The sequence below is a fragment of the Phyllobates terribilis genome, unplaced genomic scaffold (assembly GCF_046119375.1).
Source record: "Phyllobates terribilis strain yellow unplaced genomic scaffold, ASM4611937v1 Scaffold_1__5_contigs__length_1240528914, whole genome shotgun sequence".
Taxonomy (NCBI): Eukaryota; Metazoa; Chordata; class Amphibia; order Anura; family Dendrobatidae; genus Phyllobates; species Phyllobates terribilis.
The window spans coordinates 576493597-576565685 of record NW_027362761.1 but is presented as its reverse complement, the minus strand read 5'-3'; the positions used below and the strand labels follow the sequence as shown (position 1 = coordinate 576565685).

General features: G+C 43.2%; 1 long non-coding RNA gene across 1 annotated transcript; it reads right to left on the bottom strand.

Moving 5' to 3' along the window:
* Positions 1-19396: 19396 nt before the first annotated feature.
* LOC141169211 (uncharacterized) lies at positions 19397-71760 on the bottom strand. The gene is made up of 3 exons (XR_012252288.1): positions 71616-71760; positions 71474-71528; positions 19397-19517 (listed from the first exon to the last, which is right to left on the bottom strand). It is a non-coding gene; the product is annotated as an uncharacterized lncRNA (long non-coding RNA).
* Between the last annotated feature and the right edge of the window lie 329 nt (positions 71761-72089).

The window sequence follows — 72089 nt, the reverse complement described above, 5'->3', positions numbered from 1 at the left end:
TAACACAAAGTGAACTGAACGATCTTGTTAGAGATTTGGATCTGCCCAAGAGTAAGTGTAGGCTTTTAGGTTCCAGTCTACAGCAGTGGAGACTCCTAGCGGGCGATGTTCGGATTTCTTTGTTCCACAATCGTGGTAAATATCTTGTCCGATGCTTCTTCATGGAGGGCGATCATGTGGCGTGCAACAACAGTTTAATGGAAGTTCTGAAGATAATTGATAATCCTGAGGAATGGAGGCTCTTCATTCATTCATCTAAAACAAGCCTAAAAGCTGATTTGCTCCATAATGGCAATGCGCTACCTTCAATTCCAGTTGGTTATGCAGTCCACATGAAAGAGACCTATGGCAACATGAAACAGCTGTTAAGGTGTCTGAACTATGAACAACATTTATGGCCCCTCTGTAGATACACAAAGTACTGCTATTTTCTGTGTGAGTGGGATAGTCGTGCAAGAGAATATCACTAAAATAAAAGAGACTAGCCTCTCCAACATTCACTTCAGCCAGGGAGTAAAAATGTCCTGCATCCAGCACTTGTTGACTCACATAAGATTTTTTTACCACCATTGCATATCAAGTTGGTCCTAATGAAGAACTTTGCAAAGGCAATGGATAAAAATGAAAAAGCATTCAACTATCTCACTGATAAATTTCCAAGGATGAGTGAAGCAAAGATAAAGGAATTAGTCTTTATTGCACCTCAGATTCATAAGCTTCTTCAAGATGAGGAGTTTTTCTGTTTATTGCAGGGCAAGGAAAAGATTGCATGGGTAGCATTCGCATTAGTGGTAACTACTTTTTTTGGAAGCTCAAGAGCAGATAACTATGAACCATTGATGGAAAATCTCCTTAAAATATATAAGGATTTTGGCTGCAACATGTCTTTTAAGATAAATTTTTTACACTCGCATCAAGATTCAAGGCTTATCTCAACCAAATTGTGGAGCAGTGAACAACGAGCACGGTGAGAGATTTCACCAAAATATTGCGGATATGGAGAAAAGATATCAAGGAAAATGGAATCCATCAATGCTGGCAGATTACTGCTGGACAATTGTAAGAGATGATCCGATGCAGGAGTACAAGAGACAAGCAAAAAAGAGTTGTCACTGAATGAGGAGAAAATGTTGTAGAGCAAATTCTGTAACTGTTTATAATTCACAATAGTGTTTAGACAGGTTTTAGTTATTTGAAATGCTGCTACGTTTCCTTTAAATAAATATCAGCAACTTGGCATAACCAAATATTCTGCATCTTTATATTTTCAAAAATAATGATGTTTCAAAGTACTGAAACTTTAATGCATTAATTATATGTAGCAGTAAAAGAAAAACTTTGAAATCTTAGAAACAAGAGACAACTAAAAATTTTCATTGTCAGATTTGAATTCAGGAGGTCAAAATCATTAAGAAATGGCTCATTTCATAACTGAACCTGACAACTTTTTAAAATATGTAGAAAAGTGTTACCAACTAAATAGAGAAAAACGTCACTCTATCATCACATAAAGACATGAAGCTCAGTCAATCTAGAAATTGCTGGAGAACCTTGAAGGTATCCTCAAGTGCAGTCATGAAAACTATCAATTGCCATGAGGAAACTGGTTCTCATGAGTAGTGTTGAGCCACCCCCGTAGTGTTCGAGTTCGGTTCGGTTCGTCGAACACCCGTGTGTTCGCCGAACTGTTCGTCGAACACCTTCGAACACCATTAAAACCAATGGCAGGCAAACAAAAACACATAGAAACACATAGAAAACACCTTCAAAGGTGTCCAAAAGCTGACAAACTGCTCAGAAGACACAACTAACACATGGAAAAGTGACAAGTACATATAGTCATGCGAAAAGAAAAGAGGTGGAGGAGTAAAAGGAGGGGGAGACACAGATATAGGCATGTCATGCCCTTCTAAAATCCAAAAAGTGAGAAGCCGAGACGGCCAGTCCGCTCCTGCCCGTGCCACCTCCGTGTCGCCGGGTTTGTGCCAGAGCCGCGGTGAACCCTGACGGCCAGCCCCCCTCTCCCAATACTGGTGCCTGTCCGCTGGTGGGTCGAGAGAGCCCCCCTGTGGTGGAGGCAGCTCTAAGCTTTTTAATTTAAATTGTCCCTCTAATTTGAATGAATACACTTTAAATCCATTTACAAGGATCTATTGGAGGGCAAGTCTCATGCCAGCAGCCGCGTAATTCCAGCTCCAGTAGCGTCCACTAAAGCTGCTGCAGTTAAAAAGCTTTTATAAGGATCGAGCTCGGCTGTCCACCGCAAGGCATCCTAGTGCCAGTCCCAGCCCCTATGCCTTGGGGTGCCTCCTGATGCTCTTCACTAAGTATCCCGTGGTCCCGAAGCATTTCCTTTGAAAAAATTAAGTGTCCAAACTACAGGTGGTGTAGCTTGCTTAACAGCCGGGATAATCCGCTGACTAGCAGACACTGCTACTAGGCACAAAGTATTTCCTGGGCTAGATGCAGTTAAAAATTTGTAAGTAGATACTCTCGTTGGATGCTGAGAAAGCATTCCATAGAGTCTCCTGGCACGCCATATATGATTCTCTTAAAAAGCTTGGGGTAGGGGTCTAGGGGACCCTTTTATAGCCAAAATCACGGCCCTGTATCACAATACGTCACCTAGGCTGAAGATAAATGGAACTGTAGCACCGAGGGCTCGGTTGCTACAGACGTATTGCACCTCACCCAGAGGTGTGATATCTCACTCTCAGATAAGGATGGAGTGTGGATCAGGACCCGACACCTGCATGCATTACACCACATTGCCGTGGGGCAGGGCGACCAATATGCCCCTGAGATGGGCACGACAGTCCCTGTCCCTGGCTGGAGTGGGGGGAGGGAACACTGAGGAAGGGGAACCCTGCAGTGCAGGAGCAGGGAGGAAGCAGTTCCTGGGTGCATTGAGAAGGGAGTATAAAAGGTGGGCACCATCTTAGTTCAGTGCAGAGAAGTCTGAGCAGAAGTGGCAGGGAGCAGGGGGCTCTGCATGAGCTCTGCTCCGGAGGCGGGCCTAGTAACAGAGGCCCAGGCCTGCAAGAGGGAGAAGGAAGGAAGAGGAGCGGAGAAGGCTCCAGGAACGAGGAATGAAGGGATCCCAGGGGTGCGGACGGGCGAGTCGCCACCGCACGCCCGAATCCACCTGCGTGGAGGGGTCAGGCCAAAGGGGGAGACCGGTCCCCGAACTAGTGGAGGCAGGAAACGACCCTCAGCTAGAAACCGGAGGCTCTGACATTTTATGTGGCGCAGCCCCTTGCTCCACCCGCTAGGAAGGCACCACATAGGGTCAGGGAAACTGGCGCCAAGTTTACCAAGAGGAGGCCCGAGGCAGCCGGACAGAAGTGTTGGTAAGAAAGGCCAGACAAAGGACACACAAAGGGGGTCCTATGAAGCGCTCCAAAGTTATCTGGGAGTTGTCTGAGCCCCTCACCTGGTGAGCACAGTACGACGTGGGCAGCCGTTACCTGCAGACGTGGTCTGGATAATAAGAACTGTGAGTAAAGGCCCTGAACTGCATCACTGACTCCGTGTCGTTACTGCTGCTGCCCTGCACCATCACCCCCATCCTCCGCATACACTGCCCTGAGGCTATACTCCTCCCGTGGGGAGTTATGCTACGCTCTGCTGCACCCACAACACCAGCCTTAGCGGTCTGCCCTGTAGCGGCGGTTCACTCTGACCGCAATCCACGGGTGGCGTAGTCGGACATTTAAACATCAAAACCACATAAATAGTTCCGCCACTGGTTTGACCGCCCTGAGCCACGGAACCGGATCGCCGCCACGAAGACTACAACCACCAGCATCCACCAAAAAGGGTCCGGCTCCGGGTGTCCCAAGGCCCATGGGGTGCGTCAGAACATTTTCATCACCTTTCACAATCACCAATGGGACAAGGCAGGGATGTCCTCTGTCCCCTCTCTTATACATCTTAGTGACGGAGCACCTGCTCTCATCAATTCGCCATAACCCCAATATTAGGTGGATTGAGGTGGGAGGCACCGAGTACAAGTGCTCTCTATTTGCTGATGATGTCCCAGTATATATCACTCAATCACATATATCCATCCCTGCTGTTATGGCTGAAATAGATCACTTTGTTACATGGTAAAATTTTAAAATCAATGCAGCGAAGTCTGAGGCCCTCGATGTCTCCCTCCCTAAATCCATATAGGATTCCATCCAGTCCAACTTTCTCTTTGCCTGGCCCTCACAGGGTATCAAATACTTAGGAATTCCTATTCATAGAGACCTCTCCCATCTATGTTATCTTAATTTTGGGCCCTTTATTGAACAATTCCATACAGACCACGGTTGGCAAGTTAGAACTGTAAGATTCACTACGTGAACCACTGGTGTTTTGTGGAAAAGCACATGTACACCGCGTTCCAAATTATTATGCAAAAAGTGTTTAGGAGTGATAAGGGAAGAATTTGTTTGTTTGTCAGTTAAACTCATTGATGGTGATGTGTGTCAGGGCTCTTTATATCACTGTAAGCAATTGCAGACACCTGTGCTAATTAGTTTGGCAGGTGTGTCCAATGAAAGGCAAGACTACTTAAGAAGGCTCTCTCACATTATTAAGCAGCCTACATTTTCTGCCAAAATGGGAAAGAAAAAGGATGTGTCGGCTGCTGAGAAGCAACAAATTGTGGAGTGTTTAGGTCAAGGCATGACTACAATCAACATTGTGCGATGATCAGGATGAAGTGTCTTGGCAATCAAGAAGTATGTAGCTGATTCACAGTACACACGTGTGCGTGCTGATAAGGGCAAATTGAGGACTCTTTCCTACAGGCAATTACGTCAGGTTGAAAGAGCAGCGGCAAAAAAGCCTTGTCATAGCAGCAGACAAGTTTTTGAAGCTGCTTGTGCCTCCAACGTCCCCCGAACAACAAGATGCAGGGTCCTTCAGAGGTTTGCAGCTGTGCATACGCCATCCTGTCGACCTCCTCTATCCACTTCACACAAGCAGAAACGGCTCCAGTGGGCCAAACATTACATGAAGACTGATTTCAAAACTGTTTTGTTCACGGATGAGTGCCGTGCAGCGCTCGATGGTCCAGATGAATGGAGTGGAGGATGGCTGGTTGATGGACACCCCACGCAAACACGGCTACAGCGCCAACAAGGAGGAGGTGGAGTAATGTTTTGGGCTGGAATCATGGGGAGAGAGATTGTCGGCCCCTTTAGGATCCCTGAAGGCGCTAAAGATGAACTCCATAATGTATGTGGATTATCTCAAACAGCACTTCCTGCCATGGTTCAAGAAGAAGAACCGTGTATTTCACAGCAAGATCATTTTTCTGCATGATAATGCACCATCTCATGCTGCACATAAAACATCTGCATCTCTGGCTGATATGGGCATAAAAGGGGACAAACTTATGGTGTGACCCCCATGCTCCCCTGACCTCTACCCCATTCAGAACCTTTGGAGCATCATTAAAAGGAGTGTCTATGATGGCGGGAGGCAGTTCACATCTAAGCAACAGCTCTGGGAGGGTATTCTGTCCTCATGCAAAACAATTGAAGCAGAAACCATCCAAAACCTGACAAATTCAATGGACGAGAGAGTTCAGAAGCTCCTTTCGAACAAGGGGTCCTATGTGAAAATGTAACATCACCTAGAATAAAGTTTTGAGTTGAAAACTGTTTGATTTCAGTTTCTAACAACCTGCTAATGCTTATAATTTCAAAAATGACCATTTTTTTGGTCTTTATTAAAATGAAAAGGTTGATCGAAAAGTTTGGGGGATCTAAGAGTGTGGCAACCCAGTAGTCATGATTACTTCGAATTCTGACAATATGAGGGTCATGCTGCAGGTAGTGCAGCAAGAAGGCACTTATGTGTCTTGCGCATCTCGGAGCCCCAAAATTATTTTCCGGGCTAGATGCAGCTAAAAATTATTTTTAATTTTAAATCTGGTGAAGCTTATTATAGATGGCCTAATAGGATCAGTGCTGCACACTGCTACAAAGCCCAAATTATTTTCCAGTCAAGATACAGATAAACATGATTAGTAATTTGAAAGCTTAAAACGGTTGGTAGGGTGATTTTAACCAATCATCAAGCTTTTACTCTCCCCAGGATGACACAGGGGTAGAAAAGTCGTTTCGGATCCATGATTTGTTCATCTTTATGAACGTGAGTCTGTCTACATTATCAGTGGAGAGCCGCGTGCGCTTATCTGTCAGCACACCACCAGCAGCGCTGAACACACGTTCAGACAGAACGCTGGCTGCGGGGCATGACAAGATCTCCAAGGCGTAAGTGGCTAGCTCCGGCCATTTATCCAGATTGGAAGCCCAAAAAGAGCAAGGGTCCAGTGACACAGTCGTGGCTTCAATGTTTACTTGGAGATACTCCTGTACCATCGTCTCTAGGCGTTGACTATGTGTCAGACTTCTTGTCTCCTGTGGCCTTGCAAAGGATGGGCTAAAAAAGTGGTGAAATGATTCCGCAAAATTGATGTTACCAGCAGATACTGTGGTTCTGTTACGGTTTGAGTGCTGAACACTTGACGGTCCCACGGTTGGCAAGTTGGAACTGTGAGATTCACTACGTGCACCACTGGTATTTTGTGGAAAAGCACATGTAAGATTCTGCAACAGTCTCTGCTGATACTCCTGCATGCGTGCATCCCTTTCTATGGCAGGAATAATTTCTGCAAATTTACTTTTGTACCGGGGATCTAACAGTGTGGCAACCCAGTAGTCAGGATTATTTCTAATTCTCACAATTCGAGGGTCATGTTGCAGGTAGTGCAGCAAGAAGGCACTCATGTGTGTTGCGCATCCAGGAGCACCAAGTCCCTGTTGTGTTGGTGGCGAGGTAACAATCATGCTTCCTTCCTCTGTCCTCTCCCCCCAACCTCGCACAACAGAAATGTGATCAAGGTCTCCCTCATCTGATGAGTCTTCCATCAGTTCGTCCTCCACTTCTTCCTGGGCTCCTGCACCTTCCTCACTAGTTTGGCTGCTACCATGCGCCCTGGTAAAATCATCTCCCCCACCCTCACATGCCTGCCGCCTTGGTGCTGCCGACCGTCTGGACCTTGCAGATGTTAGCCCTTCCGCATACAACTCCTCCTCCTCTACTTCCTCCACCTCCTCTTGTGCCACCACCTGACTCCGAATTCTGTTTAACATGTGCTCCAGCATGTAAATCACCGGAATAGTCATGCTGATAATGGCATCGTCAGCACTAAACATCTTCGTCGCCATTTCAAAACTGTGCAGAAGGGTGCATAGGTCCCTGATCTGAGACCACTCCTCCAGCGTGATTTGCCCCACCTCTGAATCTCGTTGGCCCAGGCTATACGTCAGAACGTATTGCACCAGGGCTTGTCGGTGCTGCCACAGTCGCTGCAACATGTGCAGAGTTGAATTCCACCGGGTAGGCACATCGCATTTTAGCCGGTGAAGTGGCAGGCCCAACGACTTCTGTAGAGATGTAAGTCGCTGAGCTGCGGGATGCGAACGGCGGAAGTGAGCACACAGCGACCGTGCCCTCTGCAGAAGGCCATCTAGTCTGGGATAGTGGGCTAAAAATTGCTGGACAACCAGGTTCAACACGTGAGCCATACAAGGCACGTGTGTGACATTGCCCCGGCGAAGGGCCGCACCCAGGTTTGCAGCATTGTCGCACACGGCCTTCCCTGGTTTCAGGTCCAGTGGAGACAACCATTCATGAAATTGGTTCTCCAGAGCTGACCACAACTCCTCAGCTGTGTGACTCACATTTCCCAGACATTTCAATGTAAAAACCGCCTGATGACGTTGAGCCCTACTGCCAGCATAGTAAGGAGGTGTGCAGGATCCCTTCTGCGCAGTTAGAAAGCTTGTGGCATGACCAGACAGGCTTTGGGTGCAGGTGGAAGACCGAGAGGAGGTTGAGGAGGCAGAAGCAGTGGAGGAACTTTGACATAAAGAGGATTGACGCACAACTCGTGGGGACGGCAAGACTTGGACAGCAGCCCCTTGTCCTGCTGTCACCATAGTTACCCAGTGCCCAGTCAGCGACATGTAACGCCCCTGTCCATGCCTACTCGTCCAAGTGTCTGTGGTGAAATGCACCCTGTCACACACAGAGTTTCTCAAAGAAGCGGTGATGTTGTGTGCGACATGCTGGTGGAGCGCAGGCACACCTTTCTTTGAGAAGTAGTGCCGACTGGGCATCTGGTACTGGGGCACTGCGACGGACATAAGGTCTCGAAAATCCTCTGTGTCCACCAGGCGGAAAGGCAGCATTTCTGTAGCCAAGAGCTTGCAGATGGTGAAATTCAACCTCTTAGCTTTCTCATGGCTAGGAGGAAATGGTCTTTTACTTGTCCACATCTGAGGGACCGAGGGCTGGCTATTGTGCTTAGACGGGGTTGATAAGGGTGTCCCCGGCAAACTGCCGGTCTGTGAGGAAGATGCAGGCGGACATGTTAGGTTGCCTTGATCCAAAGGTGGTGCTATCGATGTCGGACAGCGCTCAAGACCAGCTGGTGTTACCACCTCCAAAGAAAATGATGACCTGCCAATCACGCTGGCTGTTGCGGGTAAAGAGGTGGCAGGTCTGCGCCCCAAAACAGGTGTGACTGCTGTCCCCCCAGTCACAGAGGATGAAGAGGCCGCGGATGCACAAGATATGGCAGACGGTGGTTGGCCCGGCCGGCTAGACCGCATTGTAGCACACTGAGCTTCCCACTGCAACTTATGCTTCATGTCCATGTGCCGGTTCATGCATGAAGTACTCAAACTATGTATTTTTTGGCCTCTACTTAGCTTTTGCTGACAAATGTCACAGATAACACGAGTTGGGTCATCTTTATCGATCTGAAAAAATGCCCAGGCTATGCAAGGCTTAGCACCCATGCGACCTGAAGAGCCACCACGACTTGTGGTGAGAGGCAGAGTTGTGTTTGAGGATGCAGTTGTTGACGTGCTTCCAGTACTACGTCTCTGTCCAGGAAGGCGCAACCTGACCTCGTCGTCACTAGCATCTTCCTCCACCTCCTCTGCTGACCTCATCTCTTGGCTGACTGTGGGTTGACAGTAAGTGGGATCTCCGACCTCATCATCATCACCCTGTGCGTTATCACACCCGTCGTCCTCAGAGCCAACCTGTTCCTGCCCTGACAAAAAACTAAAGTTGTCGCTCCAATCAGGTATTTGAGTCTTATCATCTTCTTCCTCATTGTCTCCACCAACAGGAGTTACAGTTTGGGAATGAGGGTCTACATTATGGTCAGAACCTTCTGCGTCTGGTCCTGGATCCGACTCATAAAGATTCTGGGCATCAGTGCAGATCATTTCCTCGTCTGGATTCACAGAAGCGCTGGAGTCGACCTCTGATTCCCAGGCTATAGTATGAGTAAACAGCTCTGCAGACTCAACCATCTGTTCTACCTCATACTCAGACGGGCAGCTGGAGATTTGGGAGCTGTGAGGAAGCAAGTGCGATTTGGGTGACACCTTTGAGGACTGGAGTATTTGTGATGTTGAAGTTGATGTGGAGGAGAGCCCACTTAAAGGAGCACTTGATATCCGTTGAAGCACCTGCTGTTTTTGTGCCTCATCTGGAATTTGTAGCGATTGGCGTGGCCGTAAGAAAGGGATCTTATCACATTGTCCGCTAAAAGAAGTAGACATTTTAGTTTGGCTGGAAGATGGTCTTTCTTCTGCACCTACCCCACGGACACAACCTTTTTTCCCCTTCCCAACACGCCTATTCCCCTTTCCACCAGCAGCAGGCCTTTTTCCACTCATTTTGGTGGTTAACTAATTCACAACTCTGGAGTTGTTTGCACAAAAAAACAATGGATGGTAACTGAGCAGAGCTGAGTGGCCAAACTGTGGTATTAGGCCAAAACTATTGGCTGGGTTAGATGCAGAAAAAAATTATTTTTAATTTGCAACCTGATGGAGGTCAATATAGATGGACTAATAGACCAAGTCCCACACACTGCTAGAAGCCCAAATATTTTTTCAGAGCTAGATGCAGAAAAAAATTATTTTTAATTTGCAACCTGATGGAGGTCAGTATAGATGGACTAATAGACCAAGTCCCACACACCGCTAGAAGCCCAAATATTTTTTCAGAGCTAGATGCAGAAAAATATTATATTCAATTTGCAACCTGCTGGACGTCAGTATAGAAGGACTAATAGAACAAGTCCCACACACTGCTAGAAGCCCAAATATTTTTTCAGAGCTAAATGAAGAAAAAAATTATTTTTAATTTGCAACCTGATGGAGGTCAGTATAGATGGACTAATAGACCAAGTCCCACACACTGCTAGAAGCCCAAATATTTTTTCAGAGCTAGATGCAGAAAAAAATTATTTTTAATTTGCAACCTGATGGAGGTCAGTATAGATGGACTAATAGACCAAGTCCCACACACCGCTAGAAGCCCAAATATTTTTTCAGAGCTAGATGCAGAAAATTTTTTTATTCAATTTGCAACCTGATGGAGGTCAGTATAGATGGACTAATAGACCAAGTCCCACACACTGCTAGAAGCCCAAATATTTTTTCAGAGCTAGATGCAGAAAAAAATTATTTTTAATTTGCAACCTGATGGAGGTCAGTATAGATGGACTAATAGACCAAGTCCCACACACTGCTAGAAGCCCAAATATTTTTTCAGAGCTAGATGCAGAAAAAAATTATTTTTAATTTGCAACCTGATGGAGGTCAGTATAGATGGACTAATAGAACAAGTCCCACACGCTGCTAGAAGCCCAAATATTTTTTCAGAGATAAATGAAGAAAAAAATTATTTTTAATTTGCAACCTGATGGAGGTCAGTATAGATGGACTAATGGAGGTCAGTATAGATGGACTAATAGACCAAGTCCCACACATTGCTAGAAGCCCAAATATTTTTTTCAGAGCTAGATGCAGAAAAAAATTATTTTTAATTTGCAACCTGATGGAGGTCAGTATAGATGGACTAATAGACCAAGTCCCACACACCGCTAGAAGCCCAAATATTTTTTCAGAGCTAGATGCAGAAAAAAATTATATTCAATTTGCAACCTGCTGAAGGTCAGTATAGAAGGACTAATAGAACAAGTCCCACACACTGCTAGAAGCCCAAATATTTTTTCAGAGCTAAATGAAGAAAAAAATTATTTTTAATTTGCAACCTGATGGAGGTCAGTATAGATGGACTAATAGACCAAGTCCCACACACAGCTAGAAGCCCAAATATTTTTTCAGAGCTAGATGCAGAAAAAAATTATATTCAGTTTGCAACCTGATGGAGGTCAGTATAGATGGACTAATAGAATGATGCTATGCCCAAAAGATTTTACTTCACTAGGTGCAGTAAAAAAATTGGTATTCTATACACAGGTGGTATATCTTGCAACACAGATAGGCTACTCCACTGACTAACACACTCTGCAATAGGCCAAAAAGGATTAGCTTTGCTAGATTCAGCCAAATGCTGTGAAAAAAACTTGCACAGCACTGGCACAGACCTGCCTGGCAAAAACTGATAGGAACTGATGTAACCTAGTCCTGAAAAGGACTCCAATTACAATTAGTCTTTACTCCCACAATCTATCTATTTAAGAGCACAGACCTGCCTGATAAAAGTCGTAGGAAATGCTGTAACCTAGTCCTTAAAAGGACTGCAATCACAACTATTCCCTACTCCCAAGCTATCTGTATATTTGTGCGAAAATTGGCTTGAAATTAACAAGGTATAGCGCACACAGCAACAGCGGTGCCGTCTAACACGCAGCTGCAGCAGTGAGAAAATGGTGGCGACGGGGAAAATGGCTTGGTCTTATAGGGCAAGGACATGTGACATACACTGCCAATCACACATGCCCTTGCTTGTGTGAAAAAAAGCACTTCGCTCTGTGTGTGCGCTGCTGATAGGCTGACAGATTGCACCTCCCCACTGCAAATGCGGGAAAGAGAAAAAAAAATGGAGATCTTCATTGTTCCTGCAGAGATCCATCCCCTGCCCCTCCCCCCGCCCCGCTGTACACTCAAACTGCGTATTAACATTAATTTTCATCATTACTGAGAAAAAATCCAGTTATGATTTTGGTGCACGAACAGTTATCGAACATAACCTCGAACAGCCGAATTTTTCTCAAATTGTTCGTGTTCGCCGACCGGCTCGAACACCGCCCAAAACAGCTCGAATTTGAGATTGGCGAACAGTTCGAGTAGAACAACGCTCATCTCTACTCATGAGTAGTGCCCAAGAAAAAGAGGACAAAGAATTAGCTCTGCCACGGAGGATAAGTTCATCAGAGTAGGCAACCACAGAAACTGCAAATTGACAGTACCTCAAATAATAGACCTCATAATTGATGCACATCATACAGCAGTCACATCTCAACATCAAGCATCCAGAGAAGTCTGCAAGAAGCGACTTTTTTGGGTCAAATTTCTGCAAGAAAAGCCACTACTGAGGACCGCAAACAGAAAAACAGACTTGTTTGGACCAAGCAACATTTTTAAGGACTGGACATTAGACCAGTGGTAATCTGTACTGTGGTATGATGAGTCAAAAGTTGAGATTTTTGCCAGCAGCTGACATTTCTTTGGGAAACACTAATAAGATGAGCAATTGATCCTAAATTTTTGATGCCCTCTGTGTGGCATGGAGGGGGAAGTATGATGGTGTCAGGGTGCTTTATGGTGACACTGTTGATGATTTATTCCAAACTCAGGGCACACTTATCCATCACGGCCATTATAGCATTCTGCATTGACATGCCTTCCAATCTGGTTTGCACTTAGTAGAACCATCATTTGTGCTCCAACAGGACAATGCCTCAAAACACCTCCAAGCTAATGTAAGGACTACGTGACCAAGATGGAGAGGGATGGCAACTGTGTTAGATGACATGGCCTCCACAATCACCTGGCCCCAACCCAGTGGAAATGGTTTGAAATGAGTTGGATGCAAAGTGGAGGCAAAGCATTTGAGAAGTGCTTAGCTTGTATGGCAATTCCTTCAAGACTGTTGGAAGCCATTCCTGCTGACGAATTGATGAAGCTGCTTCAGAAAATGCCAATGGTGTGTAAATCTGTCATAAAAGTTAAAGGGGGTCCTTTGAGAAATTTTAAGGTTGAAAACATATACTTGTCTGTTTTACACAGCTTTCTTTTCACCTTGTTTCCGTATGTGTTCCATCTTGGTTTCGCAGCCTTCAGTCTGAATCAACAATGTGCATATTCCAATATGGTCGAGTCCATATGGGTGGAGATACATGGGGCAAAAAACAATAATAAAATTATCATAGGAGTCTGTTATAAACCACCAAATATAGCAGAAGCCAGGGAAAGTCTATTAATGAGACAAATAGACGAAGTAGCAAAAAATAACGAGGTGATTATTATTGGGGACTTCAACTACCCCGATATAGACAGGGAAACCGAAAGCTGTAGATCTCAGAAAGGAAACAGGTTTGTGTCAATTATCAAAGACAATTATTTGTCACAACTTGTGCAGGAACCAACTAGAGGGACGGCCCTTTTAGACTTAATATTAACTAACAGGCCAGACAGAATAACTGAGGTGCAGGTCGGGGGGCACCTGGGAAATAGTGACCACAACATTATACAATTCCACATGTGCTTCAGTAGGGTGCCCAGCAAGGGAGTCCCAAAAAACACTGAACTTCAGGAGGGCAAAGTTTGATCAGCTAAGAGATGCCCTTCACCTTATAGACTGGGATAGTATCTTTAGTAATAGGAGCACGGATAGAAAATGGGAAATTTTCAAAACAGTCCTACATAGTCACTGTAGAAGGTACATACCTTATGGGAATAAAAGGGCTAGGAATAGGGGGAAGCCAATGTGGCTAAATAAGGAAGTCAAGAGGGCAATGAAAAACAAAAAAAGGGCTTTCAGTAAACTTAAACAAGAAGGCAGCGAGGAAGCGCTAATATCTTATAGGGAAAAAAACAAAATCTGTAAGAAACAAATAAGAATAGCAAAAGAGAAGACAGAGAGACTAATTGCCAAGGAAAGTAAAACGAATCCCAAACTGTTCTTTAACTATATAAACAGTAAAAGGATTAAAACTGATGGCATTGGCCCATTGAAAAATAACCTGGGTAAAATCATAGAGGGCGATGAGGGTAAAGCAAACCTACTCAATAGCTTCTTCTCCACTGTTTTCACAAAAGAAAACAATTTATCGGAGGAAATGCAGAGTGATAAAGTAAACCCTCTACTAAATATCACCCACCTAACCCAGGAGGAAGTTCAGAAACGCCTAAATAATATCAAAATAGACAAGTCACCAGGCCCAGATGGCATATACCCCCGGGTACTAAAAGAATTAAGTAATGTGATAGACAGGCCGCTGTATCTTATATTCAAGCACTCTTTATGGACAGGGACTGTCCCACTAGACTGGCGCCAAGCAAATGTGGTACCAATATTCAAAAAGGGGTCTAAAAGTGACCCTGGGAACTATAGACCAGTCAGCTTAACGTCTGTTGTGGGTAAATTGTTTGAAGGATTTCTTAGAGATGCTATTGTAGAATATCTTAATGATAATAACTGTCTAACTCCATATCAACATGGATTCATGAGGGATCGCTCCTGCCAAACTAACCTGATGGCCTTCTACGAGGAGGTGAGCTCACAGCTGGACCGGGGAGAGTCAGTGGATGTTGTATACCTTGACTTCTCCAAAGCGTTTGCTAACGTGCCACACAAAAGGTTGGTATATAAAATGAGAATGCTTGGTCTGGGGGATAATGTGTGCAAGTGGGTAAATAGCTGGCTGAGTGATAGGAAGCAGAGGGTGGTTATCAATGGAGTAAGCTCAGGGTGTGTCAGGGAACTAGCGGGGTGCCTCAAGGGTCTGTCTTGGGCCTATATTATTTAATATATTTATTAATGATCTAGTGGAAGGGTTGCATAGTAAAATAGCAATATTTGCAGATGATACTAAACTTTGTAAAGTAGTTAATACAGATCAGGATAGGGCACAGCTACAGGAGGATTTAGATAAATTGGGGAGTTGGGCCAAAAAATGGCAAATGGGGTTCAATGCCGATAAATGTAAGGTCATGCACATGGGAAAGAAAAACAGCAGTCACCCATACATATTAAATGGGAAACCGTTGGGGAAATCTGACATGGAGAAGGACCTGGGCGTCTTGGTTAATAGCAAATTAAATTGGAGTGCCTAGTGTCAGGCAGCAGCTGCGAAGGCAAATAGAGTCATGGCATGCATCAGAAGAGGAATAGGGGCATATGATGTGAACATTGTTCTTCCTCTGTATAAAGCGCTGGTAAGGCCGCACTTAGAATATTGTGCACAGTTCTGGGCTCCGGTGCTCAGGAAAGACATATTGGAGCTAGAGAGGGTACAAAGGAGGGCGACTAAGGTAATAAAGGGAATGGAGGGACTTGAATACCCAGAGAGGTTGTCAAAATTAGGCCTATTTACATTGGAAAAGAGAAGGCTTAGGGGAGACCTCATAAACATGTATAAATACATCAGGGGGCAGTACAGAGATCTCTCCCATGACCTGTTTATACCAAGGATGGTGACAAAGACGAGAGGGCACACTAGGCGTCTGGAGGAAAGGAGGTTCCTGCACCAGCATAGAAGGGGATTCTTTACGGTCAGAGCCATGAGACTCTGGAACTCTCTGGGAGAGGAAGTGGTGATGTCCAACTCACTTAATGAGTTCAAGAGAGGCCTGGACGCCTTTCTTGAGAACAATAAAATTAAATCTTATGCTTAGTTAATTAATCCAGGGATTTAATCTGACTGCCAGATTGGTGTCGGGAAGTGAATTTTTCCTCAATGATGTAAATTGGCCTATACCGCATGTTTTTTTGTTGCCTTCCCCTGGATCAACGCTGCTGAATAGCTGCAGTGCACAAGAAATAGGCTGAACTGGATGGACGCTTGTCTTTTTTCGGCCTTATAAACTATGTAACTATGTAACTATGTAACATGGACAACCATATCATGAACAGGTACATCCAAACTGTAGACCGGTATATGGTGAGGAATTGGTGAAAATCAAAATTTATGTGGACCATTGGTATGTATGGTGAGTCGGTGACACCACAATGTCAGTTAGGAGCCTATCAAAGAGTAATCCGCCATCTAACACTTACGAAAAAGCAAAACAAGACCTTTCTATTTGCCGTCTAGCAGAAACATTGAATTATACTTATATTCTGAGTAATTTCCATTGAGGGATTAGTTAAGTGCATGTACACTCCCAAACCACTTGGTTACCATAACAATAAGAGCAACGCGTTACTTTTACATTCCGAGATGAATTCTTGACAACCCAGTACAACATAATTGCTGTTCTTCAGTCTCTTTTATATCTATTTAAGAACTCCTATCATAAAATTATGTATTTACATGCTCATTTTTATTTCTGAAAGTCAGCCAGTTACCAGCCTGCAGCTTCGTAATGAAAGACGGGAAGAATTTAGCTACTTATACTATATTAATGTAGTTTGCAAATCATACATGGGTAAATTCTCACCTTTGGCCTTCCTGTACCGTTCCCCGAGGACTTGGTCTTTCTTTTTTTTTTACAATTTTTTGCTGTATTACTTTATTAAAAAGCCATGAATGTCGATAATTTCTCGAGCTGCAGCTACTTTCATAGCTTCGGGGGAGAACGGCACTAAACAACTTTCCAGCTGTGATTTTGACAGCACAAATAACGTTGTATAAGTGTTCCTCTAGATTGGCGTGAAATTATTAGTGTGCATACCATTCATTTACAAAACCCAACAATGGAAATCCATTTGGTATTATTAGCAGAATCCAGTCACACGGAGCGCCATTAGCAGGTGAAAGGGGAGCTGGATGTTACATGACTTTATCCTAGTTGCCCCCCGTGCGGCTGCCACAGAATAATATCATTGTAAGCCATTACATTTCCAGCGCTTGAGAACTAGTCAAGGTCTTTTTTGTTGTTTTGGGATGATTTTTATGGGTTATATGTGTGAAAAATACAACTTTAACATACAATTTCAGATATATTAGGGAATGGTGAAACACTGATCTCTCTTCAATCAATGTACCACCAAAAACTGTAGTCCTCAAAGTATTCTTTTTCCACAAAAAGGTTTCAGAAAAAGAGGTATATACTTAGGTTTGGGGTCTTAGACAAACATTTTTGTCATGAGACAGGTTTTGGGCAAGTAACAGATTTGCACATTATTTTCATGAGATCTACATTCTCAAGACATTCTTCTTAATCCCTTCATGCCTCAACTAATTCCAGTTTTTTAATCTTCGTTTTTTACTCCTCTTCTTTCAAGAGCCATAACTTTATTTATTTTTCCATCCCCATAGCCATATGAAGGCTCGTTGTTTTTGTGAGACAAGTTGTACTTTTGAATGACTTCATTCATTTTATCATGTGATGAACTGGAAAGCGGGAAGCGTGTTGAAATTGCAAAAAAAAGTTGTGATCTGCATTAGTGCTGCTATGTATAATGAAAATCACGATCTCCTATGATCGAAAGCTGAACGCTGACTTTCACGGGAGTATTGTAATAACAAACACGAGGGTCTTCAGCAGACCCTCAGCTGTCAATGCAACCCAACGGCACCTCGCGATCACATCACATATGAGCGGATGAATGACGAGCCCCCCTTACTAGTGTGTGTTTTAAATGTTGCTATCAAAGACTGATTGTGGCATTTAACAGGTTAACAGCTGTGGGTGGAGCATCTGCTAAAGGCACATGATGGCTCATTAAATCAGCCATCATCTGCCGGGAAAGATGCAAGCTCAGCATGCATGTACACCATATGAAGGTGTTAATATTCTGTTGAGGGATTGCAATATCTACATCATAGATGTTCCTCTATAAAAGGTTGGGAGGCTATAAGCTAAAAATTTGCCTGGTTTGCATGAGCTGGTATTGATTTGAGCCGCAATTTACACCAATTCTGGCGTAAATTATAGTAAGTCAGTCTGCACCGAACCCACCCACAATTTTTATCACTTTTTTTATTTTTTTAAAAAAGCAAAAATTTGCAAATGTTATTACGAATGTAGTGTGTGATATAATTTGTGACTTTATTATAGTACAAAATGTGGTGTAAAGGAGTAAGTAAATTATTTTGTAAATATCTGGCAACGTATGTTGGCTCTGATTAAGACAATTTGGGCAATGGTACTGGTACTTGTGTTCAGTGAGTGGTGCTGTTGCTGGTAATTGGGCAACATGTACTTGGTGACCGGAGTTCTATGGCTGACACTGTATTTGGATGGCACTGCATGGTATATTATATACTATTTTAAGGGAGCACTAACTTTGATTGGCTGATGTATTTATGTGTTTGTGCTTGAGTATGCAACTTTGTAAATAGTCTTTATTAAAAGTTTCCTATCACTGTCAACTGCGAAGTCTTTTACATAGCTAGCTGGTCTTCAAAATCAGATACAATTTTATTATGCTCTGGTTCTAAGGGTTTTCCCTGCTTTCCCCTCCCATCTCTCAGTGTTAGAGATAGCAGCAGGGAGGGGATTGTACACGACAGATCAGAGAAGAAAGCAGGAAAGCACAGGATCGTTGATGAGCTGTAGAAAGGAAAATCATCCCAGGAAAGAAGCTGTGCTGATAGATGAGAGCTAAGGAAGGCAGCAGCATCCTTGACACAAATACTTAACATTTAGAATGAATTACTTGGAGAGATACCCATCATGAGAAAAATCTGAAACTTGGAGTAGGTTGTAAACTGCACATCAGGGGCGCTGAAAACAAATGAAGATTATGGAGTAACACTGAAATATTAAAATAGTTTTTCCCCGTCCAAGTGTCCAGTGTCTATATTCATTCAAATGATTGGCTATTAGGCAACTTGAACCTTTCATTGAATTACAAAATCTCTGGTGGTCTAAGGTAGTGGATGAATTAATTATAAATTATCTGGAGGTCTAAAACAGTTAATCTGACTTAAAACAATGACGATGGCAATAGTAAACTAAGGTTGCTCTTGGTGGTCCTAAAAATTGGGGGCTTTGAGCAATACTAATGAAGTAATAATACTATATTTTGCAGTAGGAAGAATAAGTTGAACTTTCAAGTGCTACAATACCACAGACAACCCGTGCACAGATGTGGTGCTGATTTTTAAGCCTTTTTGTAATTCTTTATTTACACATTTTTAATAGCCGACATTTTTTAAGCTTGTAAAACTCGTTTATAACATACAATATTATGTTGTTCAAGAATCATTCGGTAATAATAGAAATAATAAAAGTTGACATTAAAATACGGTGTCACGATCATTAATTATTCACTTGCCTGTATTTTAAAAAAATCCATAAGAAAATATACAAGCCATAATTCTATAAAATAAAGGAAGAGAACAAAGAGAACATATTCACTTTCAGTAGTTATATTCCCTTTATCTATAGCCACACAGTAATCTTGGAGAAACTTGCAGTTAACTCTAATAATAACCAAAAACCATGAATGTCTAATGAGCCGGAATTAATAGTCTTCTGCAGTGCTTTTGCCTTGGCGTAAGGTTTCTGTGAAAAGAAATTCAAAAATAAATAGGTAGAAGACAAAAATAATACAAAGTAATTAAAAATGATGGGAAAAAAAAGTATAGTAGCAACGAAAAAGCAAAAGAATCAATAAAATAGAACAAATTGTAAAATCAATACAAAGGAAAAAAGCAAAAATTGAAAAAATATAAAAAGCAAAAAAATTAATATCATACAAAATATACTAAAATAATAAAAATAAGTAAAGATAGAAGTAATAGTGAAAGATAATTAAATTGATAAACAATTGTGAAAAATGTGAATATAAAAGTTAAAGCAAATAAAAACAAATAAAAAAATAAATTCAAAACTGTTTGAACTTTTTAATAATTGTATGATTGAGTAATAACTGCACCTTAGTGTAACACTAGTTTTTTTCTTATTTGTATAATCATGATCATATAATGGTCTTCTCTCTCAATATTACATGACTCCGCAGTCAATTGTGCAGAAAGAAAAGCGCTATTGATTCCCAGCAGAGCAGAAAACAAATAAGAGCCTGACATCATTGACAGAATTATTAATGATTAGAGGAATAGTTAAGATCAACACATTTGAAGTCCAGGCTCAATGCAGCAAAATGCACCTGAGGTTAGGTTGTAAAGTGAGATATTGGTTAAGTTGTAGTCCCAACATAAATATTTATGGCATGTCCACATGTTAGATATAGGTTCCACCTCTGAGATGTGTACGTATCTCAGTTAAAATGAAAAGTGGAAGCATGCAAAGTCAAAAATCATCGGACCAAAAAGGCCACCTTTGACAGACTTGACTCAAGACATTCAATGTAGCAGATCCCAGTGGAACCGCGGCCTTCACCTTTTGTCCACTATACAGGGATCTGGATTTACTGAGGGGTCCACTGGGTTGCATCCATGGAGTGGCTTCTTGGCAGAGAAGCGAGCCTAAGGCAAGGATGCGCAAATTATCTAGGTCAATAACAGGAGAGACAGAACCATGGACAGAATCGGGAGGTAAAACCACAATCAAGGTAACAGTTGGGGTCAGATAACAGGTGAATAGTAAAAATAAAGTAAGGTTCAGAGCTAGGAAGGATTCAGAGCAATTGAAGACAGGATTGCAAGCCAGATCGGGATCAAGATAAGAACAACATGTAAAACACCACATAACCAGGACTTAACCAGGTGATAACTGGTAACTCAGAGCTATACTGTACACTAGGAGTTTAAATAACATGTGGTGCTGCCACAGGGAGCTAACTACACGTGATAAAGCTCCTTGATAGCACACACACCTATTCTGCCACCCAGAGATATTGGCTATAAAATCTCTCTCACTAGCACCTTTTGCAGGATAAATTCTTCTGGCAAAAGAGGCAGATGTCTTTTGAGCAGGTCTAGTTAGAGAGGTAACGGTATCCCTTCTTCGCAATAGAGAGATGAAAATTTCTGGTTAGTTTTTTTCATTGATGTTATTAGACATAAAAAAAGATCTTTCCTCAGGACCAGAACCTCTCCAGTGCTCCAGATAATGCCGAGACCCTCTAACTGTACTGGAATCAAGAATGTTTTGCACCTCATACTGCAGGTTGCTATTGATAGTAAGAGGCGATAGAGGGTCTCTGACAAGGTGGACAGGAGATTGGTATATTTTGAGCAGAGATTTGTGGAACACATTAGGTTTTTTAAAGGATGAATGAAGTTTTAGATGGAAATCTACAGGGTTAATGACCTCAATTATGTCATATGGACCAATAAATTTGGGCCCCGGCTTGGCAGAAAGAACCTTAAGTTTAATGTTGTGAGTAGATAACTAAACTTTGTCTTCAAAGCTTGGTTCTTTAGTACATCTCTTATATACTGAATAGATTGACTCTGCGTCACCCTGCCATATTGGCCATAACATCTCCTCTATCACAGTGTCTCCTGCAGGATGAATATGGTGGCACCTGGTGACAGAGGCACATGCAGATGGAGCAGATCCGGGTATAGACTTAACACTGCGCATGCACAGTTCTCTTTTCTCCAATCAATCTTTTGGCAATTATAAAAATATTGCAGCACACTTGCTCAGCTGTACATGAACATGTCTTAGAATGCTGATAGGAGGGAAGAAAGAATGTAATCAGAGAGGAGTGAGTGATGAATGTGTTTGATACCTATTGGGCAGAACATGGATCGTCTCCATATGGTGTCTAATAGATCTGTAGGTAGCTCGTGTAAACTGTTTGGACTGGAGCTTATTCATCAGGAGAGCATTGGTTGACTGGGGGCTAGAGTAACTTATCCTTTGCAGGAGAGTCTGTGAGCTAGATGTTGAAATTAGTGATAAGATTTTGAGATTCTGCTCAGTGGGTCATGAGAGTTGTCATATTGATTTCAATTGAACAGGGCCTAGAGAGTTTTGGTGAATGGTGGGCTAGAGTGGTCTAGATGTAGAACAGCACACCTTGTACTGCTCTGCAAGGACTGATGCAGAAGAGACATTGCGAAGCATGTTGTTAGGCTAAAGAGGGGTCAGTTTTGGGGGGCCAAATGGGACTGTGAGAGATGTCAACCCTGGGGAGAGCCAAGGACGGATGCATGGGGTAGACTCATTGTATTAGGCTGTGTGTACCAGAAGTACACACAGTACCAGACACTGGTCATCACCTGCCCAATACAATCCCAACAGTGAAACATTGTGGTGGCAGCATCATGCTATGGGGGTGTTTTTCAGCTGCAGGGACAGGACGACTGGTTGCAATTGAAGGAAACATGAATGCGGCCAAGTACAGAGATATCCTGGATGAAAACCTCTTCCAGAGTGCTCTGGACCTCAGACTTGGCTGAAGGTTCACCTTCCAACAAGACAATGACCCTAAGCACACAGCTAAAATAACAAAGGAGTTGCTTCAGAACAACTCTGTGACCATTTTTGACTGGCCCAGTCAGAGCCCTGACCTAAACCCAATTGAGCATCTCTGGAGAGACCTGAAAATGGCTGTTCACCAACGTTCACCAACGTTCACCATCCAACCTGACGCAACTGGAGAGGATCTGCAAGGAAGAATGGCAGATGATTCCCAAATCAAGGTGTGAAAAACTTGTTGCATCATTCCCAAGAAGACTCATGGCTGTACTAGCTCAAAAGGGTGCTTCTACTCAATACTGAGCAAAGGGTCTGAATACTTATGACCATGTGATATTTCAGTTTTTCTTTTTTAATAAATTTGCAAAGATTTCTACATTTCTGTTTTTTTTTCAGTCAAGATGGGGTGCAGAGTGTACTTTAACGAGAAAAAAAATGAACTTTTTAGAATTTATCAAATGGCTGCAATGAAACAAAGAGTGAAAAATTTAAAGGGGTCTGAATACTTTCTGTACCCACTGTACATTGTTATTTTCCTCAGTAAAATTACAACACTGCCATAAAGAATTTCCCTAAGCATACTGAAGATGAACCATAGGACCAGTGAACAGGTCAACTTACACAGTAAAACCAGACAGCTGAGCATCAATACATTTATTATCCATAGATTTCCTGTCCATTGAAAAGTCATGAAGCCAAAAGAAGCATATAACATTGAGTTTGGAAAGTCAGGAAGGTCACTTGATTGAGTAATTTGCTTTGACCCACACAAGTTCCCAATCATTATAAACTCTGCAGGGAGCAAATTGATTCCCTAAATAGACAGTGACCTTCTGCTCCATATTGAACTACAGAGAATTATGCCTGCAGGAAGGGTGGGTTACATTTATCACACCTTATATCTATAGGATAGCTAACTACAGAGGCAGCGTTTATCTATATGCACTATTAGAATAGATGTTATGCCTCACAAATGTTGACAAGGACATTACTAAGTATTGACTCAAATGCTTTTCAGTCAGGGAACATTTCCTATAACTTTCCGCTCTCCACCAGCTCATTGCTGGGCTCTCCTGCTCTCTAGTGGTGCTTTCCTGAATTCTGCCCCTGGCCACTACTGGTTATAATGGAAATTGGCCTGGTTTATTGACGTCACCTATACAGTGCCTGTGAATTCCAAGGGCGTCATAGAGAAAAATTAAAATCCATACAGACATCTCCAGAGAAGAGAGAATAGCTGACACTTCAACCTCACTTGAAGTAGGACTACACATTGAACAAGTGTGACTAATTGTAGCTAGGGAGAAAGAAACTAATTATAAAAAGGGAAATGTGGTAGAAGATCTGCCACGTTATCTCCATTGAAGTAGCAGTCCCCTGCAGCGACCAGGTAATTGAAACAGGAAGATATACTTTGGGAACCAGATACCAAAATGGGGATTCATTTACCCAGAGGCAGAAGCTTCTTTTCATCAAGGAAGCTTCTTACACTTTTTGTTTCAAGGTCCAGATATGAATATTAGGGATTTGCATTGATTTAAAATTTATAGGAGATATATTTTTGGGGTCGTAGAAAGGTGACGGACATAACGCATTCACTCACATCACCATAGGGTCATTAGAACCCCTCCAACCGATATATGATGCCATCCAGGCCATGTTTGATCTCTATGTATAGGGAAAATGGAAATAAGAAATATGACGACAACATCTTCCACCTGTGACCTCCTGGGGTGAAAATATAATGTAAGTTGGGGACCTCATAAAATTCTGAAGGGCTGAGCACATCCCACAATCAGCGCCCACATGAACTCATCAAGGCCCAGGGCAGGAATGTGGGTGTAACCTTGAGCTAAAAAAAAGCAGCATTTGGGTTTGGGTCAGCTGTCAACATCACCATCTACTACTGCTTCGAACGTAAGACTACAATCATTTTATAGACAATCATCTTGGCATAAATATCATACATACATTTTTCTTGCAACTATTTAGCATATGATTAATTATGCAGATTCTTGTCATGTCACTGCATTGTTACTGTTTTGTTACTAAAAATCGAAATTTTTACTTTTATTACTTTGTCAGTATTTTGCAAATCCTCCTTTTGCTTTCAACACTGCCTGAATCCTTCTGGGCATGTTCTCGATCAGTTTTTTTTTTATACAGTTTTTTCTTCAATTCTACACACAAGTGTTTGATTGGGTTGAGGTCTGGGGACTGTTGGGGGCCAATCTAGCACCTCTTCTTTATTGTCATTGAACCATTTCTTCAGCAATCACAATGTATGCTTCTGGTAATTGTCCTGCTGGAAAACTCTGTCTTCCTTTTCATACTCATAGTACTTGAGTGTATGAAGAAACTCATCTTGTAAATGTCACGCAAGATGTGGGAAAGACTAAAGTGCAACACTAAGCGATGAGGGGAAGGTATCCCAGACACTAGGGAAAAGGAGAGTGGAGACCTCTTAGGCTGAGCTGATATCACCCTGTCTCCACTATTGTCCCTATATTGGTTCCTCACCAATTGCCTCACAGAAACCTAAAACCCTGTATTTCCCTAGAGCTTGGCCCTGGATAGGGAAGGGGGGGGTGAGCACTAGTCAGTCCCCACTAACAACTAAAGACAAGAAGGGAGACAGACAAGGGGAAGTAACTTAGCTTGAGCCGACTTCAGAGAGGTTGCACACATGACCTCTTAGCACCAGAGAGGAAGTAAGCAGACTGCAACAGTTCCAAGCCTTCACAAGAGGTCATGTGAATATCACTGGCACCTCCCTATAGCAAACTGAAAGTATTTAAACACCCCGGCCAGGGTGTTAATTAGAGCAGGACGGAAGTAGCTGCTGGGTCCTAGAGTGAGACAAATTCTAAGAAGGGGTCTGTAATGCCAAACGAAGAGATCTCCTGCAACCAACTGCAGGGCGACTGTCTGTCACATCTGACACATCCATGACAGTAGAATACTCATATATAGCTTAAAATTGAGACCACCATCGATCCTAGTTAAGTACTTAACGCCTTTGCTGTGAAGCAACTACTTATCATGAGACTCTCTCCACCGGACTTGACAGTTCCTTCAATTTCTCGTTCCCTTAGCCCCTTTTTCTCTTGTTTCTTCTAGACTCATTTGCACCCATCAGAGTCTAATCTATTGACTTTCATCTCAATGTTCCAAATCACCCATTTCCAATCTTCTACTGTCCACTTTTCGTACTTTTTTGCAAACTCGTGCAGATGCTTCTTATGACAATATTGAAGTGAGGGTTCTACACCTTTTTACGAGACTTGAGTAATGTGCACTGCATGGTGCTTGCATATATATCTGTGATCTCACTATCATGAAGCATACGAGCCACCACTACTGCTGTGCTTGTAGCACTAGGACTGATTGACCTTGTAATGAGCCGACTAGTTGATTCTGACAGTTTGCCTAGACATCAACCTCTTAGTTTTTGAATGGATGGACAGACTTCATTTCGTATTCTCCCGTATTTTTTTAATTTTTGCTTTTCTTGGGAAATCTTCTTCATGGATGCTCCTCAATTCAAACTAGTGACCGTTCACTTGGGAATCAACCTAATAACACACTGAGCTATTAGGGAATGGGAGAACAGGTTGTAATTTGTAGTATACAGGAAGAAAAAGACTTTTCAACTACCAGGAGCAAAACAGTAACAATGCAGTGACATGACAAGAATCTGCATAACTAATCATATGCTAAATAGTTGCAAGTCAAACTTATGTATGAGATAGTCAAGATGATTGTCTATAAAATGAAGGTAATCTCACGTTCGACGCAGTAGTGGATGGTGAGATATGGACTGAAAGTCAAAAGTTGAAAACAATGTTACCATTTTTCTTGTCAGTGTACAGCTCGCTGTATTTCTGTTTGCTTTCCTAAGGAGTACCACCCTCTGCTAAGCTCTGAAGCTCATCAAGAGAATGCCAAGAGTGTGCAAAGCAGTCATCAAAGCAAAAGGTGGCTACTTTGAAGAACCTAGAATATAAGACATATTTTCAGTTGTTTCACACTTTTTTGTTAAGTATATAATTCCACGTGTTAATTCATAGTTTTGATACCTTCAGTGTGAATGTAGAATTTTCATAGTCATGAAAATACAGAAAAATCTTTAAAAGAGAAGGTGCGTCCAAACTTTTGCACTGTACTATATATATATATATATATATATATATATATATATATATATATATATATATATATATATATATATATATATATACATATATATATAAATATATATGTATTCCATGCTTTGGGATCGGACGTGTATATATGATAAAAAGGTTAAGAGTGAACAGATGACAGAGAAACAAATTGGAAGACCAGTGTCTGCAAATGAGGTATAGATAGATTTCAACTCCTTCCCAGCCCTCAGAATCCAGCAAGAAGGCGGCGGACCAAAATTTTGCTGCAATTTGCACAAATTGAATTGCGAAAAATTCAGAATCTGGAGAACCCAAATAATTTGGGAGACTTGTAATGAATTTTACCTGTCACCAATTACTTTGCCTATCTTTTACGACATTCATTAGATGTAATTCTGTGATTTTCATATCGAATGAAATATGCAGCTCAGCCTTAGAGGATTGAATATTGTCAGGATTAAATATCGGTTATTAGGATCAGTCTGTGCAATTGCTGAGTGCGTTCTCTTGGCTGAAAGGTTTTAATTGCATTAAATTTTCATGTATTGTTTTAACGATTCCAGTATTGATGTTCCGCATTCACAAAATAACGACACTTTCCTTGGCCTATAATTATAGGATATTAAATGTGTAATTACATAATTGAGGCACATGGTGCTCACACAATTAACGTTTTATTCCTAGTCTTTAAATTGTGGAATTTCTTCTTGAGGTAAAGGTTCTTCTTTCACGCTGAGAAAATGTGAGATATGAATACATTGGGTTTACAGTGATTGGTCTTCAACATTAGGATCTTAGTATCGTGAGGAGCCCTGTCAATTACTACTATTAGTAAGCCATGCTGGGAAAAGTGGTGGCAAGAGTCATATGACCCCATCAGCTACTGTGTTGTATTAGCTTCCATGTTTATGATGCTTCTCGGATTTCCCAGTTCACGTAATAAAATATAATAATTTCCCTCTTACCGATAACCCAAGAATTCTATCCTTCTATCCTGAAATCTGATATTATCTACTAAAGTATTACAAAATAATGCTCTTTAGCGATAATCGAATCCGATGACATTCGAATTTGGCAGTTCTATCAAAATTGGTCAAGAAATTCAATTTACAACAAATTTTGTCAATACCATTGAAATGTGCCTTATTATACTCTGGGATCTCTCTATCCAGACCCCAGAGAATATTAAATGTAGGTGTTAAATATAAAAAAATAGTAGAATAGTATATTAACGTCTGCTCATCTGTCTGGCCTGCAGCATTCGGTCACCCTGGTCCTCCATTGGCTCCACCTGGCTCCAATCTCTTCTGGTCTCCCATCACTCTGCGCTGCTGGTGATCGCTGTGCTGACTTGGCCTTGAGTGACACGTCATGACATCACAACATTGCAACATGTGCTGCTCGAGGCCTACTCAATACAGTAGTGCCAACACAGAGTGCAGGAAGATGCAGAAAAGGATGACGCCTGAAATGAAGACTAGAAGAAATCATAGGGAGGTAGCCTTGGAGAACAGAGTTGAGATCTGCAGTAGTGGAACAGATTCAGCTGCGTGGTACGTATTCTATTTTTTTATTTCCTTAACCCTAATCTTGGCCCTCTACAGTTTACCAAAATGGTGGCCTCCTGGTTGCCATTTTTATTAATTTGCACGGCAACAGTCAGAAGATATTCAGATTCCGTTTAGTCCAAATTTTTGTACAATTTGATTTGCCATTTACCCCGTTTGCTTATGTTTAATGCTAATATAATCTCATGCCGTAACAACAGCGAGAGTGTGAAATATGTGAACCAACACATTGTTATATAAGCTGCACAAATGCCGTGTTTGCGTGGGTTTCCTCCGGGTTCTCCAGTTTCCTCCCACACTCCAAAAGGCATACTGATAGGGAATTCAGATTGTGAGCCCCGATGGGGACAGTGGCCATAATGTATGTAAAGCGCTGTGGAATTAATGGCGCTCTATAAGCAAGTAAAATAAATAAATAAAATCAGCACGCAGTGGTGGATAGTTGATGTCATGCTGCAACTGACCGGATCAGAGATAACTTCTGCTGCATATTTCAGGCTGAAATTGGGTTAAAGACATTGGTCCATCTGGGATTGTTATGGCACATTGAGCGGTAATTTCAGATGTAAGAGCTTCTCATAACTTGATAATGGGAACCTTGTGCGGCTATCAGTGGAGAAGTGGCCACAAATGCAAGGATCTACCCATTAATTTCTATAAAAAATTGCAGAGAAAGCCTGCTCGGTAATTGTCAGCGCTCCCATAAAAATGAATAGAGAGAAGCACATGTGCAGGCATCTTTCTACTGCTAACGTCATGTGATGAGGCCTATTCTTGAGATATATGCGGGTACCAGCTATGGGATGCACATCTATCAGAATTTCCTATTAATACAGTGGGGAAAAAAAGTATTTTATTAAAAAAAGGGGTTGTTTCATCCAGAATATTTATAGCATACAGTGTGTGGGGGGGAGTATTTAGTCAGCCACCAATTGTGCAAGTTCTCCCACTTAAAAAGATGAGAGAGGCCTGTAATTGACATCATAGGTAGACCTCAACTATGAGAGACTAAATGAGAAAACAAATCCTGAAAATCACATTGTCTGATTTGGAAAGAAATTGTTTTCAAATTTTGGTGGAAAATAAGTATTTGGTCAATTACAAAAGTCCATCTCAATACTTTGTTATATATCCTTTGTTGGCAATGACAGAGGTCAAACGTTTTCTGTAAGTCTTCACAAGGTTGGCACACACTGTTGCTGGTATGTTGGCTCATTATTCCATGCAGATCTCCTCTAGAGGAGTGATGTTTTGAGGCTGTCGCTGGGCAACACGGACTTTCAACTCCCTAAAAAGGTTTTCTATAGGGTTTAGATTAGGAGACTGGCTAGGCCACTCCAGGACCTTGAAATGCTTCTTACAAAGCCACTCCTGGCAGAGAAACAGCCTCAAAGCATGATGTTGCCACCCCCATGCTTCACAGTAGGTATGGTGTTCTTTGGATGCAACTCAGCATTCTTTCTCTTTCAAACATAACGAGTTGTGTTTCTACCAAACAGTTCTACTTTGGTTTCATCTGACCATATGACATTCTCCCAATACTCCTCTGGATCATCCAAATGCTCTCTAGCAAACTTCAGATGGGCCCGGACATGTAATGACTTAAGCAGGGGGACTCATCTTGCACTGCAGGATCTGAGTCCCTGGTGGCGTAGTGTGTTATTGATGGTAGCCTGCGTAACGTTGGTCCCAGCTCTCTGCAAGTTATTCATTAGGTCCCCCAGTGTGGTTCTGGGATTTTTGCTCACCATTCTTGAGATCATTTTGACCCCATGGGGTGAGATCTTGTGTGGAGCCCTAGATCGAGGGAGATTATCAGTGGTCTTGTATGTCTTCCATTTTCTAATTATAGCTCCCACAGTTGATTTCTTCATACCAAGCTGCTTGCCTATTGAAGATTCAGTCTTCTCAGCCAGGTGAAGGGCTATAATTTTGTTTCTGATGTCCTTTGAAAGCTCTTTGGTCTTCACCATAGTGGAGTTTGGAGTGTGACTGTTTGAGGTTGCGGACAGGTGACTTTTATACTGATAACAAGTTCAAACAGGTGCCAGTACTACAGGTAATGAGTGGAGTACAGAGGAGCCTCTTAAAGAAAAAGTTACAGGTCAGTGAGTGCCAGAAATCTTGCTTGTTTGTAATTGACCAAATACTTATTTTTCACCAAAATTTTTTTCATCTTTTTAAGTGGGAGAACTTGCACAATTGGTGGCTGACTAAATCCTCCCCCCCACTCCACTGTATGCTATAAATATTCTGGATGAAACAACCCCTTTTAAGGTAAATTTTGTTGAAAGCCATACTTCCCTCCAAATTTAGAACTTATGTTTTATGTCACTGCTGATTCTTGCAGATTTCTGGATTAATGTCATGCTAGTTATGGGAAGGACCCAGCGTACGATGGCGGGAAAACGGGGAAGCCCAGCAACTAGGGAAAGGGAGAGTGGAGACCCCTAGTCAGATCTAACAACACCCTGACTCCCCTATCATCCCTAAATAGGTTCCGAACCTATCGCTGAGAAGAATAACTTAGCCCTGGCTGTCCCTAGAGCTTGGCCCAAGGAAGGGAGGGGGAGGGGTGAGCACTAGTCAGCCCCACTGCAACTAAAGACAAACCAGGGAAACAGACAAGGGGATACACTTAGCATTGAGAAGATACCAGAGAGATCACGACTAGTGTTGAGCGATACCTTCCGATATCGGGAAATATCGGATCGGATTGGATCGGACCGATACCGAAAAAGTATCGGATATCGCCGATTCCGATACCGGAAACCAATGCAAGTCAATGGGACATAAATATCGGAATTAAAATAAACCCTTTCTTTCCTTGTAGGTTATTTCTACATGAAGGAAAACAACTAAGAATAATGTAGAATGTATTGGGGGAGGTGGGGGAGACAATAAAGGCATAGAGGTTTAGCCCAGTCAAATGGAATAGCAGGAATTAATATTTTTTTATTATGTTCTGAGTTACGGAAATATTAACTATGTTAAGTATTTTTATATTTTGTCAGATATTTATGTTTCACTACTTCCATGCTCTTCACCTTCTTTTTTACTTCTCCCACACTTTCTCCTTCATCATCCTCAGCATCTTTTTCATCCACTTCTTCTTCACCTTCTTCTTCTTCACCTTCTTCGTATTATTCTTTTTTTTACATTCTTCATATTCTACTTCTTCATCTTCTTCATATTCTTCTTCTTCATCATATTCTTATTTGTGACAGGCATTCCTGTAGTTGTTATCTATAAAAGGTTGGACATTACACCTTTCGTTCTGCCCGTCACAAAAGATTTACAACAGGATTTGTCCGCGTTCAGTTTGGCCTGCAGCAGCAGGTCTTTTCCAGGGGCACCACGAGGAGGAACGGACTCACCCCCATACACTGCTTAGTCATCTTCTGCTTATAATTTAGATATTATCTTTTGCTCTGATTTTTAGTCTTATGCTTAATGTTCTTCCGCTTTTTGTTCTGCAGCTTCTTGTATTTCTGCTTCTTGGTTTTCTGTCTCTTGTTTTTCTGTATCTTGGTGCTTGTCTTCTCTTCTTTGTCTTCTTGGTCAACTTCTTCAGGGTCATCTTCTTGGTCTTCTTCGGGGTGGTCTTCAGGGTCGTCGTCTTCGGGGGTCCTCGTCTTCGGGGTCCTCGTCTTCTTCGGGTTGGTCTTCTGGGTCCTCGTCTTCGGGGTCCTCGTCTTCTTCGGGGTGGTCTTCAGGGTCCTCGTCTTCTTCGGGGTGGTCTTCAGGGTCCTCGTCTTCTTCGGGGTGGTCTTCAGGGTCCTCGTCTTCAGGGTCATTGTCTTCGGGGTCCTCGTCTTCTTAGGGTTGGTCTTCAGGGTCCTCGTCTTCAGGGTCCTCGTCAGGGAGATCCAGAGTGATTACCAAGAACCATTTCAAAAAGCTTGAACTTGGAAATGTAGCAGAAGGTACAAGAAAGCTGAGGAACTACCGAGGACCAGCTGACGGTACTGGAACCCGGATGGATAGCAGAAGGTACAAGAGCCAATGGAACTACCGAGGACCAGCTGATGTTACTGGAACTCGGTTACTAAGCAGGAGGTACCTGTGCCAGAAAGCACTACCAAGGACCAGCAGACGTTGGTGGAACTTGGATACCGAGAAGGAGGCACCTAATCCAAAGGCACTGCCGAGAACCAGCTGACGGTACTGGAACCCGGATGGGTAGCAGAAGGTACAAGAGCCAATGGAACTACCGAGGACCAGCTGATGTTACTGGAACCCGGATGGGTAGCAGAAGGTACAAGAGCCAATGGAACTACCGAGGACCAGCTGATGTTACTGGAACTCGGTTACTAAGCAGGAGGTACCTGTGCCAGAAAGCACTACCAAGGACCAGCAGACGTTGGTGGAACTTGGATACCGAGAAGGAGGCACCTAATCCAAAGGCACTGCCGAGAACCAGCTGACGGTACTGGAACCCGGATGGGTAGCAGAAGGTACCCATGTAAAAAAAAAGTTCAAGGCCGCGAGCCGGCCGCAGTTACCAAAACCCACAGTCCTACAGAGGGTGCTTGTCCTATTGGCACTATGGAACCAGCCTTCATTGCCAGATCCCGCAGCCCACATAGGAGTCACCTAAACTGCAGGCACCATAGAGTCGGCTAACCCGACCGCAACACGACAGGACAACGCATTGGAGGCAAAGTGACGTTGACACTACCCGGAAACAGCTGGCGTGCTGGAACCAGGCTGGGCAGGAGGGAGTACCCGTGCCAAAGACACTGCCGAGAACCAGCTGACGGTACTGGAACCCGGATGGGTAGCAGAAGATACAAGAGCAAATGGAACTACCGAGGACCAGCTGACGGTACTGGAACCCGGATGGGTAGCAGAAGGTACAAGAGCCAATGGAACTACCGAGGACCAGCTGATGTTACTGGAACTCGGTTACTAAGCAGGAGGTACCTGTGCCAGAAAGCACTACCAAGGACCAGCAGACGTTGGTGGAACTTGGATACCGAGAAGGAGGCACCTAATCCAAAGGCACTGCCGAGAACCAGCTGACGGTACTGGAACCCGGATGGGTAGCAGAAGGTACCCATGTAAAAAAAAAGTTCAAGGCCGCGAGCCGGCCGCAGTTACCAAAACCCACAGTCCTACAGAGGGTGCTTGTCCTATTGGCACTATGGAACCAGCCTTCATTGCCAGATCCCGCAGCCCACATAGGAGTCACCTAAACTGCAGGCACCATAGAGTCGGCTAACCCGACCGCAACACGACAGGACAACGCATTGGAGGCAAAGTGACGTTGACACTACCCGGAAACAGCTGGCGTGCTGGAACCAGGCTGGGCAGGAGGGAGTACCCGTGCCAAAGACACTGCCGAGAACCAGCTGACGGTACTGGAACCCGGATGGGTAGCAGAAGGTACAAGAGCCAATGGAACTGCCGAGAACCAGCTGGCGGTGCTGGAGCCCAGGGTAAATACTAAAAACAGAAGAGCCAGAGGTGTATTTGGAGGAGGTTTTAAATCCGTACTACAGTGGATGTGGACAAAGCAGGAGAATTTGCCGGACACACAGCTGGGGATCAGCTGACGTTACTGAATCCCAATAACACTGGAGCAAGCGTTGACTGTGCAGACGGCACTTCTGAGCAGCAACTAGCGGTATTGGAGCCCAGGGTAAATACTAAAAACGGAGGAGCCAGAGGTGTAATTGGAGCAAGTTTTAAATAAGTAGCACAGTGAATATGGACAGAGCAGGAGAAATTGCCGTGAACACAGCAGGGGAACAGCTGACGTTACCGAACCCCAATAACACCGCAGCAAGTGTTGACTGTGCAGACGGCACTTCCGAGCGCCAACTGGCGGTGCTGGAGCCCAGGGATAAGAATGAAAACAGAGGAGCCAGAGGTGTAATTGGAGCAACTTTAAAATCTGTAGTAGTGAGAATGTGGACAGAGCAGGAGAAATTGCCGTCCGCACAGCAGGGGAACAGCTGACGTTACTGAACCCCAATAACATGGTAGCAAGTGTTGACTGTGCAGACAGCACTTCCGAGCGCCAACTGGCGGTGCTGGAGCCCAGGGATAAGAATGAAAACAGAGGAGCCAGAGGTGTAATTCGAGCAACTTTAAAATCTGTAGTAGTGAGAATGTGGACAGAGCAGGAGAAATTGCCGTCCGCACAGCAGGGGAACAGCTGACGTTACTGAACCCCAATAACACGGCAGCAAGTGTTGACTGTGCAGACGGCACTTCCGAGCGCCAACTGGCGGTGCTGGAGCCCAGGGATAAGAATGAAAACAGAGGAGCCAGAGGTGTAATTGGAGCAACTTTAAAATCTGTAGTAGTGAGAATGTGGACAGAGCAGGAGAAATTGCCGTCCGCACAGCAGGGGAACAGCTGACGTTACTGAACCCCAATAACATGGTAGCAAGTGTTGACTGTGCAGACAGCACTTCCGAGCGCCAACTGGCGGTGCTGGAGCCCAGGGATAAGAATGAAAACAGAGGAGCCAGAGGTGTAATTGGAGCAACTTTAAAATCTGTAGTAGTGAGAATGTGGACAGAGCAGGAGAAATTGCCGTCCGCACAGCAGGGGAACAGCTGACGTTACTGAACCCCAATAACACGGCAGCAAGTGTTGACTGTGCAGACGGCACTTCCGAGCGCCAACTGGCGGTGCTGGAGCCCAGGGATAAGAATGAAAACAGAGGAGCCAGAGGTGTAATTGGAGCAACTTTAAAATCTGTAGTAGTGAGAATGTGGACAGAGCAGGAGAAATTGCCGTCCGCACAGCAGGGGAACAGCTGACGTTACTGAACCCCAATAACATGGTAGCAAGTGTTGACTGTGCAGACGGCACTTCCGAGCGCCAACTGGCGGTGCTGGAGCCCAGGGATAAGAATGAAAACAGAGGAGCCAGAGGTGTAATTCGAGCAACTTTAAAATGTGTAGTACAGTGGATGTGGACAAAGCAGGAGAAATTGCCGTCCGCACAGCAGGAGAACAGCTGACGTTACTGAACCCCAATAACACGGCAGCAAGTGTTGACTGTGCAGACGGCACTTCCGAGCGCCAACTGGCGGTGCTGGAGCCCAGGGATAAGAATGAAAACAGAGGAGCCAGAGGTGTAATTCGAGCAACTTTAAAATGTGTAGTACAGTGGATTTGGACAAAGCAGGAGAAATTGCCGTCCGCACAGCAGGAGAACAGCTGACGTTACTGAACCCCAATAACACGGCAGCAAGTGTTGACTGTGCAGACGGCACTTCCGTGCGCCAACTGGCGGTGTTGGAGCTCAGGGATAATACTGAAAACAGAGGAGCCAGAGGTGTAATTGGAGCAACTTTAAAATCTGTAGTAGTGAGAATGTGGACAGAGCAGGAGAAATTGCCGTCCGCACAGCAGGGGAACAGCTGACGTTACTGAACCCCAATAACATGGTAGCAAGTGTTGACTGTGCAGACAGCACTTCCGAGCGCCAACTGGCGGTGCTGGAGCCCAGGGATAAGAATGAAAACAGAGGAGCCAGAGGTGTAATTGGAGCAACTTTAAAATCTGTAGTAGTGAGAATGTGGACAGAGCAGGAGAAATTGCCGTCCGCACAGCAGGGGAACAGCTGACGTTACTGAACCCCAATAACACGGCAGCAAGTGTTGACTGTGCAGACGGCACTTCCGAGCGCCAACTGGCGGTGCTGGAGCCCAGGGATAAGAATGAAAACAGAGGAGCCAGAGGTGTAATTCGAGCAACTTTAAAATGTGTAGTACAGTGGATGTGGACAAAGCAGGAGAAATTGCCGTCCGCACAGCAGGAGAACAGCTGACGTTACTGAACCCCAATAACACGGCAGCAAGTGTTGACTGTGCAGACGGCACTTCCGTGCGCCAACTGGCGGTGTTGGAGCTCAGGGATAATACTGAAAACAGAGGAGCCAGAGGTGTAATTGGAGCAACTTTAAAATCTGTAGTAGTGAGAATGTGGACAGAGCAGGAGAAATTGCCGTCCGCACAGCAGGGGAACAGCTGACGTTACTGAACCCCAATAACATGGTAGCAAGTGTTGACTGTGCAGACAGCACTTCCGAGCGCCAACTGGCGGTGCTGGAGCCCAGGGATAAGAATGAAAACAGAGGAGCCAGAGGAGTAATTGGAGCAACTTTAAAATGTGTAGTACAGTGGATGTGGACAAATCAGGAGAAATTGCCGTCCGCACAGCAGGAGAACAGCTGACGTTACTGAACCCCAATAACACGGCAGCAAGTGTTGACTGTGCAGACGGCACTTCCGAGCGCCAACTGGCGGTGTTGGAGCTCAGGGATTACAGTTCAGGTGGTAGAAACATGAACAGAACAGGAGACCTGGATACTGTTGCCAACCAATTATTTATTCTGGAAGAGGACTGGCAAATTCATGAGAGATCCAGGCCTTGTTCATTTTGAGAAAAGTAAGCCGGTCAACGTTATCGGAGGATAGTCGCATGCGACGGTCTGTTAGTACACCACCTGCGGCACTAAAGACGCGTTCCGATAATACACTAGCAGCAGGGCAAGCTAGCACCTCCAGTGCATACTGACTAAGCTCTGGCCATGTATCCAGCTTACAGACCCAAAACTTGAAGGGAGAAGAGCCGTCTGGGAGTACACTAAGAGGGCAAGACATGTAGTCTGTCACCATCTGACGGAAACGTTGCCTCCTGCTGACTGGAGCTGTCTGTGATGGTGTAGACATTTGTGGCGGCGGGGACACAAAACTTTGCCACATTTCGGCCATACTGGTCTTGCCTTGTGCTGAGGCGCTGCTTCTGCTCCCTCTTTGTGCAGAGCTTCCTCCACTGCCTCGACGCACTGAGCTGCTTTGTAAAGCACTAGCAGCACTGCTCTCGGTTGGAATGGAGAACATGATGGAATGCACCAGTGCGTCTTGGTACTCCCGCATTTTACGCTCCCGGTTCAATGGTGTTATGAGGCTTTGTAAGTTGTCCCGGTAGCGAGGATCTAGGAGGGTGGACACCCAATAATCAGCCGTGTTGAGAATGTGGGCGATGCGGCGGTCGTTTCTGAGGCACTGCAGCATGAAATCAACCATGTGCTGCAGACTGCCAACTGGCCAAGAAACGCTGTCCCCTGCTTGAGGCGTGATCTCTGCCTGCTCTGCATCACCCCACCCTCGCTCTAGATACTGACTACTAGAGCATTGTGTACCTCCCTCCTCTGGACAGATGTCTTCCTCATCCATTGACTCCTCCTCATCCTCCTCACAAAGTGTCCCCTGCCTAGGCCTTTGTGAGGAACCACGTTGCGCAGACTGTAGAGAAGCAGATGGCATTTGTGACTCCTCATCCTCCACCTCTTCCAAAACCTCGTCCCTTAGTGCTTGCAGTGTTTTTTCAAGCAGGCAGATAAGGGGGATAGTCATGCTGACTAGTGCATCATCTGCACTCGCCATCCGCGTGGAATAATCGAAGGCACGCAAAACGTGGCAAATGTCCTTCATAGAGGCCCACTCAGTGGTGGTGAAGTGTGAACGGCGCGCACTGCGACTTGTTTGCGCCTGCTGCAGCTGGTACTCCATTACTGCTGCCTGCTGCTCACACAACCTCTCCAACATATGTAACGTTGAATTCCACCTGGTGGGTAGGTCACATATGATGCGATGTTCCGGAAGACATAATCGGCGCTGCAGAGCTGCAATGCGTGATCTTGCATTGCTGGAACGCCGCAAGTGAGCGCACTCTATGCGGACCTTGTGAAGCAGTGCATCAAGATCCGGATAGTCCCTCAAAAAACTCTGCACGACCAAGTTGAGCACATGTGCCAGACATGGGATGTGAGTGAGGTTGCCTAGGCCCAGAGCTGCCACCAGATTTCGGCCATTGTCACACACTACCATGCCTGGCTGGAGATTCGCTGGCACAAACCACACGTCACTCTGCTGCTTGATGGCATTCCAGAGCTCCTGCGCTGTGTGGCTTCGATTCCCCAAAGAAATTAATTTTAATACGGCCTGTTGACGTTTGGCCACGGCTGTGCTCATATCGGTCATCATAACAGGTAACCGTTCACGGGTCGATGTGGAGGTAGACCGTGACGGCTCCTGCAGCGCTGATTCAGAGGAACTGGAGTATGAGGAGGAGTCAATGTGTACAGACTGGATTCCTGCAATCCTTGGAGTTGGCAGAACACGTACAGCGCCACTCTCAAGATCTGTACCCGGCTCCACAACATTTACCCAATGGGCAGTGAGGGAAAGGTATCGTCCCTGTCCATGCTTACTGGTCCACGCATCAGTGGTCAGGTGGACCTTGCTACTGACGGCGTTTTGTAGCGCATGTTTAATTTTTCCCTCCACATGATGTTGCAGGGCAGGGACGGCTTGCCTGCTGAAATAAAAGCGGCTGGGCACGTTGTATTGTGGGACTGCCAATGCCATAAAGTTACGGAATGTGTCAGTCTCCACCAGCCTGAATGATAGCATTTCAAGGGCCAGTAGTTTAGCAATGCCAGCATTCAGAGCCTGTGCTCGGGGGTGGTTTGCCGAGTATGGGCGCCTTTTCTCCCATGCCTGTGCTAACGATGGCTGTAGACTGGCCTGGGAGTGTGAGGATGACTGGGAAAGTGGTGCTGTGGGTGGAATTACACTGTGTCTCTGTACAACAGTGCCAGAGATTCTTCCATGGCGATCCTGTGAGGAAGCCGAACCAGCTGTGTGTGAGCTGGAGGAAGAGGCTACAACACGAGCTGAAGAGGTGGTAGGTGGCGCTGTAGGTTGGCCTAGGTCTTCAGTGTGTTTGTGTAACTCCACCACGTGCTTGGTCCGCACATGTTTCCACATATTTGTGGTATTGAGGTTGCTGACACTTTTCCCTCTTTTCACCTTCTGATTACACAGCTTGCATTTGACAAAGCAAATGTCATCTGCAACTGTGTCAAAAAAGGACCAGGCACTGCAAGTCTTGGGAGCGCCCGCTTTGGATTTTGGAAGAGCCATGCTCCTAATGGGTGCCGAAGTGGAGGCTACAGGCAACCAAGTCTGCCCCCTCCCTCTCCCTCCTTTTTGGGCCGTTCGGGGAATCTCTTCCTCAGAGCTGCTCCCACCACCTTCCTGTCCCTCACGCCATGATGGGTCAAGGACCTCATCATCTACACCACCCTCTTCAAACAACTGCTTCTCCTGGGTAGTCTCGACAGCACAGTACGCACCAGAAAGTGGCACCTGAGTCTCATCATCAGATGCGTACTGAGGTGTGCTGCTGACCATAGGCACTGGCCCACCCGCCTCTTCAGATTCAGAGAGACAAAACGGTTGCGCATCACTGCATACTACCTCTTCTTCAAATTCTCGAATTCTGCTTGGCTGGCCCCCTCTTTCCAAGCCAAGAGATTCAGAGAACAGAAGTAGAGATGGCTCCTGTCCAGGGCTCTCTGACTGCCTGGGCAATTTGGCAGGTGGTGAAGAGACAGATGGGTGCTCTTCAGTGCTCAGGACCTGAGAGGATCTGGAACTAATTGAAGTCGATGCGTTAGCTGCCATCCATCCGACAACGGCTTCAATTTGGTCCTCGCGCAGCAGTGGGGTACGGCTAGCTCCTACAAAGCTGCGCATAAAGGACTGTTCCCTGGTAAAACTGGGGGATGCTGAGTCACTGGTGCCCGCAGCAGGCACAGAATCCCCACGTCCTCTCCCTGCAGGCACAGAATCCTCACGTCCTCTCCCTGCAGAAACTCCACGCCCACGCCCACGACCACGACCACATGCCTTACTCCCTGCCTTCTTCATCTTGGTAGACTGATAAAGATAGGCAGAAAAGTACTAAGGGCTTAGTGTGCTTATTCCTGAACAGCTGCTAACAGGTATAAGAAACACTAATTTTATAAAGTGTGGACTAGACTTTAATATGAGCTAATGTGGCCTACACAACTGTAAAGTGGAGTGTTTGGTGAACTTTATTTAGGTTTTTTTTGTCACAAAAAGACACTGGATGTGCCTAAAGATGTAATAACGATAGTATCACAAACTTTTTGTAGCTATTACAATGTAGGAAGGTAACCTACAATGCAATAGATGAGGCTGCAAAAAATAGGCTAATACTAATCTGGCTGGGGCTGCAGGGCCCAATGCTGCAGAAAGGCTCCTCTATCTACTCCTATATAGTGTGTTTGGAATCAATTTAGCTGAATATGGATGGAACCACCACACTAATAGGAGATATCAGGAAAAATTATGAATTGGCAATAAAGGACAATGTATGAGGCAGTGACACACACTGAGTGCACTACAACCAGACGGGGTTGAAGCACACACTACAGGGTGAGCTGCACTCACACACCAGACCTTGCAGACAGCGGTGAACAGTACAGATGCAGAGCACTGTGCACTAGTGCTGCAAGACGGAAAAAAAATTCTCTATCTACTCCTATATAGTGTGTTTGGAACCAATTTAGCTGAATACAGATGGAACCACCACACTAATAGGAGATATCAGGAAAAATTATGAATTGGCAATAAAGGACAATGTATGAGGCAGTGACACACACTGAGTGCACTACAACCAGACGGGGTTGAAGCACACACTACAGGGTGAGCTGCACTCACACACCAGACCTTGCAGACAGCGGTGAACAGTACAGATGCAGAGCACTGTGCACTAGTGCTGCAAGACGGAAAAAAATTTCTCTATCTACTCCTATATAGTGTGTTTGGAACCAATTTAGCTGAATACAGATGGAACCACCACACTAATAGGAGATATCAGGAAAAATTATGAATTGGCAATAAAGGACAATGTATGAGGCAGTGACACACACTGAGTGCACTACAACCAGACGGGGTTGAAGCACACACTACAGGGTGAGCTGCACTCACACACCAGACCTTGCAGACAGCGGTGAACAGTACAGATGCAGAGCACTGTGCACTAGTGCTGCAAGACGGAAAAAAATTTCTCTATCTACTCCTATATAGTGTGTTTGGAACCAATTTAGCTGAATACAGATGGAACCACCACACTAATAGGAGATATCAGGAAAAATTATGAATTGGCAAAAAAGGACAATGTATGAGGCAGTGACACACACTGAGTGCACTACAACCAGACTTGGCTGAAGCACACACTACAGGGTGAGCTGCACTCACACACACAGACCTTGCAGATAGCGGTGAACAGCACAGGGAACTGTGCACTAGCACTGCAAGGCACAGTGATTTAGAAAGTAGCTTGGGTAAAGCAGTATAGAGCAAATAGGTAGCTAAAACTGTCCCTCAGAACAACAGCGTCCTATCCCTAACTGAATTCACAGCAGAGTGAGCTCAAAATGGCGGCGGTGGCTTTTATAGTGCATCATGACATCATTTCAGCAGCCAATCACAGCCATGCCATTAGTTAAGATGCCTACATGCCTAACAGGATGTGCCCACACTTCTTAGGATCCTCATTGGCTGAATAAAATGAAAATGTCTCATTGCATTATGGGAACTTCCGATTCCGGTATACGATATTGCAATAGTATCGGAATTAAGTATCGGAATTCCGATACCGCGAATATCGGCCGATACCCGATATTTCAGTATCGGAATGCTCAACACTAATCACGACTACAATCCACAAAGGAACTCCAGAAATAATCTAGCAACTGCTAGAACTCCAGACCTGAATAGAGGAATTTACTCTATCACTAGCAATTCTCTGGAGAAATTAAGGGTATTTAATGATCCTGCAAGGGTGTGTTACTTAGCAACAAAAGGTGGGGATCACAGCTAGAGAGGGAGGGATGATGAAAGGATCAAGAAGGTGTCTGCAAGACCAAGCACAGCGACCTTCTACAGCCGGATCCAGAATGACTGTCTGTTGAACCTGATACACCCGTGACAATTAATAAAACATTGAAAAAAACAGTGTTCCTCCTCCAGGCTGTTTTCTGTTTTTGCTAATGATATGTGTCTATTGCCTAGAAATTATACTGCCCTCTTCATGCAGAAGGCTAGAGTTAGCACAGTGCCCATGACATGCATGCTGCCGCACATATAGCTTGCAGCCTCTCCTGTATAATTTGTTTTCCATAGAAGATTAAGCTCATCTGATCAATACCTTTAGTAAGAGACATAGGAGGTGATTCATTAAGAAGTTGCTCAGCAACGTTGCGACTTTTACTTTTCACACTAGTTCCAGCCAGCTTTGCCAAAATGTGCGGAGCATTGGCAGAATGGGGCATGGCTACACCCGACCATCAAATTTGTGAAAGTTTACTCAACTTTAGTTGTGTAACTTTCTCCAGAAATGTACTACAGGTAGCAGATGCACCCAATTCATTAAGCTGCATGCTCCTCTTAAAGAATTAGGCTCATCATTCTCCAGCGAGTCTTTCATTAAGAATGGGTTGAGTAACACCAGTCTTAATCAACAGGTCCCAAAGTCACTAATCATTAACTTTGTACACTGCAGCTTTCATGATGAAATATATTTTCTCCGACTACACAGAGCTGTGGAAAGTGGGACATTACTTTACAGGGTCCGATGTAAAACCTATTTTTCTCTCAATGTGGCAAATTTCCTTATTCATTCTACCATTTAGACATTGCAAAAGTAGATTAGAAATGAAGCCTACAACTAGATTACTCCCATCTGAAGTACATGTCTATTGCTTTACTGGGATAATTCTGTTGACAGAGGGAGATGGCATACTCTTGCAACAAACCTTAACCAGTAGAAGAGTAGGCCATTTTCCTTTATTTATCGCCAGTTCTTTTTTTCATTTTCTTTTTTTTTGCACATATTAATGGGTCAATTCATTAAACTGTTTTTACCAGATGTCTGGCAGAAAAATGTTTTAAATGTCACAAACTTTTGTGCTGCTTGTAATTTGGCATTTTTACACAAGCTCCAGGTCAACTTCACCAATTTATTTTTAAAAGTAGAGCAAAACTTGACCTAAGATGGGGCATGGCCAAGTGCACCCAACAAATTCATCATATTTTATGCCAAAAAGGTGATGTACAGCAGCAGAAAATGAGCCTAGTTAATTAAGACAAACCTCTTAATGAATTTAGCACATCCTACTCCATCGCACAGTTCATCAAGACTGGCGTGCAAAACCCCAAACATAATGAATCAGGGCTATAGTGTTTTTCTGTTACTTTTTTCAAAAATGTCCACGTGGTGTAGTACGTGGAACATCCTTACGTTACAAGACACTTGGTGGTAAGCAAGTCTTTACGTATGGGAGCACACTTTAACCTATTTTAAAAAAGTCCATTTGTTTCCAGGAGAATTTGTTGGTAAAAGTCTATTTCTTTGAGAATCGCTAGGAACCGGAAACTTGTTAAAAACTTTGAGAACATTGATATAGTCATCAAATGATCTTGTGCACAACCCTGTTAATTCAATTTTGCAACATGAAAGACGTAGGTAGAAAATTAGGCCAATGCTTGACTTTCAGAATTACTTGCATGTCATCTAAATAGAAAATCACTTTATGTTCTGGGCAACTGTTCACGAGACTCTTCCAGCTGCAAGAATTTACAATGAGTCTGGCCTCCGTTAGCACGGAGATACATCTTACTATTTGTTTTCCAAATCACCTGGCTGTTATATGTTAGAGGTTTCTCCAATTCTCAGGCTGCTGACAATCTGTGATCTTTACCCAATCATAAGCAACAATCCAGCAAGATGGCTGGCATTGCTACAGACCCTGCAGACTATTCTGAGAGCACCTGTAGTATCAAGAATTTATTATACACTTGCAATCAAAATTAGCTTTATTAGCAAAGTTTAGAAACTTTTTGCTGTTTGCAATAAACGAATGAAACAAAAACTATGTAAATATCTCACATAATTAATGTAACCCATGGTTTCTCTAAATTCAACACAGTTTAGGCATGAGGCACTGGGGCATCATTGGACCTTCCAACAAGATGATTCCCAGCATACTTCAAAGTTCAGCAAAGCTTGATTTCATAAAGAGTTCTGAATTATGCTGGAATGGACGTCACTGTCGCCTGATTGAACCCCATAGTAATCTTTAATAAGATTTGAACAATGAGGTTGCAACACTTAAAATTGCTCAAATAAGAGAGTACCAAGTAAAAATCCCTAGGCTTCCCTGATTCTATCGATCTTTTCCATTTTGCGCTGAGTAGGTCTATTTCAGAGATAATAACATTTGTTTCTTCTGGAGTGCACTATGTGAAATCTCTGCTTTGCGGCCAACTGGGTGTTTCTTCAGAGTCTTCTCTGCAGGCATGATTTTTCACTCCTTCTCTCCCAGACAATGCCAATAACAGCTTGGCAGCAGATCCAGCAGTCTAGCCATATCAAACGCTGCTGTGATTGGCAGCATCTGGGAGGTAGGGGTAAAAGTGCACGCCCTTGGTGGAATTTAACACAGCCTTTTTGCGGACAATGTTAGTGATGATCAGTGGGTGCTGAATTTAGCAGCACTGCAAGCCAAATTGTAGAAGGGAGCAGCCACAGATCTGGGAAGCAGAAGTAGCACTGCTGATAAAGAAGTGGCAGTCCCAACTTTCTAAAGATTAAACTTATGGTAGACATGTCAGCAGCTCAAGGAGCAAGTATGAGAGACCCAAGTACAGAATAAGCCACCAAGGGGGCCAATCCATGTCATGTTTCCACCTACTGTTGTTGCACCCAAGGATCCTCTTCACTGCATGTCTATGAGCAAAAGGGAGCCCTTCGATGCCCAGAGCTGCTGCTGAAGTGTTGCCAGCAGGAGCATGAAATGGCGTTTCACCACCAAATTCCCTTTGGATGAAGTGGTGCAGGACCACCAGAGTGATGTTCACTCGAGATGTTGCATGGAAGGAAATAGAGCTTTCCTGCAGGTGTTCTCGCCAAAGGATGGACATCAGAGATGTTGCATGGAGGAGAGGAAGTCTCTCTCACAACATGAGTACCAATGCCTTTGCAGAAGGGAGATCACACTTGGGACTGGTGTATACTAATCAAATGCAAATAGTTGGGACAGTCAGAACTGGATGTGACAGAACTAGAGTTATTTGTGAACTTGACTAAACTGCAGTTTGCCTTCTAACCTACTGGTAGAATGATACAGTACTAAAAGTATAAGGCAGCTCTTAATAATTTTTGTTGTGCCAAAGTAGATGGGTTAAGTGTGCAATAAAACTCCTTTGTTGTTAATGGGTAAAAGCTAACCAAACCGAACTTGGAAATTATAGGCCAGTAAGCTTAACCTCTACTGTGTGTAAAATCCTGGAGGTTTCCTAAGAGATGCTATATTAGAGTATCTGAAGAAGAACAACCTCATGACCCAATATCAACATTTGTTGAGGGACCGTTCCTGTCAGACTAATATGATCAGTTTTTATGAGGAAGTAAGTTCCGGACTGGACCAAGGAAATGCAGTGGATGTTGTGTATATGGACTTTCAAAAGCTTTTGATACAGTTCCACACAGAAGGTTGATACATAAAATGAGAACAATGGGGATAGGGGAAAATATATGTAAGTGGGTTAAGAACTGGCTCAGTGATAGGAAACAAAGGGTGGTTATTAATGGAAAACACTCAGACTGGATCACAGTTAACTGTGGGGTACCACAGGGGTCAGTATTGGGGTACCACAGGGGTCAGTATTGGGCCCGCTTCTTTTTAGCATATTTATTAATGACCTTGTAGGGGGCATACAGAGTAGTATTTCAATATTTGCAGATGATACTAAACTCTGCAGGGTAATCAATACAGAGGAGGACAATTTTATATTACAGGAGGATCTATGTAAACTAGAAGCTTGGGCTGATAAATGGCAAATGAGCTTTAATGGGGATAAATGTAAGTTAATGCACTTGGGCAGAGGAAATAAAATGTATAATTATATGCTTAATTGTAAAACACTGGGCAAAACTGTCACTGAAAAAGACCTGGGTGTATTGGTGGACGACAAGCTCACGTTTGGTGGCCAGTGTCAGGCAGCTGCTGCAAAGGCAAATAAAATAATGGGATGCATTAAAAGAGGCATAGATGCTCATGAGGAGAAGATAATTTTACCTCTATACAAGTCACTAGTGTGACCACACTTAGAATACTGTGTACAGTTCTGGTCTCCGGTGTATAAGAAAGACATAGCTGAACTAGAGCGGGTGCAGAGAAGAGCGACCAAGGTTATTAGAGGACTGGGGGGTCTGCAATACCAAGACAGGTTATTACACTTGGGGTTATTTACTGTGGAAAAAAGAAGGCTTAGGGGTGATCCTATTACTATGTACAAGTATATGAGGGGACAGTACAAAGACCTTTCTACTGATCTTTTTACTCTGAGGCCAGAGACGGGGACAAGGGGGCATCTTCTATGTCTGGAGGAAAGAAGGTTTAATCATAATCACAGATGCGGATTCTTTACTGTAAAGCAGTGAGGGCCTGGATGCCTTTCTTGAAAAGTACAATATTACAGGTTATATATACTAGATTCCTTGATAGGGCATTGATCCAGGGAACTAGTCTGATTGTCGTATGGAGTCAGGAAGGAATTTTTTTCCCCAATGTGGAGCTTAGTGTTTGCCACATGGGTTTTTTTTTGCCTTCCTCTGGATCAAAATGTTAGGCTATGGGTTGAACTAGATGGACTTAGTCTTCCTTCAACCTTAAAAAAAACTATGTTACTAAATGCCCTCCTTAGAGAGATAAAAAATTTAAATTTTTTTGCTGCAGAGTTATGCTGTACCTCGACGTGATATTTACAGTATTCTTGTGCTGTCCTGTAACCTGCCTGAAACCTTTACAAGAGAACAAACAAAAAGAGATAAGAGTAAATGAAGAAGAGGCATAAGAAGATGAAACAGATTACAAAAGAACACATGAAGACAAAGAAGATCATTTACAATTAGGACAAAAAGTCAATAAGGAAGATTATAATAGACGCCTAGAGTGCAAAGAATAATGAAAGAAAGAAGAATGAAAAAAAGAAGAATGAAAATTATGAAGAATTAGAAGAAAACAAAAAACATGAAGAAGGATGAGAAAACAAAGGAAATGATTGAGAAGATGAAGGACAAGAAGACAAAGAAGAAGATGAAAAAGAAAAACAAGAAGGCAAAGAAGAAAATGTAAAAGTAGGACAAAAGGCGATAAGAAAGATTACAAAGAAGGGCTCAAGTACAAAAAAAAGACATTATAGACACAAGAAGATGAAGAAGAATAATAAGAAAGACAAAACAAGAAAGATGAAAAACAAAAAAGTTGATGAATAGGATGAAAAGGGACAAATAAAAAACAAAACAAAATAAGAGCAAGAACACAGAGGAAAAATGAAATACTGTAAAAGAAAAGGCTCAAATACAAAAAAGAAAATAAAGGATCACAGAAAGATAAAGAAAAAGAATAGCTGATGAATAGAGATGAGCAGATCTATCCAATGTGAATCAACTTTGAGTTGAATTTCCTTAAATTCACAGGTCTAAGGGGTAATGTTTCTTCTTGTGGAGAGTGACATTTTTTGAAGCCAGATAAACTTACTCAGATTATTTTTAATGTAATTATCATCATTTTACAGGTCACAGTGAATGCAGCCAATGTCTCCATATGAGAATTATGGTCTGTAGACATGTATCACTTATTGTAATCATGATTTATTATGATTTTCCAATGTATCCATAAAAAATATTGTCAATTTGTGATTTTTTGATAATCTGTCCAGAAAAAAATGAAAAGTCAAGTTGGCAACCTTGGTCCCAACTTTATTGGAATTAAGGTGGTAGACTTAAATATCATATGTGGCATTACTGCTGTTTGTTGCCGAATGTTCTTTTCTACAAACAGTCAGATTGTGGATTTCAGGCTTATATGTCACTGAGGCTCCTTGTGTCTGTGATGTACGGTAAGTCCTGGAAATATTATGGCCAGGTATGATATGTCACTGAGTATGATATGTCACTGACTAGAGTTTGGGTCCAGGTTTTTTGTAGTGACTGAAGAGTTTGGGTGGGAAAGTCACTACCATACTACATTCCTCGTATTTTCCTTCTGGCCAAAAGCCATGGTTGGCAATAAATATGATTGATTAAAAGCAATTATCAGAGAGTATTGTGTTCTGCGTCTGCTGGACTGAGTAGAACATTCAGCCCAGCAGTCAAAAGGTTTGAAGACATCACTTTGAAAAGTGAAGGACTATTGCTTCAACTGAATACGCAAAGTTTTGGTGAGGAAATCTTGATGTATGTACAAGTGATAACATCTGACATCAAGAATGTATATTTGCTGTTTTGCTGTTGAAGTAAGCCTATTTAAAGTGAATCTCAGCAGCATGATATAGGGGCTAAGATTATGATTCTTTAAGCACTATACCCTCTTCAAAAAGGCGGTTTTTATGGACAAGAAAGTGTCCACTTATTTTAACCATTCTTACATGGTATAGTACCACATCCTGGCCTTGCAAAAACAGAATTTTATGCTGAATATTTTGGAGCGTGTGTACGAGCAACGTAAATCGGTGACCGACTATATCATGTAGCAACCAAATAGGAGCGTTGGGTTACTTTGATATCCACCATTGGGAGCTGATCAGGGACGCGTGTTGCATACTGAAGCCTTTTCGAAGAAGCTACAAAACTTTTCAGTAAGGACAACTGTGAAATCAAGGATGTCATCCTCTCTTGTTGATCGCTGCTTTGCGTTTGTTCAGGACCATCAAGGTCCATGTTACATGTTGCAGGATGTGGAGGAGGAGGAGCAACAGTAAAAGGATTTAGACAGAGAAAATGAGATAGCAGAGATAGGAGACAAGGCTGATAGTCACAGTGAAAATAACAATGGCCGTGAAAAGCATCTGTTACAGCGGAATGGTGGAATTGAACAAATGGGGTCTTTGGCTATGCTGGTGTGCATAGCAAGCTGTATCCTGAATTTTTTGTTGGACTGACAGGGGTATAATTGCCATAGTTCAAAGGGATGACTGTTGGATAAACCATGATTTTAAATCCTAGCAATAAAAGCAAAATGTGGGAATTTTCGAAAAGGCAGTCCAAATTGGCATATTTCCAGGATAAGCTGTGTTCCCTGTTCGGCAAAGCTTTCAGTGAGCAGATGTCTGCGGATACATGGTTTAACTGCAGACTCCTATTCTCTCCTTCAAATCTAAAGTTCTCCCGCTTGTACCATCATTAAGGCTACAACAAGTATCAAACGTAGCAGTTACAGTATATTTGCCGTGATGGAACAGCTGTTATATCTGCCATTGTGCCATCCTGATGCACTGCATTAAATAGATATGCACCAGCTGAACATCCAGGCTCAGTCATACCTAAATGTATCTAGGCTCAACGGTATGGAGCAGTGGCAAGAACTGGCGCAGTTTGCTATATGCATACTGTCATGTTTATCCTCCTGTGTACTGTTAGAGAGGGTATTCAGCACAACCGGTAACTTTGTCCAAGCAGACCAGGTTATTTGCTATAAGCATGGAAAACCTTACGTCTTTCAAAATGAATTACTCATGAATCATTGCTGACTTTCATTCACCAACAGTTGATGTCGATGATTAGATCGACCATACAATTTGGTTGCCTGCCTGTCTGGTGTCTTCTACAATGTTCTGCTTGTTGGTATATGCAACAGTTGTGGACTTCTTTGTTTGTGTGAAGGAGGATTTTATGCTGATCTGACAGTAGATGGCGATGTTGTGTAAAGTTTCCTTGTTTACTGTATTGTAAAAGAAAAGAGGTCTCTCTTGTATTTTCTGTTTTGTTCTGACTTCCTGGTGCAGTACTGTGTGACTGTGTGTTTTTTCCTTTACCTCATGTTCTGAGAAGTAAAAGCTTGTTATCCCATGTAATCTGCTCTGTGAAGTTTCTACCGCAACTGTGGGAATCCAGAAGCTGTGCAACAGGTTATGGGCACAGGCACCGAGGACCGCAGACACTCAGGACACCGTAACTCTCAGCAAAACCCTGGTGAATGCAGAAGAATTCTTCGGTACAATTCTCTCCAAACAAGTAAGATAAGTTAAAGATGACAAGTAGCACAGAGCTAAAACTCACAGTAGCTAAGCTGAATAATGAGAATTATCAGTTATGGAAGTTCAAAGTAGAAATGTTATTGTCTAAAGATGATTTATGGGAAGTAATTACTACAGATAGACCTGATGAGGATAATCAGACATGGGATAAGAAAAACAGACAAGCAAGAGCTACCATCAGCCTATTAGTGGATGATGCTCAATTAATCCACATAAGGAATGAGGATACAGCAAAGGGAATGTGGGAAGCACTAAGAAAGCTACATGAAAGACCTAGCTTAAATCACAAGTGATTTCTGCTAAGAAAGCTTTACAGTATGAGACTAAGTGCAGACAATGGCATGCAGAAGCATATATTCTCTATTATGGAAGTGATATCACAGCTGAGATCAATTGGTGAAGATATTAAGGAAAGCCATGTAACAGCAATATTATTGTGCAGTTTACTGGATTCATATACTGCTTTGATAAATGCACTAAAGACAAGACCTGAAACAGACATTACATTAGAGTTTGTGAAGACCAGACTCATAGATGAATATCAAAGAAGGAAATAACAAATAAATGAATCTTCTACTGAAAAAGATAATGGAAATGCTCTTAAAGCTACAGAATCAAAAATACCCTATAATAAAGAGACAAGAGAATGTTTCAGATGTAAGAAAAAAGGACATTTAAAGAAAGACTATACTATATGGAAAGCAGAACAACAGAAATTACATCATAAAGAGAATACACAGAAGGTGAAAAACACAATTTCTGATTCATGTGAAAATAATTGGAATGGCACATTTAAAGTGACTGATAAGAAATCATCGTTGGGTTGACTTATTGACTCAGGAGCAACAAGTCACATGACAACTAATAAAAATTTCTTTACTGAACTTAATTTAAATAAGAAGGAACCCATTTATCTTGCAGATGGAAGCAAAATAACTGCAGAAGGTGTTGGACAAGGAATGCTAAACTGTTCTAACAAGTTTGGGCATGATTCAAAAATACTTGTACATGATGTGTTATATGTTCCAGGATTAGAAGGAGGATTGTTATCTGTAAAATGTCTAACAGCTAAAGGACTTACTGTAAAATTCAAAGATGATGAGTGTACAATCCTAGCAGGAAACAAGATAATAACCAATGTCAAGGCAAATGAACAATTATATCATCTAGACACATTAAAGGAACAGATGAAGTTGTGTACACATGATCACAAGAATTGTATTCACATGTGGCATAGACGTCTAGGACACAGACATCCTGAAAGTATAATGGAGCTACAAATGAAAGAATTGATATAGGATCTATTGATATCTGACTGCTCAATTACCGTAAGATGTGAATGTTGTATAAAATCCAAAGCCACAAGGATATCTATTCCTAAAGAAAGTGAAACGAAAAGCACAAGACCACTTGATTTGGTGCATACTGACGTATGTGGACCCATGAAAGTGACTACATCAGGAGGCAATAGATATATGGTGACTTTTATAGATGACTACTCAAGACACACAGTCACATACTTGATCAAGAACAAAAGCGAAGTTTTCAATAAACTAGTAGACTACGTGACAAAGTCGAATAACAAATTTCAGAGGAAGCCAATTGTCATTAGAAGTGATAATGGAGGTGAATTCACAGGACACCAAATAGAAAACTACTTAAGGAAAAATGGTATAGAGCATCAAAAGACTGTTCCTTACACACCTGAACAAAATGGAGGAGCAGAAAGGAAAAACAGAACTCTGACTGAAATGATAAAGTGTATGCTGACAGATTCCAAACTATCAGAGAAATATTGGGGTGAAGTAGCAATGACAGCTACATATCTACAGAACCGACTTTTTTTCTGGAAAACTGAAAAAAAAAACATATGAACTGTGGCAAGGTATGAAACCAAGTGTAAATCATTTAAGAGTTTTTGGTTGTAAAGTTTTTGTATTCATTCCAACAGAAAAACGTTCCAAACTTCAAAATAGGTCCATGGAAGGAATATTTGTTGGATATAGTGAAAATTGCAAAGGATATAGAATCCCAAAACAGACAGAGTTATGGTGAGTAACAGTGTGACATTCATTGAGGATCTAAATGAAGACACTATGATTTCACTGGAAACAAAAAATGAGAAAAACAGCAATGATATAGCTGAAGGAATATCTGATGAAAAAGAATTTGAAATTAATAAAAAACAGAATACTGAAAGTGAAGAGAAACAACTACAAACAGACACAGAACCAAGACGTTCAATAAGAGAAACCAAAGGAAAACCACCAATATGCCTTTCATACAAGGCAAGTATAAGTAAAATTGTCAAACATACTACAATAAGAACTTTGTTTGCAGTTGCAGCAATGAAACAAATGGAACTGAAACATCTTGATGTAGAGACAGCATTTTTGAATGGAAGTTTAACAGAAGATATTTACATGGAACAACCTCCAGGATTCAAAGATGAATGTAACCCAAACTTGGTTGGCAAATTACAGAAAAATATATACGTTTTAAAACAAGCTGCTAAAGCGTGGAATGATAAAATCACGGAGGTGCTCACAAATGAAAAATTTAAAAGAAGCAAAGTTGATCCTTGCCTGTACACAAAAAGACTAATGGACAGATGGATCTATGTACTCATATATGTTGATGACATTTTAGTTTGTTTTGAAAAAGAAAGGGATAAAGAGGACATACTAAAAATTCTGAATCAACATTTTGAGATCAAAGACTTGCGAAATGTGAAACAATACTTAGGAATACAGATAGAAAGAGAAGAAGATGGAAGTTTCCTACTTAATCAAAATCACATGATTCAAGACATAACCGAAACATTTGGATTGAAGGATGCAAAACCAGCAAAGTCTCCAATGGAAACTAATTATCTTAAAGAGATGAGTAGTGAGAAAAATGTATTAGCAAATAATGAAGAGTACAGAATGGCGATAGGAAAATTACTGTATCTGTATGCAGCAGCAGTAGGAATTCTGAGAAGAAAAGTGTACAAGCAAAATAAAGCGGATTGGAATGCTATGAAGAGAGTAATACGTTATTTGAAAGGAACCAGCAATGTTAAACTGAAACTGCCTACAAGTGATAAATGCATTTTAACTGGATACATTGATGCAGATTGGGCTGGAGATCCAACTGACAGAAAATATACCAGTGGCTATCTTTTCTTTCTCTCAGGTGGACCAATTAGTTGGACTAATAAGAAACAATCAATAGTAACGCTGTCGTCAACAGAAGCAGAATATGTTGCAGCAGCACATGCGAGTCAAGAAGTTCTATAGTTAAGACAATTGCTAACAGAACTAGGACAAGTACAGTTGGAGCCAACAAAAATAAATGAGGACAATCAGGGATGTCTTGTTCTTGCTCAGATGGAGTTAACCCAAGAACCAAGCACATTGATGTGAAGTATCATTTCTTGAGGGACCATCAGGAACAAGGAATCCTGAAATTAGAATATTGTCCAACTGAAGATATGACAGCAGACATTTTCACAAAGGCATTGAATGCTGAAAAACATCAGAGACTAATGAAGAAATTGGGTTTGACTGAATAAGTCCTTACTATTGAGAAAGGGTGTTGGTATATGCAACAGTTGTGGACTTCTTTGTTTGTGTGAAGGGGGACTTTATGCTGATCTGACAGTAGATGGCGATGTTGTGTAAAGTTTCCTTGTTTACTGCATTGTAAAAGAAAAAAAGGTCTCTCTTGTATTTTCTGTTTTGTTCTGACTTCCTGGTGCAGTACTGTGTGACTGTGCATTTTTTCCTTAACCTCATATTCTGAGAAGTAAAAGCTTGTTATCCTATATAATCTGCTCTGTGAAGTTTCTACCACAACTGTGGGTATCCAGAAGCTGTGCAACACTGCTGTCATCAATGCTGATGGCCCATGCCCATTAAGACAGCTACTCCTCTGTCCATCATGCCATCTATACTGTACTACTGTGGCTGGCCTTCGAATGACAGACATCTCCTTGTCTGCCCTGTCTTCTGTTTCTACCTTGCAACTTCTGCCACTGCTGCCTGATGCCACATCTCTAGCATTTGTATAGTGTGTGGTATACTTATACTATACTGCTGCTGGGACACACATCCTCTTTAAGTTACACAAACATGAAATGGCTCCCAAAATAGGGATCTTTTTTTTTGCAGGCTTGTTGACAAGCCATTGCTTCTTCATTTTGAAAACAGCTAACCTGTTACTGCTCTCCAAAGAAGGGGATCATTTTTGGATGTCTTGATAAAAAGCCTCTGTAATTGTTTAGCCTTTCTGAGAATAGCAAACCTATTACATATCTCAAAAGAGAGAATTTTCTTTCACGTCTCACTCCTAGTTGAGAAGTCATTCATTCTTCAATTTTAAAACAGTACATCTGTTTCTTTCCTTAAATAAAGGGATAATTTTTGGATTGCTTGTGAAAACGATATTTCTCCTTAATTTACGAAAGAAAAAAGATCTTGATACTCCCCAAACATGGATCATTTTGCATCATGCCTTGTGAAAAAACCTCAGCTTCTTCGGTTTGCACTGGGAAGGCAAGCATCTGCCACCAAAAAAAACATGAAGAAAGATGAGAAAGCAAAAGAAAATTATGAAGGACAAGAAGACAATGAAGAAAATGTATAATTTGGACCAAAAGAAAATTAAGAGGATTCTAAAAGATGGCTCAATTGAAAGGAAGAAATTAAAGAATCACAAAAAGATAATGAATAAAAAAAAAACATGAAGAAGAAGGGTAAGAAAACAAAGAAGATGATGAAGAGGAGAAGGAAGGACTAGAGGACAAAGGAAATGTAGAACCGAGACCAGAAGACAATGACGAATATTAAAAAAGAGGGTTTGAATACAAAGAGGAAAATAAACTCACAAAGATATTGCTAAAGGATAAGATAACAAACGAAAGCACATGGAAATGAATGGTAAGAAAACAAAGAAGATGATGAAGGAGGACAAGGAGCTAAAGATTAAAATGGAAAATAAGACAATGAAGAAGATGAAGGAGAAGATCAAGAAGGGAAACAAGAAAATATAAAAGTTAAACAAGATGTCAATGAAGACGATTACTAAAGAAGACTGAAATACGAAGAAGAAAATAAATAAAGCAAGAAAATGAAGGAGATTGAGAACACAAAGAAGGGCAAGAGGACAAAGAGAAAAATGAAGGACAAGAAGACAAAGAAGATGAAAAAGGGCATGGGAATGAAAATGAGAACGAAGGACAAAAAAGTAAAAGAAATATGTACATATATTGATTATATTAGTACAATGTTACAAGAAAAATGTGAGAAATTTTAGATATGTTTTAGAAAAAATGTCCTCATTGTTACAAATTTCTCTATTTAATCTAGAGGCTAAAACCAAATATGTACATTCTGCATCCACAACAATGTGAAGAGGGGCCAAACTCCAAACAACAAACCCTGACTAACATGACTAATCCGCGCTGCTTATTTTCCTATGAGATAGCATAGAAACGGCAGCTCAATACAGATGTAACTGAGCTGCAACTTGTTACTTCATTCTTTGGGGCTGTATCATTTGTGCATCATTAAACTTTATGAATTAATATTGTGGTGATTGTCTGTAGTCCTATGTAAAATTATAAGATCTATATAGTGTTCTCAATCAACAGTGACTATTGTATCATATAGTTAATTTGATATGTCATTACATATCCATGTATGGTAGTCAAAGAGGGGCCTGGCCATGTCTTCTACCAGATCAACCTCTATGGATCTATAGATATGTCACTGGTTGCTACATTTTAAAATTTCACAAATGTCATAACCTGTAAAGTTCTGTAATGCCTGATTGTAACATCCTGTTGTTCTTGCTACTGATACATTAGAACAAATTACAGCTGTGTGCCTATGCCAGAGACATATCTCAACAAATAGTTTGTGAACAAAACATTTACAATACCTGGCAGCATTCAAAGATCTTAAAATTTCAAGAAATCAAAACACATTGTTTAATTCACAATAACCTAACTTTAGTGCATCTTTCTTTTATTTCATCGACTTCAGAAACAAAGAGCCACCAGAAAAAATAATTGCCCCCTGATTTAAAACATGTTGATCTTAACTGGTAATGTCTGGTGATCTCATTGTTCTAATTTTTCTGAATTCTTACTAGTGCGGTTCCCAATTCATGAAGACCAGAACATGATCATTTGTGGTCCAGTGATGGTCTATCACTGTTTCCTTGGAAATATAGTCGTGGTTCAGTACCTGTTCTTTGGAGGTAGAGTGAAAGTCGTAGGATTGATCCCTGGATATACAATGATGGTTAAAGGGGTTGTCCACTACTTTTAATATTTGGCCATTCTATTTTTATGTTGAAAATAAGAGTCTTTGTAAATACCTTGCTTTGCAGTTACTGCCTCTGAGAAGCGCTATCCTTGGCCACTCACAGGCATCACGTGACCCCCCAATGATGCCACGTCAAGTGAGGCGTGACATCAGTGATGTGGTCCCCACGGTGGCTGCTGGGTTGTGGACGGGGTTACCCCCTGCATCACACCCGGCATCCACCGCCCGCTTGTCCAATGAATGGGGAGAAGGAGAGCCCAGCATCCACCGTGGAACACAGAAGAGAGAGACCCCCGGCTGCATCCAGAACATGACGTGACATCAGCGGATGTCAGAGCCCACTTCAGCCGGGGGTCACGTGATGCCTGTGAGCAGCCAGTGATAGCGCCGCTCACAGGCAGTAACTGTAAAGCAAGGTATTTACAAAGATAGTTATTTTCAAAATAAAAATAGAATGGACAATTATTAATAGTAGTGGACAGCCCCTTTAAGTTGCCTGTCCACTATGTGCAGTGGTTGTCCAGTTGTATGTTCACAGGAGGTACTATTAGGGATCATTGAATGTTCCTTAGGGGTACAGACAGCACTATGATAGCTTAATATCTGTTCCCTAGTGGAAAAAAGGAAGTATAATGCCTGTTCCCTAAAGGTACAGTGGTTGTCCAGTGCCTGTTACCTGGAAAGTTTAATTTCTGACCTCTGAAGGTACAGTAGAAGTGCAGTGCCTTTTCCCTGGAGGCAGAAGCTGTTTCTAAAAGGTACAGTGATTGTTTTATACAGGTACAAAGGTATATGTTACTAGGGTGTACAGTGGTGGTCCTATGACTGTTTCCTAGCGCTCCAGTGGTGGTCTGACATCTATTCTCTGGAATTGCAATAACGGTCTACCTGTTGTTTCCTTGAGGTACACAGATGGTCCAGTCACTATTTGATGTACAAAGGTGGTCCAATGCTTATTTTGAGATGCAGAGGTCATGTGCTTGTTCCTGTAGCATCGGCGTCTCTGCCCCGTTCTAGGCAGAGACGCCGTCCCTCTCACCTCCCCGCTCCTGGCGCGGCGTCCTCCAGCGCTTCTCTCCCCGCTGCTTCCGGCACACGCTCCTTCCCCGGCAGTGTGCTTAGGGCGCGCACGCGCTCCCCCTCTCTTAAAGGGACCGCGCGCGCCGTCCTAAGGAGTCCCCGGCCAATTACCGGAGGACCTCCCATATAAAGGGCACCTCCTCCAAAATGGAGGTGCCCGAGCAATGTTGTAGCACTGTTCACTACTCTGCTTCAGCCCTCAGGTCCCGTTGCCAGTTACCTGCCAGATACCTGCCAGATTCCTGCCAGTCTGCTGTCTAATTCCTGCCTGATATCCTGCTACCTGCCTGCTAGCCTGAGGTCCGACGGTCTGCCTTCCAACTCCTGTCAGTCTGTCTAAGGACCAGCTTGCCCGCTCACCTGGGAGCGCACATCTTCTACCTGCCTGCTTGCCTGAGGTCCGACGGTCTGCCTTCCAACTCCTGTCAGTCTGTCTAAGGACCAGCTTGCCCGCTCACCTGGGAGCGCTCATCTGCTGCCTGTCTGGTAGCCTACCAGGAGGCTCTGCCGTCACGTGCTGTGACCACCCGTCTGTCCAGAGACTCCTGCCCGATCACCTGGGAGCACTCATCTGCTACCTGTCTGTTGGTCTTCCTGGAGGCTCCGCCGTCACATGCTGTGTCCACCCGTTTATCCAGAGACTCTCGCCTGCTCACCTGGGAGCTCACGTCTATCATCTGCCGCCACAGGTCGTACCAATCCTTTACCCAGAGACTGCCCCGGTCACTTGCCGTGACCTCCTGCCCGTTCATCCAGAGACTGCCCCGGTCACTTGCCGTGACCTCCTGCCCGTTCATCCAGAGACTGCCCCGGTCACTTGCCGTGACCTCCTGCCCGTTCATCCAGAGACTGCCCCGGTCACTTGCTGTGACCTCCTGTCCGTTCATTCAGAGACTGTCCCGGTCACCTGCTGTGACTGCCTGCCCGTCTACCCTGGTCGCCACCCGCTCCCTTACAAGGACCGCCCCCTTGTATAGTAGCTCAGAGGTTCCGCCTCCCAGACCCGTTACAGTTCCCTTAAGATGCAGAGATTCTATATTGCCTGCTCCTGTGATACCTTGCAATTTACCGATTCCAGATGGACCAGTTGCGATACTATGCTAGTCCCTTTTGTAGTAGTCTGTAAATTACTTAAGTGTTCCTCATTAACTGCAAAGTAAATATGAATTTTCATTATTTTTTTCAAAAGTATTACAAGAAGTGCAGACATATTGGTTTCTAATTTGTTATCATTAGTAGACATGATCAAATCTTTGAAATTGGAATTTGTCAAAATTGTTAAAATTTTTAATAAAAAAATTGATTCTCAGTGAGTTGCAATACTGCAAAGCCACCAGTAGTCCAGAAAAGATGTATGTAACACTATGAGGCATCCTAGAACTGTATTGAACCCCTTTCAAGTTCTTTAACACAAACACAGCCTTAGTAATGTCAAAGTGACCTCAACATGTCTGGCTAGGTGTAAACTCCGGACAATAATCGATGGTATCCAACAGCCTGTTTAAAAACACATGCAACTGACAGACCTTATCTGCTTTTTAAAATGTAAAAATATTTTAAAAAATAATCTCTTTTTGGGATAAATGGCTGCGAAGTCAGTGTTTATACACAGACGGAGTACATGTAAGAAGTTATGGCTTTTTGACAATTGGTGACCCAAAAATTAACCCTGTTTGGGGAGAAGTAATACATTTGGTGTATTATTAAACAAAGAAGCTATAGGTTTTTAACAAGGCTTCCATAAAAGTATCCATTTTTTGGGAGCAGTTTCAGGTTCATTCATCCTGAGCAAAGTAGAGTTCTCCACAGCAGTACTTTATAGAACAAAATGGGCAAACAGGAGATGTGTGACTGTCTACCAGCAATGGCCGTGGGAGTGGCAGTTATCACAAAGTACAGAATGTGATGGGACAGGCAAGGAGATGTCCAGCTGTGTAGGACATTTACCGGCAGACCCGACAGTAGCAGTAAATTATAGCTTTTGAATACATTAGATAGGCAAGAGATGTGTAACTGACTATCAGCCCACAAGCAAATGAGCCTGCAGCTTACAGTATCAGTCTTGCCACATTGACCAAAGGTCCTATTGGTTGACTTTGCTGCACTTCCTCCATCCCTTGTGGCATCCTTGTGAGTATTTTTTCAAATTTAAGTATAAGGTGAGGACATTTGTGATGCCATAGTTTAGTATCCTCTTTGAAGGGCTTCATTAGGTGACATGCATCCCTCATCAGCTGCCAATGGTGGATTTCAAAGTAACCCAAGCACCAATTTGCCTGTTGCATGATATAATCAGTCACCGCTTTACAGTGGTCATTCAGATGCTTCAAAAATGTAGTGTCGAATTCCATCACATTGCAATACAAAATTGCAAATCAGACAATGCTTTTGCAGATTGTTATATTTTTGAAAAGCCAAGAGGGAATGTTTCACCACACTAGAATCATCGAAATGTCAAAATACTCTCCTGGCCATGACCATCACCATCTTCAAGCATATATATTTCTTTAAGAAATTTTGCAAGATTATATTTATGATGCGTGCCATGCTAGGGATTAAGTTACGTTGCCCAAATGTTGTGCTGCCAAAATGTTCTGAGCATTGCATTAGCAGTTGACTGTGAGCCCTCCAGAATCAGATTTGCTGCTTGATGTATTGTTTGCTGTATGGCTTTTGTCACACAAGCTCACAAGCTGTAAAGCTGTTTAGCAGCATTTAACCTTACAAAGATGAAAACACTGAGGGTGGGGATTGAATGCAACACTAAGCCCTGTTGCTGTTGTGATGGGGTGGTTTTTATTGAGGATTAGGTGAAGGAGTTGTAGGAAGATGTGGATAACCCCACATGGCAGTGGAACAAGACCTAGCACCTAAGCATGACGGCTTCAACACCTGTCCTGGTTGCAGAGGTGTATCCCTGCTGCTCAAAACATTCACTCAGTGGACCATGAAAGACCATCACTATCCATAGCTGCTCAATGTGTCTACAATGCAGTGTACTTTTGAGCTCAATGCTAAAAGAGCAGCCCACATTCTCATGCACTTAAGAACACACAGAGGGCATCCCTTTCTGCGAGAAATAAAGGAATCTGTTTAACTTCCAGCGAGAAGGAGGAGGAGGAGTAGGCTAAGTACAAAAGCAATAGATGAGGAGGATAAAAAAGATGATGGCACTAACCAGGTATTACTGGAGGATACAGCCTGGCTGCCAGAAATACGAGTATCAGAAAAAGGGTATGAGGACAGCTAAAGTCTCTCATATTTTTTGTCATCTTACATTTTCCACATGAGCAGGTGATGTTACTTCATGTACTGATGGAAAGTTGTAGCTCCTAGTCTATTCGAGCCTAGATATCCATGGCTTATCTTCCTCTTGCAGAGGCTGCAAACTGCAAAAGATGTCCATGTCCATCTGGCAATGCAGAAAAGAATCTTCACAACCGAGATGCCATCACATATGACTCGCCACCGCAATGACCACAACCAGAGATGTCAAGGGCTATTGCGACTCTTCTACCAACAGCAGTTGTGGCTTCACCTGCTCCTGATCGGACAACAGAAGAAACAGATCTTCCCCAAAATGTTGCCTCTGCCCTTTATAGCTGTAACTTCCACCTTTCTTCTCTGATGACTCACTTTCCTATCACCCTAATCTTTTTCCCAGGTCATGTCCACCACACAATAATCAGCATTATCATTCCTAACTCAGATGACAGTTGCATCACTGTGGGAAATGTTCTTGGCATGTCTAAATTTGTCTGGACTCAGAGTGCCACTACCATTGTCCGTGCCCTTACCACCCTGGGTGTCTGAGCCACCAAATATGCATTTTAATCATGACCTTCATTTCCTCCGGCCCTATGTCATCCGAATACAAATGCTAATTGGTCCTCTGATCCAATAAATCAACTAGAAGAAATTATTGCTGTGAAATATCTTCCTTGTCCCCTAGAATTATCTGGCTTAGAGGACTATGGAGCAGAACCGCTAGAAGTGTCAATGAAGGAAATTAAAGTTCGCTATTTACTTTAACTTTAAATAGTTAACTGCTAAGGTTGGGTGGAGGAGTTGGTATTAGGGATCACCTGGTGAGGTGTATTCGCTAAGCTTGGACAATGGGCTATGCACGACGGCAAGCAAGAAAGCTGAGCAAGACATACTGTAAGCCACGCAGTCAAGAATGAGACAAAGAAAAGCAAATGAAGGGTTAAGTAGAATCAGAATGTAGATGCAGGTTGAAGAATTCACAGGAGTTAGCAGAGATGATTGCAGCATAGTATGAACAATTTCTATATAAAAGTTTGTAATTTATAAAGCAGACAATTGGCTACTTAGCAAATCTGAGCAGTAGTAGATGAAATTTGTAGAAACACAGTTTTCAAAGATGATTGTACTAGTTTGTAATGCATTCAGCAGACAGTGCGTTAATCAGCAGGTCTAAGGAGCAGTAAATGCAAGTTGTGGAAACCAATGGAATTTTCAGAGTTGACTGCAACTGAAGGAACTGGATGGTGGTAAAACTCAAATGGCAACTGAACACAACACTGACTGAATATTCAGACACCACATGTGGGTCTAAGTCAGCCTTAAAAGGCCTCTGATGGTGATGTCAATGAGGTATTTCAAGCAGTGGCTATAGGGGAAGGGAGGAAAGCCTGACCCTGGAGTAGAAATTAGTGCAAAACCGATTCAAACTGACGGGGTCACTGTCAGCGTTCACATCATCCTACTGTGACTGAGACAAGTTATGTACTATAAATTCCATAACTCACTCCTCTTTCTTACCAAGAATTTGCTTGCTTGAGGCAAAAAAGGCCAAATAGGATGTGCGTTTTGTATTACTGTACTACTGCCCAGTCGACTATAGCCAATAATGGTGGTGCTGCTGTAGCTTGTGGCTCCCATATTCTTAGACTTATTTTTTTTCTTTACATTACCTTGTCCAATGCCATTGCTACATTTGAATAGAAAAATCATGATGTCTAGATATTTTTTTTCTATTCTTTAAGAATTAAGAAAAAAAATGTGTCATTCAAATGCAGCAGGACAAACCACAAACCCAGCCACACTATATCACCATTCAATCATAGTGGGTCTGGCCATGCTGCTGCTGGCACCTCTCCTATCCATCTCTTTATCCTCCAAACATGTATATCTCTGTATTATTCGCAGACTACTACATTCATCTTCTTCAATAATGCAGCTATACAGCACACTAATATCTGGGGTATTTGTTCAATTTTGTATGGCTTTTTCTTCCTATTTCTATAGCTGAACTGTAAAAGCAGACATCCTCGCACTATCCTGAATCACCCTAATATGACTACTGCATTCCCTTCCTCTGCTTTTCTTCAGGCTATGATGGTCCCTTCCTGATTGGCTGCACTATACCATGTGATTGTTGCAAGGAATGATGGGGAATCCCATGCAATTTGTTAACTTCTAAGAACTCGCTCAATAAATCTTGTCGAAGGGATTCCAAAGAGTAGAGATGGTCGAATATTTTTGAGTGGAATTGAATTCTACTTGAACTTTACAAAAATCCACATTTTAGAAAGCCCAAATTTGTTTTGTAATTTGCTCCCTTTGAATTCAGCAACATGGCTGCCAGGTGTGGCAGCTACCTTGCTGAATAGTAGAGTGCAGGCAAAAGGTTAAAAAAAATGCTTATCTCTCTTAAAGGGTAACTACCGTTTCAAGTAAAATAAGCTGTCCTGTGTGTATACATGAGGAATAATAAAATTTCAGGCATATGACATATCTTGTATTTTCCCTTCTTCAGACTCTATGTCTTAATTTGCAATAGTGTCTGAGCTAGTGGGGTGGATGGAGGCTAGCTACTATGTCTCCCATACACAGCACACACAGACACGAGGAATACCTGGTCTACATTTCTTTCTTTCAGTACACAGATAAAAACAGCATCATGGAGAAAATAATACAGCAGTACTGATCAGTGTAGTTGTGAATCCAGCTCTGATGTGAGGTAAAAGACTTGTTAGGAATCTCAGCATGATCTTTTTTTATTCTTATATCTTTCTTTGCTGGCAGTCAGTCTTGTCTGAGAAATACAGATTTCAGCTGTTTTTTTTCAGAGCTAACAAGAGTTCATAATGTAGGGGTAGGGTGAGAAGTTTTTTTATATTCCCCTGTAGTATTGATTTATGCAAAGTACAGTTCTTTTTTAGGTACATTGAGAATAAAAAAATTCTGACCTCAATTGTATTACTTACTATAGAGTTTTTGGTCGTGCACATGCAAACAAGACTAAGATCATGCACAATGTACAATTAAGTACATGTTCAATGTCAAGTCACAGCTGGAATAATGTAAAGCACTTTGTCACGGGAGCAGTGGAAACATGTTTTTTGGGGTGATGCATTTATCACTGTCTGGTCAGATGAATGAACTTGGGTTTGGTGGACGACTGGAAAATGCCACCTATCAGAATGTATAGCGCCTACTATACAATTTGGTGGAGAAAGGTAGCAGTATAAAGCAGTTTTTCAAGGTTTCCAGTGAAGGGTAATTTTAATGCTTTAGCTTACAAAAACATTTTACACAATTGTCACTTCCAACTTTTGATAACAGATCGGGAAGACCATTTCCTCATCCACTCGACTACACCCCTGTGCACAAAGCAAGATCCAAAAAGACCTCAAGTGGCTGCATAGAGCCATGCCCTCAACCTTCCAACACCTTGAGATGAAATAAAACACTGATTTTGAGATAGCACTTCTTCGCAAACATCATAACATCTCAAAAATGTGCAAAAATTTCCAGACACCCCAAAATCTTGTGAAAACCCTTCATATATGAGTGAAGGCTGTTATAGTGCAAAATGGGGACTACCTCTGCATTAACACCAATGTGCTTGGAATGAAATGTTCAACACGGTCATAAAGGAATGATGGTCTAGGGACAATCATCTATACAGTGCATGTAAAAGTTTGGACTCTCTTGGAGATTTGTGTGGTCAGATAACTTTGACCAAGGTTTCTGACCTTAATTAGCCTATTAGGGTTATGGCTTGTTCGCTATCATCATTCAGAAGGCCAGGTGATGCAAATTTCCGAGTTTTATAAAAACCCAGCCTTCTCTAACCTTCACCAAAAAAACAGCAGGCATGGGTTCTTCTAAGAAGCTGCCTAGGACTCTGAAATTAAATATGGTGGAGGCCCACAAAGCAGGAAAAGCATAAAAACTAAAACTAGCAAAGCGTTTTCAATTTGCCCTTTCCTCAGTTTGAAATGTAATTAAGAAATGGCAGTTACCAGGAACAGTGGAGGTCAAGATAAGGTCTGGAAGACCAAGCAACATGTCAGTGAGAGCTGCTTGTAGTATTGTTAGAAAGGCAAATCAGAACCCCCGCGTGACTGCAAAAGACCTTCAGAAAGATTTAGCAGACTCTGGAGTTGTGGTACATTGTTCTACTGTTCAGAGACACCTGTACAAATATGACCTTCATGGAAAAGCGATCAGAAGAAAACATCTTCTGTGTCCTCATCATAAAATTCAGCATCAGAAGTATTTAAAAGAACAACTAAACAAGCCTGGTGCATTTTGGAAATAAGTCCTGTGGAATGATGAGGTTAAAATAGAACTCTTTGGCCACAATGATCAAAGGTATGTGTGGATTAAAAAGGTCACAAAATTTCAGGAAAAGAACATCTCACCACCCTTTAAGAATGGGAGTGGATCAATCATGCATTGGGGTTGTGTTTCAGCCAATGGCACGGGGAACATTTCATGGGTAGAGGGAAGAATGGATTCAATTAAATTTCAACAAATTCTTGATGCAAACATAACACCGTCTGTAAAAAAGCTGAAGCTAAAAAGAGAATGGCTTCTAGAAATGGATAATGATCCTAAACACACGTCAAAATCTACAATAGACGACCTCAAAAGGCGCAAGCTGGAGGTTTTACAATGGCCCTCACAGTCTCCTGATCTGAACATCATTGAAAATCCGTGGCTAGACCTCAAAATAGCAGCGCATGCCCGATGACCCAGGAATCTCACAGAAGAATTTTCCAAGGAAGAATGAATGAAACAAGAAATGAAACACGCTTGTCTGGCTACAAAAAGTGTTTACAAGCTGTGATACTTTCATAATTGGTTACTACTAGGTACTAACCATGCAGGGTGCCCAAACTTTTGCATTGGCCCATTTACCTTTTGTAAAAATATATTTTTTTCCCTAAAATACAAAGGAAATGTGGTATCTTTAACTGTAGCCATTTTAGAGATCATTTCATCTTCAACTTGCTTAAGTGTTCACAATAGAAGTAATTTTGACCAGGGGTGCACAAACTTTTACATGCCACTGTATAGTGCCAAAAAACAGCCTAGTATGTCTACCTGTTGGTCATAAAACACAGAGACATCTAATTATAGTGCAGGGCTGTGCAATGCAGAACAGAATTAATTGTTGTTCTCGATTTCCTGTATGTTTGTCAGAATGACCTTGAGGTTTCCTTGCTGTAAATAATTTCTCTTCCCCGAACTACTATTTTTCACAGAAGATTTTCGTGCATACCATTATACTTCTACTTATGCATAAGTAACATCAGAGGACTACAGCCAGCTTTAACCTGTAAAACAATGGGGAATTCTCAAGTACTTGCAAAATGAAAAGTGTTTATATCCAGGCTGGACCGTGAGGTGAGAGAACATGAGACAGAAAAGCAAGAAACAAAATCCCACTTATGTAACTTCATGGTAAGGAGATGAGTAAGATGAAGATTATCATCCGCTCTCCTCTCTTCTCAATAACTTGTGAATAACACACAGTCCTGTAAAATCCCATCATATCCCATTATCTGACATAACATGAAACTAACAAAAATAATTTTCCATTTACATTTACTGAAGATCAACTAATGAGAATCAAACTTTGCTTTTGAACTGTGGTTCAACAGGAGAAAAAAAAAAACTAATGAAAATGTGTCGGACAAAAATGATTGTACCTCTAGAAAAGACTGACCATAATTTGACCATATGGTCATGTTAAAGTGTGTCCTGTAATTAACATCACAGGTGTCTACAAACTTCTAATCAGTCATTTATAAGGGGCAAAGTAGTCATTGTGCTGTTTAGTATCAGGCAACACACTGAACATTGTGACTGGGATCGTATAAGAAGGATGTTATATATCCCCCAGAATGTGTACAGAGATCTATTAAACCCATTGGAGTGCATTGCAGTCACAGACACACCTGCAGCTGCAATGCAGGAACGAAGGTGAGCATTGACCTGGTCAGGCTATCTGGCCAAGGCAGATTAAGTAAAACCCAGCAGGGCCTTCATTTCTTGGAGGAGGCCACAGGAAGGCAGTGGGGAACCTCCTACCTCCAACCCTGGTTTTCCAGTGGCTTTTGCCACTGGTCCTTTAAAAACCCTGCATTAAGGGTTAGTGTTGTTCAGTGTTGGGACCACGCCTAGGAAGGCTCTGCACCCGTCAGGCTCTGAGCGGCCCGGCACGGCCGTTGCCCACAGCAACCGTTGTTTATGGACTTATGTTAACCCGGCTGCGAACCGGAGGACTTTCTGTTTTACCCGTGCGTTGCTGAATAAAAGCTGCTTATGTTGGATTTGCTAGGGTCACTGCCTCAGTTACTGCACGGTGTAAACACCGCCGCCTTACAGCTTGGTGGAGAATGCGGGCATTGTGACTGAGGCATACCCCGCCGGCAGCTGCATAACCGCAATCCGGCCTGCCACCTTTCAGCCAAAACCCGTGGACAAAATGGAGGAGCTGTTAAGGCAATTGATCCTCATGCAGTGGCAGCAGCAGGAGCAGATTATGCAGCAGCTCACAGCTCTGCGGGAGACACCGTCGGCACCAGCCCCGGAACGTCGAGAGGCCCGGGACAAGGTTCGCTCAGCGTTGAGGAAGATGGGACCAGAGGACGACATGGAAGCCTTCCTTACCATCTATGAATGCACAGCAGAGCGGGAAAATCTACCAGCCGGCCAGTGGGCAGAAGTGGTGGCTCCGTTATTGGTCGGCGATGCCTAGAAGGCCTACTTTGACCTCAGTCGGGAGGACGCCCAGGACTACCAGAGGCTTAAAGGTGAGATCCTTGCCTGACTGGGGGTCAATACTTACGTGAGGGCTCAGCGTGTATTTTCATGGGCCTTTGTGGAGACCCGACCTGCCCAGTCTCAGGCTTATGACCTTCTGCAGCTGGTAAAGAGGTAGCTCCAGCCTGAAACTTTGACTCCAGCCCAGATGGAGAGGGTGGTGGTCGACCAGCTGGTGAGAACTCTGCCGGCCGCTATCCAACGTTGGGTGGGGCAAGGGGACCCTGGCACCCTCAACCATGTGGTTAGCCTGATCGAGCGGTACATGGCCACTCAGGACTTTATACGGGACTCTGCCCCCTCGCGGCTGTCACGCCGGACCCTGCCAACCCAGGAACTGGGAAAGGGGTCGCGTCCCTCTGCTGAGGACAGTCAACACTGTACCCGTGCTGAAGGGGTACCCCAGAGTGAGAGTGCCAGAAGACCGGTTCCCTCCCAAACGGTCACAAGAACTAACAGTACCTCCACCATTAGGTTCTGGCGGTGTCAGGGGCCGGGACATGTGGTTGCTAACTGCCCCCTGACTACAGAGGCCATGGATTGCGGGTATAACTGCCGGGTCTCAATGTACACCCAGAATGTCTGCACTGCGAGTGCCAACCTCCCGGACAGTGAACCCCACCTGTGCCAGTTACTGGTTAATGGGTACCCCACGGAGGCCCTTCTAGACTCGGGGAGCCTAGTGACTTTGGTACATAGGTCGCTGGTGGCAGGAGACAACCCCAGTGGACGGACATTTGGGGTTGTGTGTATCCATGGGGACCTCTGAGAATACCCAACCGCGGAGGTAGTTTTGTCCATGCCATGTGGGGACACAAAACATGTGGTAGGGGTGGTAAAAACTCTTCCCTATGGGACTGTGTTGGGAAGAGACTTGCCCCTGTTCTGGGCTCTGTGGAAAAGCAAAATCCACTCTCCCCCGGTAAAATTTATTACAGGCACTGTACCCGAAGAACCCGAGTCAGGGGTACCTGCTGTAGGGGTGTCCAACCTAGGGACAGAGTGTGACCCCGATAGGTTTCCCCTAGAGGTGCTAGCAGGAGAAGTCGAGGAGACCCCATCAATCCCTGAACTGGAAGTGTCCCCGGCACATTGGAGACAGCTCAGCTACAGGATCCCATCCTGACTCGATCGCGGGAAAGGGTGTTAAAGATAAATGGTGTAGCTCAACCGCCCGGTGCAGATACTGTGCTTCCACACATGGTTGTCAACGGTGAGTTGCTGTATAGGGTAGACGAAATCAAGGACGAGGTCATGGAACAGTTAGTGGTACCTCAGTCGTACCGTCGGGTGGTTCTGGAGATGGCACACACACACCTGCTGGGTGGACACTTAGGGGTTAAAAAGACACAAGAGTATATCTTGCAGCGGTTCTTTTGGCCGGAGATTTACGCGGGGGTCCAAAAGTACTGCAAATCCTGCCCCAAATGTCAGCTGACCACACCCACCGCAAGTTTCCGTAGCCAATTGGTACCTCTCTCAGTGATAGAGGTACCTTTTGAACGGATTGCAATGGACTTGGTAGGGCCCATTGTAAAATCCGCTCGTGGCCACAAATGTATACTGGTGGTCGTCGACTATGCCACCCGGTACCCGGAGGCTATACCGCTACGCCACACCTCGGCGAAACTGATTGCACGGGAGCTGTTTGCCATGTTCTGTCACCTTGGGCTACCTAAGGAGATCCTGACGTATCAAGGGACCCCTTTTGTGTCCAAGGTGACGAGGGAACTGTGCAAACTGCTAAAAATAAAACAATTGCGCACCTCGGTCTACCACCCTCAAACCGACGGGCTAGTAGAACGGTTCAATGAAACCCTCAAGTCCATGTTAAAAAAGGTGGTTTCTAAGGACGGAAGGGATGGGGACATGTTTCTACCCTAATTGATGTTCGCCATCCGTGAGGTACCCCAGGCTTCCACGGGTTTCTCTCCCTTTGAGTTATTGCATGGCAGACACTCTAGGGGTCTGTTGGACGTAGCCAAAGAGACGTGGGAACAAGAGCCGACTCCACATAGGAGTATAATTGAACACGTGGCTAGTATGCAGGACCGGATCGCGGCGGTCATGCCCATCGTGAAAGAATATCTGTTAGATGCCCAGGCAGCATCATATTATTCATATAATAAAAGAGCCACGGTCAGGTTTTTTAACAAGGGGGATCGGGTGTTAGTACTTTTACCCACAGCCCAGAGTAAGCTCAAGACCAAATGGCAAGGGCCATATGAAGTTCGAGTAAAGTTGGGGGAGGTAAATTACCGGGTGTATCAGCCCGGAAGGAGGAAACCTGAGCAGCTTTATCATGTAAACCTGCTAAAACTTTGGAAAGATCGAGAGTGTTTAGTTACAGATGTCACTCCGGGCATGCCGCCAGAGAGTTTTCTACCTTCAGCCAGGCATGCGTCCGGGGGAGAGGTCAGGATAAGTGATGCTCTCACTAAACAGCAGCGACGGGAGGCTCGCTCACTGGTGCAGCAGAATACTGACGTATTCTCAGAGCTACCGGGTAGGAATGCAGTTCTCCAACATGACATAGTCACCGAACCTGGGGTAAGGGTACGAATGAGGCCGTACCGGGTACCCGAAGACCGGAGGCAAGCCATCACGGCTGAGGTAAAACAGATGCTTCAGTTAGGCGTCATAGAGGAATCACGGAGTGAGTGGGCTAGCCCCATCGTACTGATCCCAAAACCAGACAAATCATTACGCTTCTGTAACGATTTCAGGAAATTAAATGAAGTGTCGAAGTTGGACCTTTATCTAACGCCAAGGAGAGGAATGCGCTAGTCACCCGGTGGTTTCTGTCACTGTAAAATTTTAGTTTCTCTATAGAACATTGCACTGGGAATTCGCAGGCAAACGCGGATGCCCTGTCCCGGGCACCCTGTATGGTGACAAATGTTCAACCCCACAAATTTCAACAGAGGGGGGGGATATGTGAGGCAGTGACTGGGATCGTATATGAGGGATGTTATATCTCCCCCAGAATGTGCACAGAGACCTATTAAACCCATTTGAGTGCATTGCAGTCACAGACACAGCTACGGCTGCAATGCAGGAATGAAGGTGAGTTTTGACCTGGTCAGGCTATCTGGCTAAGGCCTTCATTTCTTGGAGGAGGCTACAGGAAGGCAGTGGGGCGGCCTCCTCCCTCCAACCCGGGTTTACCAGTGGCTTTTGCCACAGGTCCTTTAAAAACCCTGCATTAAGGGTTAGTGTTGTTCAGTGTTGGGACCTGCTAGGAGCATAGCAGGAAAGCTCGGCGGGCCTGTGTGTAGCTGAACCCACGCCTGGGAAGACTCTGCACCCGTCAGGCTCTGAGTGGCCCGGCGCGGCCGTTGCCCATGGCAACCATTGTTTATGGACTTATGTTAACCCGTCTGCGAACCGGAGGACTTTCTGTTTTACCCATGAGTTGCTGAATAAAAGCTGCTTATGTTGGACTTGCTTGCTTGGGTCACTGCATCAGTTACTGCACGGTGTGAACACCGCCGCCTTACAACATGGAGAAAAAAAGCTAAGGAGAGAGTTATCTCAGGAGATCAGAAAGAAAATTATAGACAAACATGTTAAAGGTGAGACATCTCCAAGGAGCTTGATTGTCTGTTACTACAGTTGCGCACATTATTCTAATCACAAATGGGAGACAGCACATGGGGAACACAACAGGGACAGCACCACCCCTGAAATGAGTGTCTCTGATGATGCTTCATTTCAGGGAGGGGGCAGAGGCTGTGACAGTGACCGCAGCCTCTGCCCCTTGCTCTGATAATGCTTTGTTTGAGTATCATAGCATGCACTGGGATACTCAAACGAATCGTCATCACAAAAGGAAGTAGAGAAAAAAAATACAATAGCTGTTAGAAAGTGTAGTTTGGGCACGGTAAAGAGTTTTTAAAGCAAGTATATTAGAAAATAGCTTAGATTATAGCATAAAATAGATAGGAAGTTAGGAGCATATTGACTTTACCTTCGGACCACCCCTTTAAGGTCTATGGGAATGTAGCCGACCTCGCTGGATGTGGCTACAAGAGAAAAACAGATGACAAATTGAAGAGATGGATCATACCAATGGTAACCCAAGAGCCCAGAACAACTTCCAAAAAGATTACCGGTGAACTCCAAGGTCAAGGTCCATCAGTGTCAAATTGCATCATCCATCACTGTCTTGGCCAAAGTGGACATCATGGAAGAAGACCGAGGAGGAAATCAAATCATAAAAATGTGTTGAAAGTAAATCATAAAAAGGTGAGACTGGAATTTGCCAAAATGCATATTGATGAGCCACAAAGCTTCTGGGAGCATACGCTTTGGACAGATGTGACAAAACCAAAGCTTTTTGGCATGACATCAGCTCTATGTTCACAGACACAAAAATGAAGCATATCAAGAAAAGAACACTGTCCCTACTGTGAAACATGGAGGAGGCTCTGTTATGTTCTGAGGCTGCTTTGCTGCATCTGGCACAGGGTGTCTTGAGTCTGTGCAGGGTACAATGAAATCTCAAGACTGTCAAGTTATTCTTGGGCAAAATGTGCTGCCCAGTGTCAGAAAGCTTGGTCTAAGTGGAAAGTCATGCGTCCTCT